Here is a 72,089-nt window from a genome sequence, read left to right as displayed (position 1 = left end):
CTGTACATTGCTTTCTTGACCATTAAGAAAATGTTAAGAAGCAATTTTTGCTTGAGTGTTTATATCGTTAAAACTGTTATAAAATATAACTGGGAACTAAACAAAAATGATTACAACAGTAACTAACTGTAGCTGTCTATAAAAAAACAAACTTATCCTAAATCATACTTGGTATTTTGGTGAAGACTGATAAGAATATTCCCATGTGCTGAATACATTCCCTAAGCTTCTTTTTTCAGCCAGCTTTTAGGCCAGGTGATGTTCTATTAATTCTTCCTGGACTCCATCATTGGCTCACCGCTTGCTTGTGGTTGCCTTCCCTGTATTGTGCAGTGCTGTTCATGTACATGGGTGGTAGATAAGTGCAAATATTTTAACTCTTTCTATGCACTTTTGCATTTTTTAACACAAATTGTATTTACTTGTACTGTATGAATTTACAGTTTCTGCGATGTATCACTGCAAAACACTGCAACCAAATATGGGTTCAGCAACATCTCCTGAGTACAGTGATACCATCCATGCATAGGTTTGTCGGGTTGTTTAAGAGCTAAAAGGACACACTTGGGACATGTGCATCTCACTTTTTCAACTTCGAATTTTGGTATCTGCTCTTCTAGCTTCCATGTCCTTTTTGGGACATCTTTGACATTGGACAATTCAATTTCCCCAGTCAAACCATGTATTTTGGAAAACTAAACATACCAAGGTATTTTAAATGGTAGTATTTTAACTCTTTCCATGCACCAATTCTAGCAGACTTTGTCAAAGTTTGTTGTAGTAATTTTCTGTCTGTGTTTTACTTGCTTTACGTGTAAGCTTACAGCTCCTTGTTTATGTCACTTCAAGACAACACCCCAATATGTTTTGAGTACTGACTTTTTTTTAAAAAAATTGACATCTAGTTAGTCTTCTCATGCCCTATTTGGGACATCTTTGAACCCAGCCAATTCAATTTAAAACATCAAACCATTTATTTTTGAAAACTAGACACCCCAAGATATTTCAAATGCTGGTGTTTTAACTCTTTCCATGGGCTATTGGGAAGTAACAGCGCCAATTTTTATGACTTGCTAAAAATTTTCTTTGGACTGGACAGTACCCCTTATGCTGTCATGGTGACATCACTGGGGTGTTTTTATTTTACATTTATATATATATATATATATATATTTAAAATTATATAAATTTTTAAAGTTATATAACTTTTTAAAATTTACATTTTTTTATTGTACTTTATTGATCACATAGTGATTAGTGACCTGGGCTCAATTGACCTGCATGGTTGGCTGCAGTACCTGCTCAGAGTATCCTGGAGGGTTTGGACAGGGTATTATTTTGAATGGGGCAATATGTCTCAATCAAGCGGCGTTTTGAAATGCTCCTAGGAGCAATAGTATGGGGCTCTTGACTTATTTGTGTTGCTGAATGTCTCTATACCGAGGTACTTCAGTAACACTGGCTGAGCTTAGAAAGCAAACATTGATCGCCTCCTGACCTTTTCTTTAGCTTTTCAATGTGGCGAATACAATCGCTCCTTGGAATCATCGATTGGAATACCATCTGAGTGAAGAAGGCAATCGTTGGTTTGGAAAAGCTGTCCAAATTGGGGTTGTTTTCTCTGGAGAAAAAATGTCTTCGTGGTTATATCATAAACCTTTAAAAGTATGTTCAAGTGGCCAATATGACCTCACAACCGCAGGATCGCAAGGACCCTGCTGCTTACCTATGCGTTGCTCGCACACTGTGTAAGCAACATCTCTTGTTCTGCACAGGGGAAGCAGGAACCCATTGGAGTCACATGAATTTACCTAACATCACATGACCCTGCTCCATTCCTGCTTCCCCTGCGTGGTACAAGAGACGTTGCTGGCATGCAGAGGGAAGCAGCGGCCCCTGCGGAAGTCTGCAAGCGGCACAGAGAGATCAGCACTGCAGTTAAGAGGATGGGGGAGGGTGTATGAATAACTATGTGTGATTCTGGGAATTAATGAATATCTGTGAATGAGTGAATGAATGAATTAAGGAATGAGTATCTGTGAATGAGTGGGTATCTGTAAATGAGTACATGAATGAGTGAATTAATGTTTGTGAATGAGTAAATTAATAAATATGTGTGGATGTGTAGGTGGGGGAAGGATGGCACAGAGAGGCTATTTGAGGCTAGGATGCCACAGGCATGCTATTTGGGGGGGGAGATGGCAAGTCCTATGCTTGGGCAGGTCCTGTGGAAGCAACCTGAGTGCCAGGGCTAACATGATACTAAACAGGGGGAAATATGCAAGGGTGTGGGGCAGTGTTCCCTCTAAGTTGTGCCCGCGCACATAACTTTTAGAGAGCGCACACGTCAGAAAATTGTGCGCACAACCAGTAGGGTACCTAGAGGGGGGCGGTCCGCTACTGGTTGTGCGCACGGCACCCCTCCAGAGATGGACAGTAATGTCCACCGCTAGAGGAGCAGGCTCGGCTGGGGAGATCAAGGATCTCCCTCTAACCGGCTTAAAGACAATCAAGGGAGCGGGAGGTCTGTTAATGCAGACCTCCGATCCTACTCCCTTGCGATGCGTGTGGCAACTGATGCTGTGCATCGGGATTTGATGTCATATCCTGGTGCACAACACTGAAGCCACGCCCACAGCCTTCTGCACTCACTGCGCTGCAAGAGTGCTTGCTGGGGGCATCACATAAATCAATACTAAAGGGTGGTGGGATAAATATACAATGTGGGGCTAACTGGGACCAATTACAAGGATGTGGGGACATTAGGGTGGCCACATCAGCCATGTTGTTATAGGCTTATGATATATATAAATTATAATTTCTTCATGCAATATATAATTATCTATTAAGATTTAGTGTACTCACACTTTCATTTATAATATTGTTAGTATACTACCGTGTTTCCCCGAAAGTAAGACAGTGTCTTACTTTCTTTTTATCCCTAAAAGCCCCACTATGTCTTACTTTCGGGGTATGTCTTATATTGGGAAAAAATGCTTTCCTACCTTTCCTTTCTTCTTTCAGCTTCTTTTCCTCCTCTTCGCTCCTCTTCTTCAGTTCTTGTCTCCTTCCGGGTCAGAGGGCACGGACAGCGGTGGGCGCGGCTTCAGTGTTGTGCGCCGGGATCTGACAAGAAACCCCGGCGCACAACAGCTGTTGCCGCGCAGATCACAAGGGAGCGGTATCGGAGGTCATTAACAGACCTCCGGCTCCCTTGAGTGATTTTAAGCCGGGTTGAACCCGGCTTAAAATCACTCAAGGGAGCCGGAGGTCTGTTAAAGACCTCCGATACCGCTCCCTTGCGAGCCTGCTCCTCCAGCGGCGGACATTACTGTCCGTCTCTGGAGGGGTGCCGGGTGCCGCAGGTTGGCACCCCCTGGAGTGTGGCGCCCTGTGCGGTCGCACACCCCAAAGGTCGGCCCTGCTCTAAGGGGCCGGCCTTAGGGGTCTGCGGCCGCACAGGGTTTAAATAAAAACATCGGGGGTTTTTTTCAACTTTATTTAACATCCTCCATGTTAAATAAAGTTAAAAAAACTTTATTTAACATCCCCCGTGTTTCCCCGAAAGTAAGACATATGTCTTACTTTCGGGGTACGGCTTACATTAGCTGACCCCTCTGAAACTCCCGATACGTCTTACAATCGGGGGTGTCTTACTATCGGGGAAACACGGTAGTAGATATCAGGCAGCCATGAAATACGATGGCTAACTGTCTACATTTGTGCTTTGTGCTTTGTTTTTGTATAAAGTACGTGTTACCTTTCACAATCTTACAGTTGGGTTTCGTGGTAAACAACTTTGAGTGACATAGTCAAGGTTATACCGTGTGGAGACAAAAGTATATAAGATAGCGAGATCGCGAGTTTGGGGACTGAGAGACTGTATACCACGGGTATGTTGCAACGTATTATCTTTATTGGCAAGCAATATACTTTTTTTATGAACTCTATAGATACATTTTTGGATTCTAATTAATTATTGTTTGCATTATATATACCCAATAAACACAGTTTGGTTTACAATTCTCAAGTCCCTTTTATTATACCCTCAATTATTCATTATGAATTGAGGGACCTTACCATTTCTTTGGTACCTGTATGATTAGGTATGATTTAGCTCTGCTAAATCCTGAGAAATAAGACTTTAAAAAATGGGAATAAAGGTATGGACCACATTATTATGCTTTCCAGGACACATATAACTTTTGCATATTGCTGATCGGTCTCGGTGCCGGCTTGTAATGCTGAGTGCCGGAAGATTACCTCATTTCCGGCGCTCAGCATTACAAGCCGGCACCGAGACCGAACAGGGAGACTCGCTGTAGGACTGCTGAAAGGTAAGTACAGGGGGGGGTAAGGGTAGATAATAGGGATGGAGAGGAAGGGTAGATAATGGGCGGGGGCGGCAGGGACGGAGGGAGAGGAAGGGTAGATAGGGGGAGGGGGCATTTTAAAATTCGCCCCAGGCGGCATTTTGTCTTGGGCCGGCCCTGCATGGAAGCAACCAACTAGTCAGATATACATTCCCCCATACTGCAGGGCAGAATTTTATCTGGGCCGGCGGCATAAATACCCAAGGGGGGCAGCTGGGACCATTACATAAATCAATATTAAAGGGAGGGGCGGGCTATGGGCATAGATACACATAGCACTAGCTGGGGGCGATACACAAGGTGAGCATGCATGTGTATTTGTGTGTGTGTGAGAGCATGCATGTGTGCTTCTTTGTGTGTGAGAGTGTGTGTGTGAAGTAGGGTGAGATGGAGTAATGGAGTATGTGTTAGTGAGTATAAGTAAGTGTATGTAATTTGTGTAAGTGTGTTTAAATATGTTGTATGTTGGAAGGGGGTGCAAAGAAGGCACAGACCAGTTGTGTGTGGGTAATGTTGGCACAGACTAGCTGTTGAAGTTGGGGAGCCCTGGGCAATTTTTCGCACCAGGGCCCGGTGGTTTCTAGTTACGTTCCTGGGTGTCGGTGTGGTAGAGCGTTTCCTGGTGTGTGTCTGGGTGTTGTTGTGGTAGAGCCTGTCCTGGTGTGTGTATTTGGATGTCATTGTGGCAGAGCCTGTCCTGGTGTGTGTGTCTGGGTGTCAGTGTGGCAGAGCCTGTCTTGGTGTGTGTATTTTGGTGTCGGTGTGGCAGAGCCTGTCCTGTTGTGTGTGTTTGGGTGTCGGTATGGCAGAACCTGTCCTGTGTGGGCGATGAAGTGGCAGAGCCTGTCCTGGTGTGTGTGTGTGTGTGTTTGGGTGTCGGTGGGGCAGAGGCTGTCCTAGTGTGTGTGTGTGGGTGTCGATGTGGTAGACCCTGTCCTGGTGTGTGTGTTTGGTTGTCGTGTGGCAGAGCCTGTCCTGGTGTGTGTTTGGGTGCCGGTGTGGCAGATCCTGTCCTGGTGTGTGTGTTTGGGTGTCAATGTGGCAGAGCCTGTCCTGTTGTGTGTGTTTGGGTGTCGGTGTGGCAGAACCTGTCCTGGTATGGGCGATGAAGTGGCAGAGCCTGTCCTGGTGTGTGTGTGTTTGGGTGTCGGTGTGGCAGAGGCTGTCCTGGCCTGTGTGTTTAGGTGTTGGTGTGGCAGACACTGTCCTGGTGTATGTGTCTGGGTGTCGGTGTGGCAAAGGCTGTCCTGGTGTGTGTGTGTCTGGGTGTCAGTGTGGCAGATCCTTTCTTGGTGTGTGTTTGGGTGTCAATGTGGCACAGCCTGTCCTGGGTTATGTGTGTTTGGCCGTCAGGGGGGCCTTTTTCCACAAAAAGGCCCACAAAAATCCTCAGCACCAGGCTGATGATGCTCTTAATATGGCCCTGCTTGAGCTTACTCAAAAGACCAAAAAGTGGTTCTCTAAATCTAATTTAATAAAATTATTCCCACTGACTTTTCAAATATTGAAGCCATGACCCAGCTTCACAGAACATTACACTATACATTAAATCTAACAGATTTTAATTGTCCATTACTTTTCTCATTTGTATTCTATTTCTTAGTCCTCTTTTCCTACTAAAGATTCCATCCAGATTTGGCTTCTTTAAGTTCTTGCTCCGTGACCTCTTTCTTCCTGTTCATTCTTTGAAAATGAAGATTATCAGACTCTTTAAGTTCTTCGCAAATCTGTCAGTTTTATCAAACTCAAAAGACATTTAATTTAACAAATAGTCCCTTACTAGTTATAACTCACCAAAGCTAAGACAGATCAATGCACTTAAGTGCAGCTTTTAATACAAAAAAAAAATCACCAGGTCAATACAATAGAAGAGTTTTAAGGAGATAAAGAATTCACAGAAACTATATAAATGTTCTCATTTATTTTATTGTTAAGGAACAATTTGCACATAATATTCAAGTTGGTCAGAATTATCATTTTAATAACAGTGGAAAGGTTTAACCCTTAGGACTATCCTTCTATTAAATCTTTTTGTCTCTTTCCTTCACTGATGTCTCACTTTTCTAGTGGATAACTACAGTGGGAAAAAATGGCATAACATTAAGTGATAAATATAACTTTGTTACTACAAAGACGTGATTTTTTTCTATTTTACATCCTTAGTAAATTGTTGCTCTTTTTGCCTTGACATGTATTTATGTACAGTCTAATCTTTTGTGAAAAATATTTCTGGTTTTTATTGTGCCAGCTGATAGCAAAGTCAAATAAAATTGGGCAGAAATGGCCATTTTCTTCAATTTGTATGCAAAACTACTAATTAAACCTTAATCATTTATTCCTTGTTAATGTAGCAAAAAGGATTTTGTTGTGATTCTGTTTGGGAAAATTTGATGGCAGTCACAGACTTGTGTTGGGACTACAAAGGCATTGGTTTGTGGCTCAGAGTTATGACACTTGACTGCAATCAGTTCCCGTATTTTCCATCAGCGGCTGAAAAGTACTCCTCTGATTCACTGACCAGGATGCAGAAGGACTATAGCTGGAAGTGGAATCAGGGTTTGTGCAGTTGGGGATCTTTGTGCCATTTCTAACACAAGTGCTCCGGCAACAAAATAAATCTGCTTTAAGCAATAAAATAAATCTGCTTTAAGCAACAAAATAAATCTAAGGTAGCAGCTGGGTCAAAAGGGGGGTACTCCGGCAAAACTAGAGAGGATGGTGACATGGCTGAATAGGTATCATGATCAAGGAGCTGCTTGTTTTTTTGCTTGGGTTTTAGGGATGTTTTAGGATCCCATTTAAAGAGGTCACAGTTCAGGTTTCTGTCCATAATTTATCTTCAGCATTGTCTTTTCCAGATGCAGTAATGGATCAAAATAGAGGTTGCATTAGAAGGGGAGAATAGGGGGTCCTTTTGAATAAACCAATGCCTGGTTTAAGAATCCCCCCCTCTTTGGTATGTCCCTAAAAAAGAGGCAGGGAAGTTCCGGCTTATATACCATTTGAAGGGGAGATCCATCAACGAGGGGACTGACCCGGAATTAAGTGCAGTATCATAAACTTCCTTTGACCAGGCAGTGCATTGACTGCTTCCATTTTTTTGGGTTGTATGTGGCAAGGTGTCATTCCTCATCTGTTGTTTGTTGTTGACAGCGCTACGGAATATAATGGCGCTATATAAAACAATAATATGCATAATAATAATATCAATAATAATGTGGTTAAATGCCTCCCCATGGGATGTTCCATATTCTGTTGGTACTTTGAGACATTCAGTACATTTATGGAGTAGGTAGTTTGGGAGGTCTCGGGGCTGCCATCTTTCATTCATTACTTGCATGGGTCCAGCCTCCTTGAGTCAATGCAGTACTCTCCTGGCTCCTGTCAAGCAGGTGACTAGGGACTATGGGATACCCTTAGCACCAGATAAGATCATGGGGCATGCACTTGTTTGAGTATCCTGGGTATTGGGTTGGATTGGCATTTGCCTATTTCATTGTGTCTAGTTTCTTCCAGGCATCCAAGGTTACACTGCGGCAACTCCAGTCCCTGACCAGCAAGCTTAACTGTGCTTGTCGTATCATACCTATGGGCTATTGACCAGTCTAATTCATCAGCTTGTATGTGTTTGTTTTACCTAGGTCCTTCCAGATGGAAGGTTTTGATTTTAGGACACTTGTATGTGTATTGGGCAGCAAGGCAAGCAGTGTTCATTCTTCACGGTAGAAGAATGTGAAGAATGTTCATTCTTCAAGGAAGCAACATGGTTTTGATCATGACAAAGTTGTAGTCAGATGGATCAGATTCTGAGATCTGCGTTTGTAAAGAGTTTCAGGCGAGCTTTCTTGCCATGTTAAGGTTCATGGTGTACCTCGTGTTATTCTCTTACAGATAACGGGTAATGAATGGTCTTTTGGCGGTTGGTCGTTGCCTTTATGGTTATTGGTGAAATGTGATTGGCTGGTATGGTTGCACTTATGATGCACAAGCCTAAAGCCAGAAGTGCAGAACCCTCCCTAGGCATATGCTTGGGTGATGCAGATGTTGTATGTTTGGCTGCTGGGCTTTGGAATCTGGCAGTCTCTACAGGTTACAACCATACTAGCCATTATAGTTTTATTTGGTTATAATTGGTTAATGTTGGCAGTTTATTCAAGTTAATGGTGGTATTATATATATATATATGTTGAAATAAAGATGCAACATCATGGGTGTGTGATATGGACATTGACAGTGGCCAATTATATCCAAAATTGAATAAACAATATTGTTAAACTATTCTTGTGTGTATATCTGTTCAATGGGTTATGGGGGCCATAGTTGACGGTACCAAGGTTAGGGGTCTTACTGCAGTTTGTGGATATGGGGTGGATAACATTTAGTGTTATGACATTGTATTTGTCAGGGTTCTACCCGCTAGCCTAGGCTATTTGATAATTATAACATTTCATGTCTACCTGCAGCCACTAGAGGCCACCCTTTACCCTCAGGAGCGCCACGTTCTAATTACTTGGAACAGCTGAGCCACGTTACCTGAGTTTAGTCCTGCTCTTATATACCTGCTCTGCCCTTCAGTCTGGGCCTTTGCATTGTTTGGCTTTGGTTCCTTTTAGTCTGTTTGCAGCTAAAGTTCTGTGTACTTCGTTCTCATCTCCTGTGTATGACCTTGGCTATGTTCACAATCCAGCTTTGTGTACTAGACCCCAGGATGTCCCAGACTCACCTACCTGTCCAGCCGTGTGCCCTGCCTGTGGGCTTCAAGTCCTGTGCCCTGCCAGAGGGCTTTGGTCTCTGTCTGGTCCTTTCTCAGCATCCGCCTTGCCAGTCCCAGTCCTGCTTTTCTATCTGTTTTGTGTCTATCTGTACCTACCTACTAGTCATGTTGCATCAAGGGGTACAGACAGAGCCCCTGGTATCACTTGCAACTGGGCTCCTATCTGACATGCTTGCCTGGGTCCTGACAGTATAAGATTGACACAAAAAAACAAACATACTTTGGAAAAAACTCAACACCACTAAAACACTAGTATGGATAAAGGGATTCTATCATAAGAGTACAATTCCCAGATCACCTTATTCATAACTCATCTCCTGCTGATGGTTCCATTTTCTATTACATAGGTCTCTAAAGCTAGCGTTTGGAAGGAAAAAAATGAAAACCATTTGCAACCTGGTGCTGGAAGAGCCTATGGATTTTATGATTGGACATGAACTCCTGTGTTTATCTCAGTGGGACACATCATAGTCTACTATAAAGCAGGAGCTTTCAAATACTTCACAATGGAAAACAAAAACTGTAGAAATATTACATGTCTGCTTAATGATTTCTGTAGGTTTTTTTTACATTTAGTATGTTTGAGTCACATATTCTTATTAATATTATTTATTGTTTTATATAGTGCCATCATATTCTGCAGTGCTGTACAATAGGTAAACATTACATAACAAGTAGTAAATAGCATAATAATTTGACTTAAACTGAGCTAATAATTTAGAAGGAGTTGGGGTATATCACACAAGAGGTAAAAGTGCTACTCTAGGGAAGGACCAGCCACACTAATATAAGTATTGTCCAAAAACAGGTAAGGGACAAGAAATGGTGAAGTAAATGTTGGAGGAAGGGCGTCAACAAGTAAGGTTGTGGGTGACTATACATAATGCACAGTTAAATAGACATCCTAGTGGTCATCAAGGAATAATGCACAACACAAGAGTGTATTCACTATCCTAGTTTGCAGAATTGATCGTTTTGACTTTTTGACTTAAGTCTGCATTATGAGGCTCCAGTCCTAGTGAGTTCATGTAAGATTAGGAGGCATAAAGCACAAAAAAACTGCCATTTTTTGCAACAGAAGCGGAGTAGGGTTGGCCCTACAATGTTTATAGTGCAATGCATCAGTTGAAAAGGTTTAACTCACCTGCAGGCTCCTGGTTTAGTGAATATACATTTCTCTGTTAAAAAAATATACTTAGATGTAGTATTTTTAAAGCCTACTGAGTTTTTTCAGTAGTCCTTTTATGGCGCATTTTACATGGTTAGTGCTATAATGTATATGCGTGTGTTAAATACATACATGACTAGTTCTTTTCGAAACAAATCACAGTATTTTAAATTAATATTTTATATGAAAAAAAAAGAACTAGAGTTAATATAAATGTGACAATCTGGAACATTGCCATGGGAACAAAGCATATTCCTGGAAATATTGATAAGATTTCTGGGTAAGGTTCATTAAAAATTACTGCCCAATTACCAAACATGGTCTCCACAGATGTTATAATGGAAAACATTGCACCTTTGTAAAAACAGAATAAAAACATGGACGGATGTTTTTATTGAAGAAAAAAAACACATGTATTGGCAATTTAAAAAGTATCCTTAAATAGAATATGTATGAAAATGCTTACAAATCTATATTATTGAAAATATGCAATAAATTGAAAGGTAAAAAGGATACCATATTTTCTGGAATTGCAATTGAATGTAAAAAGTTCTAAAATACTCTGTATATTATAATTGAAATGCAAAACAATTCCAGGTAAATTACCTTCTCCTAAGTTTTTGCTTGAAAATGTATGTTTTATCGTCGGATATATACTTTATTGTAAAATATGGAAATCTGTTTACAATATTTCAATTCATTTCTTGATATTATCTGCAGTTTGGCCAAATGCGCCTCATTGAACGTAATGTAATTTCATAGCAATCAGCATTTTAACACGTTGCTAAATAGTTCCCCCGTTGTTCATGTCAGTGAATTACACAATATTAACGAAAAATATGAGACCAAACTGAGCTGTAAGCCACATGGAATTCACATACTATATTCAATTTGCAATTAATCACTTGTACTGAAATATTAACCCCTTAAGGACAATGGGCGGTCCCTAAACCCATTGAAAACAATGCATTTTGAGCCCGTACATGTACGGGCTTTGTCATTAAGGGGTTAAAAATGCATGTGTGCTGGATATTGCAAATTGATTTTATGAATAAGAAGCATTTGATTGGAAGGCATATTACTGCAGGGCACACTTAATTTAGAAATGTGCTTAGGTGAACAATTCCATGCAATGTCAGCTTATCTAGCTCTGGTAAGATAATTGTTAAAGACTGATTACTGGTTTACATTAAGACAGATGGGGATAATTTATCACTCGTTTGTGCATTTTATGTCAAAAACTTGTATTATCTTTAGACAATGCATGTGTAACAGACCTGTACCTTTTACATATTCAGTTTTACTAATGAGTGCCATTTCCATAAATTATTATTACAATCATTAGCAAGGAACACCTAGTCAAGATTATTAATCAAGCCATAAATTACGCACCTCTCAGCATATTTTAGATATACATATAGATCAGCGTTAGAATGTCTCTTCTTTTTCAATGTGCCTACAGAGTTCTTATAATTATTATGTAGAAAATATTTTACATTATAAAACTAATTATGTTGTCTCAATCGTTATCTACATGTAACCAAAATTGGCTAATATAACCACTTAGGCAGCAAAGGAATGAAAGAATGTGTCTGGATTTGGAATCCAAGCACCTCATATGTTGCCACCATGTTCCAACATCTCTGTAGAAAATAGACATATTAGCTGAAACATCTAGGAATGTGATTCATAGTTAACATATACTACATGTTAGTTCGTCTGAACAGGTGTCACACCGAACATGCGGAATATTAGGTGGTATGATATAGCATTCAACTCTACAATAATACTTTTTCTTACAAGAACTAAATTTTCACAACAAATATACTACTAGAAAAATGTACAAATGCATACTATAAAAAAGAACTTAAACACAAAACCCATTGAAGCATTGTTGCTTCTTAGACCCTCCTGCCCCTCTTGGTTTAACTAAAAACGACCATTCTTATCCAAGGGATAGTTGTCTACAGGACAAATATCACCTAGATCTGCTTTGATGTTAATATTGATGGCTGCAACTAGAAACCTTTTTTGTGTGTGGTTTACTTTCAACTCAATGGAGCATACAGAGTCACAAAGAGTTTTTTTGGCAGCATTTAGTACCAATCTTGTTAATTTCCATACTTCTATTATTTGCTTTCTATGTGGTCCCTTCTGGTGTATGTATTTCCGATAAGACAATATAGGGCATATTATGTGACTTTTGTCTGGCTGATGTTTGGGCAGCTGGGTTTAAATGTAAAATATAGGTGTATAAATAATAGGTGTATAAATATAGATGTTATAAATAATACATCTTTAGAGCCAATTTACTACCACCACTATAAGATACTTTCTGTTTTCAACTCATATAACTGCATTTGGAAAATCGTTACTCTTATTCCAAAAATTCAAATGCTACCTTTAGAAGAAACAGATTTCTGTAACTTTTTGCCTATGGTTTTCTAAGCCTTGAAAGAGAAAAAAGGCATTAGATTGATGGCCACGACTTTAATAAATAATTACACATTATCAGTTACCAGTGCTACTGTTTAATAATGCAAAATCAAATCAAAAGTATACTGTATTTCAACCAACATCCCTAATTCGACAGTATGAGGGTACAACGTGAAAAACCTGTGGATAATACCGATTTTGATTTTGCTTGTTGTGCTTGGCAAAGCTGCCACATACTTGATAGCACATCATTAATCTTTTTCATACAGCCAATGGACTGGCCAAATTAATCTGTGTGATAGATATACTGCACTCTTTCATTTGATCGAAGCCAACATGTATAAGGAGAGAATACCGATTGAGCTGGGATGTAAATAGTTCTATACTGAAATCTAGTCCATGGAGAAAGTATTGAATTATGTATGTAGAATAAAAATAACAAATTGAATTCTTCTTAAAGGCAACGTATCATAAAAATCAATTCATTGTTTCTGCACCTGTTAAATAAAAGTTGAATTCTGTGTTATAGCTGTACTGGTTTAAGATATGTATATTCCAAATAAATACCATTTAATAATTGCATTGATGTATGATTTGTAATCACAGTCAGCAGAAAAAGACTGGGACAAATACATATCCAACAAATGGACAATATAAGCACAATGGTGGTCAGAATATACAAATAAAACGTAAAATACTTTAATAGACGTGAAAAAAGTAATTATCAGAGAAGATCTCTTATCTGTTGTGCATCCAAGGGTGTCAACTTTATTATGTTTTTGCGAGTACAAGATGTATTGACACCCTTCTAAAATATGTGTTCATTTTAATAATTTCAGTTTTGTATCAATGTGTTTATATTCACTTTTTAATGCATTTTATGTGGGTATCATTTGTTGAATCCAACAAGTCCTTATAACAGATACATTGAGAGGTCAGTCAAATTAAGGGTTAATTCGACAGACCTGACCAGACAGAGGTCTCATATCTTTCCATGTTAACACACAGCAATCAACTCAATAATGTGCCCATTGCGAGTGCAAGGTAATGCCTGAAACGCCATGGGTACTAGGTTCATGCAAATACCAGCTATGCAAATATATACGATAATAAGGAGTTGGACAATATTTGGGGCTGGAGGGCTGACCTGGTCCTCTGGGGAAGGTATATAGATGACATTTTGGTTAAACTAGATACCCTAGGGTATTTCAAATGCGTTCCATTGACTAATTCTACCACTAGCCTTTGTGGAAGTTTGTGGAGATAATTTTTTGTGTACCTTTCTACACACATTGCACTTTAGGTATGAATTAAAAGCTCCTGATATATATGCCACTGCAAGACAACAACACAATTCGCAACCACTACCCGCTGCTCTCATTGTAACAGTAAGGAGGCACGTGGGCGTGAAATGGTTAAAATTCACTCGCAGCTCTTCCCGCATGGCCCAGAGCAACCCCAAACACGTTCACCCCAACTACCACCAAACTGTATTTGCTGCCACCACCAAGTTATATTTAAGGTTTTAAAAATATCTAAGTAGGTTTCGGTAACCCAACATACTGCTCAAACTAAAGAAGAAACCAATTTAGTTAAAAAAAGAACACTTCCGGTTTTTTATAATTTGGTAAAGTGATAACGCCTGCTGCCCCGCAGAAGCTATGAGTTCAAATTAAGAGCATAATAGTAAGAGAGACATACAAAAATACATACAAAACAGGATTAGACTAAACAAGGATAAAACACAGAAAACTAACATAAAACAAAGCAAATCTATACATTTTTGGGAATTTTTTTTAAACTGGATAGTTTCCCTTATGGTGGCATAAAAATCAATGCAAAAGTTATTTACTGACTAGAAAGTCAAGGTACACCATATACCTTGACTTTCTAGTCAGTAAACAACTTTTGCATTGATTTTAATGTCATTTTGGATCATTATCCTGCTGGAAGATCCATCTATCATCCCAATAGCGGCCATAAAAAGAAAAACACTCTTGTGAGTGGCGGTAACGCCATCCACTGATGGCGCTTGTGGATGCTCTTTGGAGCAAGCACAAGGCGATCGGGGCAGGGGCTTGTGTTACTGACATGCATGATATTGAGGCATGCCAGCAACACCAATTATGCTTAGGATGCGATTGCTGATCGCTTCCTAAGCACTGTATTAGCCACCACGGCCAAACCGATCACCAAAGATGGCAGTGGTGGCCATTTTTTTCGGGGGAGGGCTTTCCTCCCCTGATTTATGGAGAGCCTCACTTGTGAGGCTTCCGTGGATTCTGCAAAGCTGCCGATCGCGGCGATGCAGGTATTAAACAGCTACCTGCACGTGTACAGGCTTTGTCACCAATGCAGTGCATTGCCGTGAAGGGGTTAAATAAATTACTGAAAACAAGTTATTTAAAACACAGAAATCACTTTCACAATAAATAATAAAAACGCAAATAAACGGTTTTCTCTCCGAAACAACTTAGAGCTAAAAATGTGGAGGATGATTTGCTTAACAGTCTGCAAATTATTCTTTGGAAGTAGACATTTGCAAAACATTTGTTAAACAGCAACTCATTTTTATAACAGTCCTAATTACAATGTGTTGGGATGAACTGGGAGAGCTCTGGTATAGTCTGAATAATGTTAAATAATATTTTAAGTATGACATTAACCATTTTCAAGTTTATTTTAATAAATTAATGAAAAAAGTTATTTAAAACACAGCAATCACTTTCACAGTAAATAATAATCACGGAAATAAATTTATAGCACCCCTAACAAACTTAGAATGTGCAAAATGACTTGCTAAACAGTCTGCGAAACAATGCAAACATCTGCAAAACATTTGTTAAACAATAATTAATTTATTACAGTCCTAATAACCCTATAGTTTTCAAAATATTTTTGTTGCAGCAGTCCATAAAACATTTATGGGTAAAAACGGGAAGTTTTTTTGTTTTTGTCATGTCTTTATTTAACTGTGATTTCCCAACTCATTTAGTCTACCCCCACAAATTATATATATCTTTTTTTCAGGACAAGTAAGGCTTCCTATTGAAATAATAATTATATACTGTATATAAACCACCATTTATTATGAAGAAAATATAAAGAAAAAAACTGAGAAATTGAGAAACAAAAGTAAATTTTCACAGTTTCACCAAGAAACTACTAAACTACACATAGCCAGAGCAAATAAACAACAGTTTTTAAACTTGGAATTACTAGGCCCATGTCACAGTAGACGTCCCATATTTTAACTTAACCCTATAACTATATATTCCCTAAAAGTGCACCCCTTGAAGATTTCAAAGACACCTTACTTACTTTTCTAGGTGGTCCACTACAACCACAAGTCTAATGGGAACAGAGAAGTTTTTGTTCTACTTTTATACCTCCCAATCACATTTTGGGATGGATACTGCATACTTGGCTGCCAGGAACAAGAAAGAAAACACAAACAAATTACCTTATTTGCCTGAATATAGGCCGCACTTTTTTCCACCACTTTAAGTCTTTAAAGTGGGGGTGCAGCCTATATTCGGGGTCTAGCGCCCGACGCCCGGGACATGCAGTTCCGGGCGCCGGGCAGGCAGCAGGGTTAGGATACAGATCCCCCGCAGCGGTGAAGGGGACCTGCATCCTACTCTCTGATAATTTCAGACAGCTTCCCCTGCCAGCACTTTCCATTGGGGGGGTGCAGGCACGGGAGGTTGTCTAAGCGCATCGTGCCGGCACGTCTGCACGATGTGCTTTAACAATCTCCCTTGCCGGGAATTCCCGCGGGGGCGTTGATTACACGTTATGCGTAGATGTCCCCCGCCGGGCCCGGAAGACCCTGTGGGGTCTGCACCGGTAAGTCTGGCGGGGGGGGACATCTTGGGGACAGAGTGGCAGCATATCTCGGGGAGGGGTTAGAGTGGCAGCATATCTCGGGGGGGTTAGAGTGGCAGCATATCTCGGGAGGGGATAGAGTGGCAGCATATCTCGGGGGGGGCACATCTTCGGGACAGAGTGGCAGCATATCTCGGGGGGCAGAAATTTTTTCTTTAAAAAAGCACCTAACTTTTAGGGTGCAGCCTATATTCGGGTACGGCCTATATTCGAGCCAATACAGTAATTTCACAATTCTCCTGAGCACATAGACACCATCTATGCATGGTACGTCAGCATTACAAGGTCACAAAGAGGTTTCAATACGTTTACAGTTTAACCAGGAAGGCACACATCATGAATTTGGGGATCAAACTACCACCAAAACATCAAAATAACCCCAACAATATTTATCCCCCAAAGAGGATAGCCAGAGGACCTCAAAGACACCCTACTTACATTTGTTTTCCCTGGGTTTTTAGAAGACTTGTGAATTTGGATTCGTACAAACTTTTTTTTAAAGAAAAATATATGAATCTCCCATAATTAGGAGGGACCCAATGAAAAAAAACAAATCGAATTGCAAACACCAGCACAATTTATAGATGAGTCATCTCTTCACACATTTTCTGGGACCATTGACAGCAATTACAACCATTCAGAATCCAATAAATGTAATGGATGCTGCTTATTAAGTATTAGCAAATGCAAACTGCCCATGAAACAATCAAGGATAGGGCGCAAAAGGTTATATACAGTTTGTGAAATAAATGGGAGATCTGTGCCTCAATCAGCAATCTCTTTTGCGGATCACGGCCATGCGGACACGGAATCGTCTTCCGGAATGGTCTTAAAGTGGCAGGGCTGCCCTATCATTGCCAGTCCAGTCCTGCTGTGGCCTACACATTAACAAACATGTAATGCTTGTCTTTTGAGGTGTGATTTCACCCATTTACAAGGCAAGGTTATCAGCAGGTATGCTAAATTCTCTCAAGTTGTGCTGTGATACAAATGTGGGGAAATCAGAAGGGTGAAGAGATTCATTTTTGTATTGTTAATGCTAAGATTATTCATAGTTTTCTGGCATAGAGGGGTTTGTGTGAAAAACACCAGACAAATGTAATTCTCGTGGTGCCTCAGAAAAAATATCGTATATGTGATACACCTTTTGTAAATACTATTTGTTCTTTTTCTATGTTTAACTTTTGGAAAGAAAAATGTTTCTAAGAAACCTCATTCCTTACTCTAAGGGACTGGATTCTGTTTTTTTTTGTGTATGGTTTAGAAAATCTTTAGATAATAATAAATTATTTACCTTCACAAGTAACAGAAACCAGCCTTAACTGAGATTATTTTTTGAGCAGAAGAATCAATACACACAGCTCTAACAGAGACAAAATGCAGGGATTATTCAACACCAATAAATTATTTTAAAAAATTGCAGATAGCTCTAACACTGGACATCACTTAATTAAATACAAAAAAACACAATACACCAAAAACATTTTAGTTTCTCCCAACACAACATACCTGTTAACATATAGTTATTTCTGATGACTTAAAGGTAAGGAGACAATGCAATGAAACGCCGGAAAAAGCTAGCAGGGTGCTGGGTTGTGTAGCAAAAGGCAGATCTCTTGTCAGACCTCACCTAAAGTATTGTGTACCGTTCTGGGGACCCCATCTACTGAAGGATATTGACATATTGGAGAGAGCTCAGAGGAGAGCTAAAAAATGGTAAGTGGTTTGCAGCATAACATTTTTAGACAAAGGAATCTTAATATGTATAACTTGGAGGATAGAAGAGAGAGGAGACATGTAATAGAAACATTTAAATAAAGGGATTATATATATATATCACTGGAAAAAATGTAGGGCAGTCTTAACATTCACAGAACTTCTTGGCCACTCCATGTCTAGTGTATTAACACTATAATAGTGTGATCAAGGGGGAGACTTTCACACATCCTTATACCAGTAGGAAATGTAAGATTAAAGATACTTTACCTGCGACTCTGACTTTGTCATCTACATACTTGAGAAAGACCTGTGTGTTGAAACGTTGCCTGTGTGAAATAAACCTTACCATTTGAGTGCTGAGCCTCTGCTTCTTTATTTTGGATTTATTGAAGGACTTGGTGGTACCCTGGCTCGTGCACCATCTCACAACCAGGGCCGGCCCAAGGCAAAATGCCGCCTGGGGCGAATTTTAAAATGCCGCCCCCCCCTTATCTACCCTTCCTCTCCCTCTGTCCCTGCTGCCCCCCCATTATCTACCCTTCCCCCCCCTTGTACTTACCTTTCAGCAGTCCTGCGGCGAGTCTCCCTGTTCGGTCTCGGTGCCGGCTTGTAATGCTGAGCGCCGGAAATCTTCCGGCCCTCAGCATTACAAGCCGGCACCGAGACCGAACAGGGAGACTCGCCACAGAGGAGAGAGAGAGGGGCGCCGAGCGGGTACTGACAGCTTGGTAAGCGAAAACCACTCGGCGCCCCTTTCTCTCTCTTTCGCTTAAAAAAAAAAAAAGAAAAAGGGCTCAAAAGTGCCGCCTGGAGCGGTTGCCCCACTTGGCTCCATTGTCGGGCCGGCCCTGCTTACAACTGAGTGCTGTATTCCAACCTTTGTTTCTGTAGTGGCTGGAAATGTGAAGCCATATATTAGTCTGCATCTATAATATAACTGAATTGATTAATTAAAGTGACTCAATGCTTATGCTTTTTGTTTATCATATATTATCATATTTTTCCAATATTTGTATGGCTCACTGCTTATTTTATATGGTTAATCCCTTCTTTATACAGAAGCTGTTTTAGAACATTTCCAGATTTTTTTTTAAAATGAATTCTAGCTTGATTCTTTTTATTACAACTGATACTAATATATTGTCCCAAAGACATCCAATAGCAAAATTTCCAATATCAGTCAGTAAAGGACAGGAAGTTAATTAAACTGGCAAAGTTTTTAATATCCACAGAACAATGATTCTAATACTAATCAGTACAGAGATTGCAGTTCTTAATGATATTATCCCTGTTTTAAATTATCTAAGCCATTGTATTAATTTACATTCCTGTCAAATTAAACCTGCTTAATAATATATGTTATTGATATATGTAATTTTATAACAGGTTTATTAACCACGCTCATTATTAATGAAGCAATGTTAATCATCAAGAAACAGTGGATATATTGTCACAAAGCCGATGTCAGCAAAAATAGTAAGAACTCAAACGAATTATTAAAGTTTTTAAAAGCACCTTGCTTCACATTTAATATCATAAATTCACCAAGCATTAAACAACCTTAATGTACTAAAGACAAAGTAATAAAATTTTAATATTTGACAGCACCCAACATCAAAAAGCTATTATCCCTTTTATTGCCAGTGTTGGGTAACTCCTCACATGATTTATGCAAGTGTGATTTTTTTTCTGCCACTGTTATAAAAGTGGTTAGAAAAATACAAAATTGTATTCTTACATTTTTCTTGCGTTTTTATGTTATATTGAACTGCTATGGGCTACTGTTTGGTTATGGAGTCCATGAGATTCCCAACTGGTGAATACTTAAGGTGTTAATTGTTAAAATTTAGTTTTGAAGATTTAAAACAGACGGCTCAGGACTGAACAAGAGCCTCAACATATATTTGCTAAAGGCTAAAATATGCAAAAGCTCATTGGTGAATCAAGTTGGAATGTTTGTCAGTGGCCTTGTTTTTTTCAGTTGCGTGTGCAGGTGAACTGCAGTTGGTGGAGTCAACCCCACAAAAATCCCCTCATTTTGCACAGTTCAAAGTTTTTATGGCTTTCCTGGTATTCTTTACGTAAAGAAAGTAAATAGCAAACTGTACTATCTTCATACATTTCAGTATCTGAAGCTGTACAAAAATGTAAATGTAGACAGAACATTGATATCTGTTGATGTCAGTAAAATAAAAAAAACAGATTACCCTTTTATAGACTATAATTATTTAACGCTAATTATTTAAAGCTCTTCTATATCCCCTATCCCCCTTTCTCCATCTTCCTCTTTCCCTGCCCCTCTCTAGCTCTTCTTTTTTCCCCTTTTTGACGCTCCCTCCCCTTCTCCTATTCTCCCTCCCCTCATTCATCTTCTACGACCCTTTCCCCTCTTCTCTCCCACATTATCCAACATTCCTCCCACCTTCAATTCCTCCATCCTTCCTACATCCACTCTTCTCTCCCATCCTTTCATCCCTCCTTTACATACTACGTCAACTAATGATTTCAGCCAACCTCACTCAGAAAATATCACTTTTTCCTGTCATACAAACCCAACCCTTATGTTCTATATGAAGATGGTTGAGGTATCTGCACTTCTATGACATCCCTACATATGGTTAGAAACTACCAACTATATAAACCTCAAGTGACACTACTGGTTATGCAGACCAAACTGATACACTGGGAACTGATACACTGTGTGGGACAATACCGTATTTGCTCAATTGTAAGATGACCCTGATTATAAGACGACCACCCAAATTTTGACTATTAATTTAGGGGAAAAAAAGTGTAAATATAAGTCTACTCTATAGGAAAAAAGTTTTACTAGCAAATATAAATTCACGTGTAAACATTTTTTTTTGTTTTTATTTCCTTTTATTTGCCTGATATGCCACTCTGCCCCAGATATGCCTTATACCCCTATATGCCACGCTGCCTCCCAGATAAGCCTTATATCCCCTATATGCCACTCTACTCCCCAGAATTGCATTATACCCCTATATGCCACTCTGCCCCCCCCCCCGACATACCAATGCTTCCCCAGACATGCCCTCATGCTCCAGAGGAGGATCCAGGTCTCCTGCAGTTTCTGCACGGCACTTCCGCTGTGGCTTCTATGATGGTCATGTCAAGCCCTGTCTATTTGTCTATGTCTATTTGAGGTCCGATTATAAGATGACCTCGAATATAAGAAGAGGGGTATTTTTCAGAGCATTTGCTTGTCTTATATTCAAGCAAATATTGTAGCAAATGCCCTATGATTCAACCTTACCTTTAAGCGTGACATGGCTGAAAATTTCCCACATCAATGTGTCTTTTATATACAGTATATAACGATATGTCACTTGTCTATGATAAAATCAATTTACAGATGAAGAAGAAACAAGGATGTTTTAAATGTCATATAAACAGCTATCAATGAAAGTCAAGTATCATAATGTAGTTAAAATATGTGTATTGAGAGTTAAAATATGTTAAAGTTTACAAAGGATAAAACTGAGTCGAATTCTATTTTTATCAGCTCGATAAGAAGTGCTGTCCACTAGTTTACTGGTAATACATATTGATTTATTTTTCATAAAATACAGCATGTAATTTTTTTAAAGAATCAAATTACTATTTTAAGCATAAATATTCAACAGAATACTAAATGCATTTTCTCTAATTAAGCTCGGGGCTTACAATGCAGATCGGGGAATACGATTTGTTTGGAAACAGATGTCACTATCCAACAATACCGCACATTGCTAGGAACGCCTGCCATGAAATCATATGTTTCATAAACCATGTATAAACCATCTTACAGAAAAAAGTGCCACAAGGCTGCAATCCCACACAAGGGTACAGCTGGTGTATAACACAAGTACAGGAGATACTGGAACCAAGCCTTCAGTCCAAAAGTAGTTTTATTATTCCCTTTGTTTTCCCAATTGCAGCTATATGTCGAAGAAATGAGTGAACTATGCAGTGCGTGGCCATCCAATGCTTTTCTGTATAGGTAAATTAATACACAGCTTTCGTTACAGACACTGAAATGGTTCATTGTCATTTGCATATTAAGTTTTATTTAATGTAAGTAAGATTTACTTTGATGAAAGGGCGGTAGGTATGTGGGATAGCCCCCCAGCCGAAGAACCTTGAGGTCCACAGAACCCTTAGTTTAATTTATGTATTGTAATAAAGTGTTACATAATTTATGAAAGCTTTACTTTACTGTAGAGGTGTATGAGTAACAGTAGAAGTAACTTGAGGTCCAAAGAACCCCTGAGATTTTTTTTTCTTTTCTTCCTCTTTACACCTGTCTAATATAAGTTGATGTTTTAGTTGAGATTTTTATATTAAAAGTTTACATATTTTTTAAAGTTAAATTTTAGAGTGACCTGAGTCAGGACTTTTTCATTATAAATTTCTCTGGCATTGCAAAGGTTAACTATAGCAATTTATTCTTTTGCTGTAGGTAACCTTTTGTACCATGTCCATACTTCACTTGCCGGGTGAAGCACCGCTTCTCCGGGAGGGGGGTCTTGACACGCCCTGCTCCCTGCCCATTTTCCCTTGAAAAGCAGACGTCAGTGGGCAGTCCTAGCGGTGTCCTGCAAGGGAAGGCTGCAGGCCAAAAGTTCCCAGCTATGACCATGTCCTTGATTGTTTCTTATAGGATGTGCATTTGACAATACTTTCTAAGCACAACCTACACATGTACATCTATCCACTTTGAACCTAACCACATTTTTTTGTAAATACTGCCCAAAATTATGCTCATAGCTTGTTAAACCTCTTCAGTCCCCTATAGATGTACCGGTTCGTCCATAAAACGCATCTCAAGAATCCCCCATGGACGTACCGGTATGTCCTGACCTTCTTGCAGGATAAAAAGGTTTTGGTAGCGGTATAAACTGCTTTGTGTGCCCACTATGTAGGAGGTGAGAGTAGGTTCTCACCCTATTGAGAGTGTGCCTTGACGTGGCGGGTGAGCTTATCTATGCTTTGGCCAATTCATATAACCAAAACCCATCCCTGCTGCTACATGGGAGACCAGGCTGTCGCCAGCATCGCTGGCTTTCTGTCTCCCGATCCGGTGTAACAGCTGCTACTGCACGCGATGCGTCACTACTGACCTCACCCAGAAGGTCATCGGAGGACAGGATATCCCCTGCAGGGTCTGTTTAGACCCTGCTTGAATATCCAATCACTCCGATGAGGCACTGATCACACTGTAATTTCTATGCAAGTCTGTGAAAAACGAAACAAGAAAAAAAAGTGTTAGTGATTTTTTAAAAATAAAATTTTAAAAAAATCACTAAAATAATACAATAAATAAAAATACAAAAAAACAATAACGTGAGCTAGGTGATGTCATTGTGACATCACTTGCATTAATACCATGTCCAAGAGGTCCCTAAGAGGACCTCTAACCATACTGCACTGATAACAGCGCATTTAAAAAATAAATAAATAAATAAAACTAAATATATAACAAAAAAGAAAAAACCCTTACATCCCATTGCCCTAACACAACATCTAAAAAGTCTAACCCTCCTGCCCCCGTTGACAACCCCCAAACCCGTTAAGCCATCAGTATAAAAAATACTACTCTATAGGGTACTGTATGCAAGGGATGGATTTGGCCCTCTAGAAAGAAAAAAAACTAAGGATGTGGGGTATTTCCATAATCAGGAGATGCAGCTAAACAATTTTTTCCAGGTTTTTCTGCCGTAACACACACCCTGTGCAAAAAAATCTAAGCAACACAGAAGTGTTGGTGAAAAAAAGGTAAGTGTGGGTAGTTTTGGTTTATTTGTTTAAAATTAGAGTTGCAATCCCATCAGGCCCGGACTGGCCATCGGGCACACCAGGCATTTGCCCGGTGGGCCGGGCCGGGGCAGGGCCGGATTGACTTAGGGGCTAATGGATCTGAATGAGGGAATTAATGAGTATCAATGTATGAATGAATATCTGAATGAGTGAATGATCATCTGTGAATTAGTGAATAAATATTTGTGAACGAGTGAATGAATATGTATGTGCAAAGATGCCACAGGCAGGCTGTTTTGGTGGCAAAGATGCCACAGGCAGGCTGTTTTGGTGGCAAAGATGCCACAGGCAGGCTGTTTTGGTGGCAAAGTTGCCACAGGCAAGCTGTTTTGGGGGCAAAGATACCACAGGCAGGCTGAGTGAAATCGTCCGTGGAAACCCTCCGGATGCGGGTGTCAGTGTGGCAAGGCCTGTCCTGGTGTTTGTGATTGGGTGTCAGTGTGGCAGAGCCTGTCCTGTTGTGTGTGTGTGTTTGTTTGGGTGTCGGTGTGGCAGAGCCTGTCCTGGTGTGTGTTTGTGTGTGTGTATGTTTGGGTGTCGGTGTGGCAGAGCCTGTCCTGGTGTGTGTGGGCGGTGTGGCAGAGCCTGTCCTGGTGTGTGTTTGTGTATGGGTGTTGGTGTGACAGAGCCTGTCCTGGTGTCAGGAACCACTTTTTCGCTTTTTTATATGGCTTTTTAATACCTGTGGTGTTTAAATCTGCTACCACTAGTGGCCACCCTCCACCCTCTGGAGCACTCAGAACTCAGGTGTGCCTTGTTAGCTGGGTTGAGCCCTAGTCAATACATGCAGCTGGGCCTTCTTACCTGGAGTACCTTGCCTTTATGAACCTGCCCTGCCCTTCAGTCAGGGCCTTTGTATTGAAGTCTATGGACCTTCCTGCTGTGGCTCTGCACCTGTACTGTTCCTGGTTCCCTGCTTTGTGTCCTGATCAAGTGGACTCCCTGCTTTGTGTCCTGATCAAGTGGACTCCCTGCTTTGTGCCCTTCCAAGTGGACTCCCTGCTTTGTGCCCTTCCAAGTGGATTCCCTGCTTTGTGCCCTTCCAAGTGGATTCCCTGCTTTGTGTCCTGATCAAGTGGATTCCCTGCTTTGTGTCCTTCCAAGTGGACTCCCTGCTTTGTGTCCTTCCAAGTGGGCTGTGTGCCTTTTGTACCCTTCCAAGTGGGCTGTGTGCATTTTGTACCCTTCCAAGCGGGCTGTGTGCCTCTTGTACCCTTCCAAGCGGGCTGTGTGCCTTTTGTACCCTTCCAAGCGGGCTGTGTGCCTTTTGTGCCCTTCCAAGCGGGCTCTCTGCCTTTCATGCCCTTCCAAGCGGGCTCCCTGCCAAAAGACTTATTACCAGTATTTTATTTTGCCATATGTCTGGTTTCTTGCTTAGACTGTATTACCCTTATTTGCTGGTCCTGTTATATACATAAAATACACTGCATTACCTGGATTTCTGCTTGTGGTGTCTTTGTTTGCATAATCATGCACTGTGGGTTACAGACTGAACCCCAAGTATCCCCTGCGCATGGGCTCCTACCCGACCTGATCACCCGAGTCCTGACACCTGGTGTGTGTGTGTGTGTTTGGGTGTCGGTGTGCCTGTCCAGAGCCTGTCCTGGTGTGTGTCTGGGTGTCAGTGTGGCAGAGCATGTTCTGATGTGTGTGTCTGGGTGTCAATGTGGCAGAGCCTGTCCTAGTGTGTGTTTGTTCGGGTGTCAATGTGGGAAAGCCTGTCCTGGGGTGTGTGTTTGGGTGTTGGTGTGGCAGAGTCTGTCCTGGTGTGTGTACGGACACAAAAAAGAACCCCAGCACTCCAATCAGCTTCCAATCCTTAGGTTACTTTATTCAAAGAAAGCAAAACAAAAAGCAACGTTTCGGCCAAACAGGGCCTTTGTCAAGCTCAAAAGGCCCTGTTTGGTTGAAACGTTGCTATTTTTGATATGCTTTCTGTTTTTGTTTTGCCCTTTTTTCCTGCTAGCTTCCAGCTTCCTGGGAGTTGAGTGCTGAACCATTTCTTCTTTTTTTAACTGTCCTGGTGTATGTGTGTTTCAGGCTTCCCGTGTTAAATGACCAAGTATTATGTCTGAAATGCCCGGGCCTATTTTTTGTTCCAGTCCGGGCCTGAATCCCATCATACCTAATGTAAAAATTCTATGAATAATGTACACCTTACAGTATGTTCCCTATAAGTGCTGGAAAAGTATGGAAATTCTATATAAATTAGGTATTTCTAAAATCCGGACACGTGAATTGATAAACTTGGAGGGGATTTTCCATCACTTTACCTATTTTTGTAAGGATTCAGAGGGGAAAATATATAATTTATTTTTTATTTTTAATTTTCGCTAGTTTTTACTAAATTTCTCATCCTAAATTTTCAGCTAATTATCTAACTATGGTATCAAAAGAAAGCCCTCTCTCTCCTTGAAAAAACATTATACATAATCGCTGAACTGACATACTGCAAAAATGGCAAAATTGCTCCGGGCCTTGAGGTACCAAAAACCCCTGGGACTGAAGGGGTTAAGCCTGTATGACCTCAGATAAAGCAGCATCTTGTAATTACTGGCACCCGTCTCAGAAAATTTGTGAAAGGGAGTGATAACTCATCTATAGCAGGCAAATGAATGAATTAATTTAACAACGTTTCGGCAGTTTTGCAAATTGTTTTCGTTGATTTTGTCGGAAATCACTCTTGTTTTTGGAGATTCATACGAATGTACGAAATATGTAATTTTTGTTCAACAACTAAAGAACATACATGCTATTGATTCAATTAAAATGAACTATGTCCACAGGAAAGACAGGCAAACACTTTTTAACTACAATTACAGGCATCTAAAGCCTACATGTAAGATTATTACAACCAAGTTCAATAAAATATGTACCAATTATGATACCAGGAAACACATGCATATAGCAAGTGTATAGTCTTGTAAAAAAGAAACTACCTCCTCTTTGTATTCTAAGGTTTTACATATCAGGACAATTAACTTTTCCTTAGTAGGTCTACAAATTAGGAAAATACAACCTCAGACAAACAGCAACGCTTGACATATTACACAATGTCATGATATATTCAACAAAAATAAAGCCAAAATGGAGAAGCCATATGTGAATAACAAGTACGCCTTATTATACAGTAGCTTGTAGAACCACTTTTAGCAGCAATAACTTGAAGTAATCATTTTCTGTATGACTTTATCGGTCTCTCACATCATCGTGGAGGAATTTTCTCTCACTCTTCTTTACAAAATAGCTTCAGTTCATTAAGGCTTATGGGCATTTGTTTATGCGCAGCCCTCTTAAGGTCTCACCACAGCACTTAAATGGGGTTGAGGTCTGAACTTTGACTGGGCCATTACAACACCTTAATTATTTTCTTTTTCAGCCATTGTGTTGTAGATTTCCTAGTGTGGTTGGGATCATTGTCCTGTTGCATGACCCATTTTTGACCAAGCTTTAGGGTGGCAAGTGCGAGAGAGAGCGTTAGTGGTAGTGTGAGAGCAATAAAAACAACGGAATGCAAATAAAAATTTGGCAAATTCTGTTTCTTTTCCGTTTTTTTCATTGTTTTCTCCTTGTTTATGGCCATTCGTATGAATTAACGAAATTAGAAGTTTTGTAAAAATGAAAACATGTATGAATTCGAATGCACAAGTCTAATATATATATATATGTATGCAGATAGATGTATGAATAAATATCAATAAGCTTTATATAGTACGCAAAAAACCCACAAAGGGCACAATACATGAAGATAAATCAATTGCTTAATGGAATGATGAAAATGATTATGTTGTTTTTACACTGTAATTCACCAGTTGAAAGTAAATTACCGGTGTAAGAACACATGCAAGCTAATTTTGCCTTGGAAAATTATTAAAATAGGTTCAGGTGTTGAGTTATTGATTTTGGTGGGGTGCATTATCTTCTTTACAAATTGAAACTGAATTCAAAAAAGAAAAAACATATCTGTTTCTCCTAAGAATATAATATTGTACTTAATAGAAACTGTTTTCTGTAATATTGAAAATATAAGTAGTATATAGTTTTATCAAAGGCACACTGCAATGATATAGCCATACACTAAATGGTTTAAGCCAACCTGAATTTTGCCAATATAACACATTTCATGTGTAAAAATGGAGAAGAAGATCATAGGAATTGATTGTAGAACTCTTATGCATACATTTGAAATTATTTTTGTTTAAATGTTTTATAAATGTGGTACAGCACATGTAAGTTGCTTATGTCATTATGTTATCTAATTTAATTATATTAAACATCTATTTTAATAAGTACACATACTGTTGGTAAATTTACATAACAAGGGTGTATAATATTTGAAGAACACAGGAGCAAGAAATGGGAAGGGTGTGTACTACTAAAGTAACCTATTTTAACTGGTAAATATCTATATAATTTTAATGCTGTAAAGTTCAATTTGTTTTATGTGAATTAAGAATTGTTATCTACTGTTCACTTTTAGAATACAATAGTATATTAATATATATGTAGTATTACTACTCAAAACCCATCTCAGTTTTAGTAACCCTTTTGTTTCCAATAATAGGAGGATTTAAACTATTTGACCAAAAGTATGTAAACATCTTACAATTACTTCTAATTGAGTTTGTTGAACATCCCATTCCAAAACTATAACAAAATAATTAAATTAATTAAATTAAAATGGATTTGCCTCCTCTTTCCTTCTATAACAATTTTCTTTGAAGCCGTTCCATGAGATTTTTAAGTGTACGGAGTGTGAGCATTTGTGAGGTTAGGCACTGAAGTTGGATGAGAATGCCTGGCTCACAATCAGCAATCCAATTCATAAGAATTCATGGAATTAGGGTCAGGGCTGTCTGCTGGCCACAAGTTCATCCACACCAAATTCATCAATCCGACTCTTTTATAGACCTTGCTTTGTTCACAGGGACACAGTGATGCTGGAACAGGAAAGGATCTTGTTGGAAGCATACCATTATCCCACATGTTTTTAAATGCTTTAGCATTAACACTACTCTTCACTAGACTTGTGCATTCGGATTAGTACAAATTGCAAATTTGGATGTCACCAATAGCGCCTACTGGGGGTAATATGGTGGCGCTTGCAGTGACGTCCTCTCCTGTGATCGGAGTATCGGGGAGATGATGTTACCCCAGCCCCGCCATATTGTCCTCAGTTCACCTGAGGGCAGTATGGTGGTGCCTGCAGTGACGTCCTCTCCTTAAATTGGAGGATCAGGGAGGATGTCTCCGCAGTGCTGCCATTTTGGCGAAAGTGGCCAGGTTACATCCGCGGAGATGCGGATGAAGAAAGAAGATTAAGGATTGACGATTGAAGAGAAGATAGAAGATGAAGAAGATGCAGAAGAAGATGTGGAAGCAGAAGTTGTTTCCAGAAGGGAAAGTGGTCGGCAGAGAAGGTAGGGAAACATTTAGAGAGCGTGAGAGAGTGACCATGAATGTGGGCATCGGGCAACAAATTTGGTTCCTCAACTAAAATGAAAATCTTTGCCTTAAAACAAATGGACCAAAAACGAAAAGGAAAAATTTGCCTGAATCGTTGGCCTATTTGCACATAGTCCAAACCCTGAAAAACAGCTTTAGACCATTATCCCTCCACCGCCAAACTTTACTATAGGCTCTGTTTGGTAGGTAGCCTTCTCCTCATCCAGAGATGCAGCATGATCACGTTACCTTGCTTCCCTTGGGCAGTAAAAGAAAAGTTGTTTGCACAGTCTGTGAGCAATGGAGAGGTAAGATGGCACAGGAAGGCTGTTTTGGGTCAAACATGGCACAGGATAGCTAAGTGGGGCAAAGATAGCACAGGATGGCTGATTGTCGCAAAGATGGCACAGGCAGGTTGATTGGGGCAAAGATGGGATAAGGAAGCTGATTGGGGCAAACATGGCACAGGCAGGCTGTTTTGGGCAGAAAATGGCCCAGGCAAGCTGTTTTGAGCAAAGACAAAGACAAGGAAGCTGTTTGGGGCAAAATCGAACAGGCAGGCTGTTTTTGGAAAAGTGTCCAATTTTTCATGGAAAAAAGGTAAAGAGGCTCCATTCCTTATGTGAGAGAATAAGCATGTTTTACTGTAGACTGGAAAGTACCTTTCCTTAGTCTTAAATGCATTTTGTTTTCATTTTATATCATCATAGGGATCATGACCTCATGCATAAAAAAGTACTGCTGCATAAAATAATAATTTAATAAATATATCTAACATTAAACACAGCAGAAAATGTCATTTGAAGACAATTTTTTACCTAATTATTAATACAGCGATGTTGTGGTAGTGTGATGAAAAAAAAATGAAGCTGTTCTCCACAAAAAGGCTTTTAATAAACTGAAAATGTATGCTTTCTTTTATTCAAATGGTTTACAGATTCTAAATCCCTCAAATCATTATTTGAATTTAAATGCATCCTCAATAAGCTGTCTTCTGGCATGAGATTATATTGTAGATAAATGCACTTCCATAACAGAAAACTGACAATAACCTTTCATATTTGTAAACTATAATAGAATATATTAAATTTTTTGCATCATTATAAACACAAATTCTAAACAAATTTTAAAGTAACAATGTCAGCTTTATACCATTCCGCACACAGATTAATTTTAGTTGAGTAGTTGGTACTAGAAGATCACAGACAGAAAGCCATCAGCAGCCAAACTGCAGGGTCAAAACAAGTCAGGTCCAAACAGGTAGGATCTACACAGAGTACTGCTAGCATTAGAGGCCAAACAGGATTCAGGACCCCGGTGCGAGAATCTGTTAAGGCCCCCCCACCCCCAACCCAATCTACCCCCTTCTCACATCATCTACCCCCTTTTCAGGCTATCTACCCCCTCTCCCTCCCTTCTCACTATCTACCCTCTCCCTACCCCCCTTCTCACTATCTACCCTCTCCCTACCCCCTTTGTAGGTCACTTACCATGCAGTCCTGTGGTGGGGGCGCGAGGCCTCCGTCTCGCTGCTCTGCCGCGGTGCGCACGGCTTCACTGCTGAGCGCCGGCTCAGCGTGAAGCGGCACCACCCGAGACAGACGCCTCACGCTCCCACCACTCCAGTCGGGGCAGCACTGAGGCAGGTGGCGGCGGCAGAGGAGACAGAAGGGCGCGGAGCGGTTGCTGAAAACGACCACTCGGCACCCCTTGGGCCCCCCTGACAGGCACAACTCCAGGGCCCGGACGCAGTCACGACCCCTGCGACCACGGTAGTTCCGCCACTGGGGCCAAATACAGTAACACTGAACGCTTAGAACTCCAATGCAAAGTCCCTGAATGGTGGACTCAATGTGTATTTAAGAGGTGGTTGGTTGCACCCAGGTAACAAGTCTCAGCTGATACTGTTTATAGGTTGTTATAATAAGAAAACAACATGGATTTATTTCCACTAAAAGATAAATGCCTATTATAAGATGTGTGATTAAGATTAGCCATTCTAAGGAATATATATCGGAAAAATTAATATCCACTAATGTCTTGTCTGTCTTGGACTGTTCTTTTCAAAATGTTAAATGTTTTCCACAGGCTGTTCTCTGATCCGTATATGTAACATAGCAAATTAGAAGTTATTTTTTTCCAGCTACTAGCAATGTAGCAGTGAGCTTGTCAGTAACATAAGATGAAATCCAGGTTCATAATTAGATGTAACGCAAATAACATTGCGTTAGCAAAGGCAAGTGATTAAATGCACATCGGCTACAAGGCACACAATATACTCACATCCATGTCGTCTATATTTAATCTACCTATTTATTTCAGTTTTTCAATCCATTCATTCACTGCTTAAATGAAAATAAATGGAAATGTCTGGGAGGAAAACTAGAATGAAATTTTAATAATGTGTTCCGTTTGAAGTTGATGTCAACATTATGGATGAGTAAGAAATGTAAGAAATGTTCTGGTTTTAAAACCATATTGTGTGTTTGAAGCACATAAGTATACATATTAATTGCTGTGAAAACTAAAATATAGCCAACTGATTTATACTTGATTTATATAGTTCTATCTACAATGCTGTACTTAACCAGAGGCAGGTGTTTAGCAGAAATGTTGAGGGTTTGTTCTGTTTTCTATATGCCCTTGTCTCTATTCTGTAAGTGACTGATTGGTCTATTGAGACTATTAAAAAACAATTTGTTGACTTATCTGATCATATTGGTTTTGGTATGTATATTTTTGGAATAATAAAGTATTTTTGTATATTTTATATGGTTGTGCAGCTTATCTATTATTATTATTTGATAATGATTTTGTAGTTGTTGGGTAACTGCTAGGGAGCTAACACCATTCTCTCTCTGTCTCTCTTTTTTTTGTTACTTTGTGATTGCTTTATCATTATTGAAAATTGGTATAAATACATTTTAGCATTGTTTACATATTTTGCTGGGACAATTAATTGTCATTTAACACCAACTTAGACATAGATTTGGTAAGGTTTTTCCCGCAACTAACGCACATACTAACACACAAACTCACTCTAATACCATGCCATACATAAATATAGACACACATTTTTCCTCCTCTTCTCCTTTCCACAGGTGCCACTAATCCTAGGCTCACCCCTGAAACTCCAAACCCATTAGCTGGCACACACTCACTCTAACTTCATACGTTGACACCCACCCGGACATGCTAACACTAAACAGCAAACACATACCCTCACATGTACTCAGGTGTCATACACTGACACTCTAACACCATATAATAACACCATATAATAACAGATAAACATGCTACCACCACATGCAAATACCTTACAGTAACAGACACAGGCTAGCATCACATATTCACACACATGCATGCCAACACACTCTATGCTGACATAATGTTTTAAAGAACATGTCTATTATACTGCAAATGTATTCACTTTACTGGTCAGCAACAGATAACTGAATAATGTATACAAAAGTAAAAATATCTTTATTTTGTGCTCTCCTTGAAAAAAGTATTTAAGCACAAGTGTGTGGCTGTAGACAATGTGCTGATTGCTCATCTAATTTATGTGATAACAAGCAATTGTATTACAGAAAACAGCAAAAGAGCAAATAAACAATGATCTAACTGTCCCATAATTTGCATTTAATTAACAAAGAATATTTCTGTTTTATTGTGCTTTCTAGTAGCAGAGAGCGATAATGTAAATAAAGATAGAATCAGGTCCAGATTCTCAATAAAACACACCTAAGCTCTATCTCCAGGGAGTTAGTGACAGCCAGTGGTCATGGATGGTGGCCCAGTCTCCTCGCTTTGCCATGTTCCCCTTTTTGTTTTTGATGAAATTATTTTATTTTTGGCTTTTAAAACATCATTAATATTAGATTTTAGGGGACCCTAGAACATAAGTAGTTTCCACTTACTAAAGAGTTGGAAATCGGTAATAAATTACAAAATTAACTAAAATGCTGCTCAAAATGGTACAATTACAAATGTCCATAAACCACTGATCATAGTACAGTTGTCACATTTAGAAATCAGCAGATAGCATTCCTAGTAACCAGTGGCGACTCTAGGGACAATATATAGGTGGGGCACATAAGATACCACAGTCAAAACTAGGGGGGTTGGTAAGTTCCACCACTAAATCATGTCAATCAAAAAATGTAATAAATATACATAAATAAGATGCCAAAATACCAGAGTATTGCAGTATGCAATGATACATTTTTTATTGGATTAACATAATACTTAAGACAAGCTTTTTAGAACGTTTTCCTCTCTTCTTCAGGTATTGCTTCAGACCTGAGAAAGAGAGGAAAACTCTCAAAAGCTTTTCTTTATAGTTTAAAAAGTGCAGAAACAGAGCAGCTGTGAGCAGTGCTGTAGTTGGCTACTTGTGGCTCCCCAGGTTTTTTATTGACACTGCCCTTACATATGCCTGCCCACAAACACACATATACACATACACAGCCCTTACACATTAACTGCCCATACATGCAGCCTTTACACATACCTGCCCATGAACACACATATACACATACACTGCCCTTTCATAAACTGCCCATACACGCTGCCTTTACACACACCTGCCTATAAGCACACATATACACATACACACACCAGCTTACAAACACACCAATACCTACACTTGTCTTACACACAATTGCCCATACACATACACTGCCCTTACACACACCAGCTTAGAAAAACATACATATGCACATTCACTGCCCTTACACCCCTTTCTACACATCTCTTACCTTTCTCGTCCTCTATCCTTTCGAGGGAGCACAAGGTCTGTCATTTCAGAACTCTGCTTTAGGGCTCCCTAATCACTATGCGCTGACTTTTGATGCACAGCGCCGGGATAAGACGTCATATCCAGCACTCTCCATCAATTGCCGGCGCGTAGTGATTAGGGATCACAAAAGCCGAGGTCTGAAGTGTCCAGACCTTCGCTCCCTAATGTTGGGCAGGTTAGAGGGGGACTGTAATCTCCCTAACCAGCCCTGCTAATCAGGCGCATGCTGAGCAGGGTTTATTGGGGAGATCACAACCTTACACCTGCCTCAGCGCACGCATAGGGGAGGCCGCCTCTCCGTTCGCCACCTCCCCCATACATACACTACTGTTTTGGGGCTTCATGGTGAATCACATCTTCGCCGACGCCATTAACTACCCTAACCCCCCCCCCCCAGGGGACCTTTAAACAGTCCTGCGGCGAGTCTCCCTGCTCTGCCACGGTGCCGGCTTGTAATGCTGAGCGCCGTAAATTGACGTCACTTCCGGCGCTCAGCATTACAAGCCGACCCCGCCGCAGAGGAGAGAGAGAGGGGCGCCGAGCGGGTAAGCGAAAACCTCTCGGCGCCCCTCTCTCTCCTCCGCTTAAAAAAAAAAAGCGCTTGGGGAGGCAAAGTGCCGCCCCTTCAAAAGTGCCGCCTGGGGCAATTGCCCCAGTCGGCTCCATTGTAGGGCCGGCCCTGCGTGTGTCATTGTAATGCAAAAACCTCAGATTTTTTGTTTAAAAGGCTTAAAGCACTTTCTTTGTTATGAAACAACCATATTCTATTGAATCCACCATTTAATGGGCATTTATGGGGATTTTTAGTAAGAAACTAAAATTATATTTCTGAAGGTTTTTGGTAATGATTGTACTTAAGAGATAATTGATGTAGTGTTGCTAGTCCATATTTATTAACATAAAATCTGGACCAAAAAAACAGTAATAAAACAGCTTAGGTTCAATTAATATGCCCTAAACTGGTCTATCGCAAGGTCTGTTGTGATTGTTGTTTTTGCCACAACCTAGGAATGATTGCTTCACTGTGGAACTTGCTACTCTGTTCTCTATTTCTCATTTACTGTTATTATGGTAAGGGCAGTAATAGTAATTATATATGAAAAACACATTATAATAATAACAGGTATATCTAAATAATACACATTGTTACATTTCGAATTATTTTCATATTACGTATAACATATGTATTATTTACAAGTGATATTCAATTAAATTGTGCCTGGTCAAGATTTATATTACTACAAAGACAATGATGGATACATTTAATGAAATTAAGCTTTGGTAAAATACTTTTTAATATACTTTTTAATAGGACAGTTAAGACAATATATCTAAGGAGAAAACTCATGAGAGGCAGAAATCTCACTCATAGGACTGTACCCTGAAAAGAGGGGCATCTGGCCAACATTCTGTGCTTGGGACATTTATCATACCAACAATATCTGGTCCAGAGCCTCTATGCTAGATAAAGCAAACAATATGCTGATAAAGGTCTCTGTAGAACTATCACATCTGATAAACACTTGGTAACCAGATGCCTATAAATAACGTTTTTTTCATTTCTACAATATATTAAGAATTTTTTTAGTATTTCTTTAGTCTAGTTCACTATTGTCAGAAACAACATGTTCATTCAGGCAAGCGGGCTGAATATAATTGCACTGATAATATAATTATATTACTCCTAATTCTACTCCTAATAAAATAATACAATAATAATATACTCCTAATAAAAACTTGGCTTTTTCACCAGAAAGTAAGTTACTAGTTCCAGAAATGTAGAAATATTCAAGCATACATTTTATATAATAAGTTCAGTTCAAAATCAATTTTGTCATAGTTGAGCACTTTGCCATTACTAAAGGTTTTCTCCAAATACAGATGCCATCTGAGCCCAGCAGTAAAATTCAGTTGTGCAGTGACATGGAAAAAAAATGTTAAGTTTGCCTCTGTTTTGCACAAAACAAATTTACATAATTTGTACTGAGACTATTATACACACCTTTTTTTTTACTAACCCATTTAAAACCAATCCTAAGTATTGATTATTAATATGAATTATTAATATATATAGATCCACGGGGTAAATTTCAGAAGGGAAAAGGAACATTTTGTAAAGTTCCAGAGGTTTGGACTATTGAAGAAGCCTGGGGGTTAGGGAAGAAATGATATAAGAGTCATATATTGGTGTTCTTATATTAAATGAGTAAAGTTTTTATTTTAACAGCATTCTCGTGATAATATTAAAGCATACAACATGGTTGACTAAAGAATATGTCTTTAACCCGTCATGTTATATGTCAACATACTTTGATTTCTCCATATGTCATCCAAATGGTAATTTACCATTGCCATTTTTTCTGTTGATGGATTTCCACAGATCTACTGCAAATAGCCTAAAATTGTAGATCTACAAATGTATATGTTGACAAATTATATAAAAAAAAATTAGAAGCCCCACAAATATGACATTATAAAACATACCAAAAAGGTGCAGTTGCTGTGAATCAAGCAATCAGAGACATCTCTAGATTTTACGGGGCAGTCAATGTAGGTAATGTTTGAAACGATATTCTGGTGCAAAGTTTTGAGAGTGATCTATCAACAACGCAACTAAAGAAATGTTACTGTTAGTTGGACCAATCCATACCCTCAACATTTCAGGTTTCCTAATCGGGACACTTGAGTGGGCATGTGATGAGGTTAACCCTGCAACCAGGCAGAGCCTGTCCACATGTTGATGTGCCAGTCAACAAACAGTGGGGCGCATGTGCATGTGGGTGAAAAAAAATAACAATAGTGCAATATTGTTAAATGATACTCAGTGGTTTGTAATGTGAATATAACTCACCAACCAATGAAGTTAATCAGGCCTGTCATTATTCATTATGGTTTGTGCACTGGTTCTATCTGTGCTCAGAATTACATCTGTTAAAAACTTAGCCTAAAAGCAATCCCCAACAGCCAACAAGAGACACATTTGTTGTGTAAGATTGTGGTTAGATTTGGATTCCAGAGAGGGATTGTCCCCCCCAAAAGGGAATACATGAGAAGCATGTAGTTTGTATTAATTAGAGTCTGTAAATTTGGTTCTTAAAGCTATCTGCCCTGTTACTGTTAGTTGTAAAGTCAAGAAGAAGATAAATAAATAACTAATTTATGGGGTCATTATTATACTTTTCAGCAATGAAAGAACTGAGACCCCTAGAATTATTCACCCAGAGGGCTGTTTTTTTATGGTAAAATATTTAAATTTACAGGTAAGCGTCATATAGATATGTATTATACATAGTTTACCTTTTTTTACCAATATTTTGATGTTGTAAGCAAAATAAAATAATTAACTAGATGAATTATTTCCTCCCCTTGCAGACTGCAGAGGTATAATATTAATATCCCAAGTTACGTTAATCTTTTTATTATGATCATCCATTATAAAATTGTATTTAACAGGAAATGTGAGTGGGTTCTATTAATAATCTATAGGGTAATAATTGTTGGTAACATTTATCATGTGTGAGCAAAAATATCACAATTGCTAAAAAAAAAAAAAAGTTGCAAAGGTTATTATGCTTCAAATGTGTTTAAAAAGGGAGCTGCCCTTCTATGTCTATCATCAGCTGTCCATGTCATTCAACTGTCCTACAATCACTACAGTCATTGCTACCAGAGGTGCAATTGTGGAGATTTTGTGTTTGTCAGATGATTGTATGTTGAACGTTCCTAGAGCATTTCCTGTTTGTAGTGCCAGGATGTGACATCATATACTATTGTCCACAAGAGGCATAGATCTGTACTGGAATATCATAGATGTCTACTCTGTTATAGCTAGAGTAGACATCCATGACTTTCCAGCTGCATGTTGCCTATGTCTTCCCCTGAGAGTACTGACATAGGCTCAGTCCTAAAATAATAAAATAAAATAAATGAAACACAAGGTTGCAGCCTTGTGGTAAATTTATTTTATTTTATTATTTTTTTCCAATAAAGAAAATTGCTGGTTAGGTTGTGAGCTGGATCAAATCATTCCTTGTTGTCCCAAAACATGATATCGGAGTGTAGCTTTAGCCATTCAGGAATAAACAGGCAAACAGTGGAAAAAAACACTAAAAACAAAACAAAACATTTTTAATACTAAAATATCCATCATCAATATTAATTCAAATGCTAATACTGAAACATTAGCGCTTTTGGAATTTTAAATAAATGATTTTGATCACACAAAAAGAAGACATTCAGAAAATGGTCCTTTGTGCATAAGCAGGTGCAATGCTTCTATAGCTAATTTTATGTTTCAGCCTCTTTTACATTCAATTTCATACACTTCACCATGCTTTGGAAAATCAATTTAAGACCATTTTATCTGTTGGCTGGAAGAGAAGATTTCCTTTGAATTTATATTTTTCCTTGCATTTCAGGAGTAAAAAAAGGATAAAAATAAACTGTTCCAAAATGGATCTATGTGCATCCTTCTGATAAAAAAAATCTGCCAATTTCTTAACTGGTCATTTATACAGTGAAATCTTGAGTTGATATACTGCATGTACTTCACAATCTATATTTTCTAATTAGGTTATATATTACTAAACAGCTTTACATTACTAAAACATCAAGATGGACACTTAATTTTAGGGTTTATGGTTAAAGGACTTTCCAGAATGAAGGGATTGCTACACTCATAACCACCAAATATAAGAGAGGAATTTTAGAGGAGTAAATCGAGACAGGAATTTTTGGTCTCAAGCATGGCATGTCTTTCCTAAACTGAGACACATGGGAGGCATGTAAAACCATGGCAATACAGTTTTATACATTGAAATGTGTTTAAGTTCTGTTGAAGTTCTGTTGAAAAGGCCTTCAGGTTACCTGCTCCATCATTTACCTGAATTACTGGAAAATATTCATCAAAATAGTTAAACTGAACCAATGCAAACTACAACTTTTGAAGCTGCACAAGTACACTATGACCATATACCTGAATGCCTATTTGCACACAAGAATTAACAAAGATCAGGATGCATCCTTGAGTTAACAAGAGCACAACTGGAACATTCAGGTGTTCCTCTAAGGGATGGGTTAGGCCAAGTTGCAGGAGATGTGCATACAAGGGGATTTCCCAGTCTAGGCTACCAATAAGTCTTCATCTTCTGGACAAGTGGATTCGCAAGGGGGGGGGTTGTCTTAAGTAGTCAGGGAATGTGCAAGAAAGTGGGCAAGGTCATATGCCTTTCCCCTGGAAAAAGGCCCAGAGACCCAGGGAAGCAGCACTTCACCCAAAGAGTGGCCAGGTATGGCAATGTGGCCAGCTGGAAGTTGGCAGAACCAGAGCAAACACCACCTTCTCCAGTCAGAATTTAAAAGGAATGTCTTGTAAACATATTTTGTATTTAAAATACAATTTAAAGATACACTATTTTAAGGCTAATACGAACCAAACATTGTAACTTATTGACATTGCAGATGGAAAATACAAATCAAAATAGATTTCGTTCTTAATGTTTCCAGCAGATTCTTTGAAAAGCTTTTTAACATAAATGTTAATGGATTTTCTTGATTCGGGTCAGACTGGCCCTTTGTGAACAAGTTTGGACCGGCACAGGGAGTCACGAACACAGCTGGGTCACATAATGCAAGGTTTGTGACCCCATAGTGAAAGCGATGCTGCTTGCACAGTGTGCAAGTAGCCAGAGAGAAAGCTGCCAGTGAGATAAGGAGGGTGCCAGAGGGAGAGAGAGAGTGAGTGAGTGGGTAAGGGAGGAAGCATGTATGAATATGTGCATGTAAGCCTTATTACATATGCTAATTTAGTATAAAGTCATGTAAAATATAAAATTTTGGAACACTGACAGATGATTTTTATATTGTGATGAGTTGAGGCGATACCTAAAAACTTCTTAGGTTTCTCCTATAATATCTCTGGAAGGCATGATGTACTGATGATGGGAGGCTGTGGAGAGATGAGTTACATATTTCGAATATCATACCATTTTAAATTATCCTGTAAATAATAGAAAACAAATGAAAATGCAATCTTAATGTATTTTTTAACTAAATTTGGTTTGTCTTCTGCTTTAAAAACAGGATAAACAAGTGATTTTAACATAATAAGAAACACAATAACACAATATAAAGTTGGACATGGTATATGAATGACAAAAGAAATGTCATACCAAAATAATATGTTACAAAAACACCTTATTTGTTTTCATAATTTAAGTGCCATTTTTATTAAAGAACTGATGGGTTTGGACATTTATTTTATTAAAAAAAAATGCTAAATGCTAGTGTTATGATTGGCATGTTTCAGATAGTGAAAGGCAGCTTTGCTTAATCATCCAAAACATTTTAAAAGTGGCGAACTAAAATGAAAGTTTCTTTGACAGCTGTATACAATTTATGCATGCTGGCACCGCTTTCTCCATAATGAGATTGTGGCTTTTCAGTAGTATATGAACAGGCACAAACTCATTAAGCCACTTGTCAGCCGTTATCAATGTGTGTTGCTGATATTAAAAGGCCCATAAGTACTCCATATTCTCATGCATGTTTTCAGATGGTGTATCGGACATAATGTGTGTGGAGCTGAATAAACAAGATGGATTTATGCAGCTACCAATATTTATGTGTTGTGCTAATGATATTGATTATAAAATAAAAAAACTAAATTACAAAATAAGTGAATAAAATCAATAAAGGCAAAGAATAGACAGGGCAGAATGACAGAACAGTGGAATGTTTCAGATTGAAAGAATATTTTCTTGTTCTTTGTTCTAAGATCTAACGGACTGATTTTAAGCAGGTCTATTGCATACCTGTAAATATGTTTTCAGTTGTGTAATATAAGTCCCTGCAGGGCTTGCATTGCAATAAGGGGACGCAAGGTTTTTTTTTAATGCAAAAGTGACCAGTTTTATAGGATTCAGTACAGGCAGCTACAGTCCATAATGCAGTAGTTTTACATCATCTCTAACACATTTACTGGTGAGAGCCAGCCAAACCCAGCCAAATTGCATAGTAATTTGTCATCCCTAAAATACATTTAAACCACATAATTATTATACATTATCCAGACCAGTCTGGTACACAGGATTGGTTTGTAGGGGAATCAACAAAGAAGCATTCTGCTTAACACCCTTATAGCCACTCCAGTGACTATATTTTCCATAAAGCGCAGGCAAAGGACTACATTTATCAATTCACAAAAAAAATTACGAAATCTTAGTTAGTTTTACTACAGGAGGAAAGTAGGTATCTAGACAGTGAGTAAGCAGAATCAAACACCAGACCCGCAGCCAGGTAAGCAGTTCTGATTAACAGAGGCAAAACCCAGGATCCTTTTTAATTATGCCATGTTAATGTTTATAGAAATGATGCAAGAAGATGTAGATTACCATTAAATTATGAAAACTTTACTATCACCAAATATGTTCTCACCAATAAACCTGGTTAGCATGTCTATTTCACACATATCTTAAAAATCTATTTTTGATCAATAATAGGGCTATCTGAAAAAAGGGGGTGAAGGAAAGTTAAATAAATGTGCACTATTCAATTTTATATGTCCTCAAGAAACAAAGGCATCTAAAAGTTAAAATTAAAGAAGATCTTCCAACAGTCTGGATTTTGGAAGAAATAAAACACATACATTGTGCATTTATCATGCTCAAAATAGCTAAATGTCCTTAAAATTCATGAAAGAAGAAGTAAATTTCTTACATTTGCATCTGATTCTAAGGCGTCGTAGTATAAAGGCAATCTAGTATAATGTGATTTATTTCTCAAGATTCTCATAAATAACAATCATTGACTTCCATGAATACATAAAGCAAACCTAACTTTTCAGAGAAATTGAAGATTTTTGTTCAAAGATTTCTAAAGATAGCATTGAGCTGAACATCTGGAGTCAGGGTCATCTCATAAATATTTGAAGCAGAAAACAGAAAAGGAGAAGTAAATGGTAAAACTAACAGTTTTATAATAAGGTTTTTTTGCTATTTAGAACCAAATGTGCCTATATATATATATATATATATATATATATATATATATATATATATATATATATATATATATATATATATGTGTGTAAATGTACACACACATATATCTTTATGTCAAGGACAGATGCTGCTCTGCTCTAATTGACCATCAACCTTAATACTAAGCCTTTTTCCCATTCCTTCAAGCAAATGGCTTTTTGAATGAGTTACTTTTGTTGTTGAACAATTGAAGAGTGTAGAAGCAGAAGCTTTATTTTGTCAGCATGTTTTATAATTGTTCTTATGGGGGTGGGTGCCAAATTTAATGATGCACCCATATCAACCTCACACTCCCGAAAGTCAAACTGCCTTAGCACTTGTAGTCTTACATCCAAGCCTTTCCTTAGATGCACTCTTGTTCCTTCTGGGCTCTAGAAAGGCACTAGAAAATACTAGAAAAAAACTTAGTGTGTTTGCCAACTAACTGGGCTACGCTCACTAGGTCATGAAGGGGTTACACTTGGATTAGCGTTTGTGATATGTCAGTATAATAAGGGTTAATACCATATATAAGTGGACATTAGATGGGGACACAGGTTAGGCATTAAGATTTCAACCAGGAATAATGGGTAAGATGGCACGTGGCACTTGAAATTGAATCATATAGATCAGCCTGAATGATGTATACATTTCCCTATGGATGTGTCTGTTTAATGGAGATGTCTGATACCCTGGTTTGGTGTACAAAAAACAAAAACTGTCTGCGCTTCTTACCCTAATAAAGTTGGCAACAAATATATAAACATAATATAAATGAGGTTTGGTAGGCCTCGTATTATACATTTATATTATTTGAGCCTGTGACTAGCTTAGCGCACCGACATTTTTTCTTTACCCTGGTTTGGTGTTACAGAAAATAAATTAATATGCCATTTTTTTTAATTAGAAAATACTGTGGGAAAGGGAACACTAATCAACTTGCCAGTGGAAATAGGGTTACCCTAAACACTTCATAAGTGGATTGCAAAATGCCTAAAGACAATAGCATTGGTTGTATGAGTAGATAAATTAAGTCACTTAAACTCATTTTAGTGCACTGGTGCACAGCTGAAATGAAATGTCAAACATTTACAGACCTTGTCAAATCTCATGTGCATAAGCTTTCATTTTATAAAACAATTAAACCACTGCCGCTATGCGGAATCCTATAAAGAGTATGTGACACAATTTGGGTGTGATGTACACATGTAATAATGTTGAATAAGATTGTCATAATGTTTAATAAAAATAGAAATATTTGGTATACCAAATGTCAAATAATCATGAAATTCCACATTTCTGTCACTGTAATATATTTCTTTTGTACTGGAAGATATGGATTGCGTCACATGATTTCTTCAGTAGAAATCATCCAAACCTTAGAATAACCGCATTTATAGCAAGAAATACCAGCAGATGACCACATGTACATCGCTTTACTGGCAGCTGCCCTAAAATGTTAGGGCCAATCTAGGGATTATATCTAAAAAATGATTCTGTTGCAAAGTTTCAAAATGGTCACCTAATGGAATAATCCAATCATCAGGTACCTTTAAATAGCTGCTGTACTGACAAGTTTTCAAACTCACTCAAGTGATCACCTTTTTACGTAACCTTTTTCTCTCAGTAAAATTAGCAGCATATGATTTACAAATGGTGCTTCAATGAACAGCATGCCACTATAGTGGTCATTTACTTTCCCTAGAATTATTTTAGTTAGGCAGAGCAGACGAGTCTCTGTCAGTGATCAAGCGCACACATGGACCGGACCAGGCAAGTCAAAGGAAATACCTGTTAGAACCGGCAATCGTGGAGTTTATAATTATAGTACAGGCCTAACTCATCCACCATATTAGGTTACCAATACAGTGACCACATGTCTTCTTAACTCTCCTGATTGACTGAGAGTTCAGAAGCCTCTCCTGAGAAACTGAGTCCCTTCTTCACACTAAGCTCAGTGTAAGCTGCAGCCAGCACCAGATATGTTTGTGCGACTCTGTTTCTGTTTGTTGGTTTGTATGAAGAGGAAGTTCACCCTTCAGCACGACGATGACCCAAAGCACACATCCAAATCCATGGCTTCACCAGAAGAAGATGAATGTTTTGGAATGGCCCAGCCAGAGCCCAGACCTGAATTCAATTGAACATCTGTGGGTTGATCTGAAGAGGGCTTTGCACATGAGATGTCCTCACAATCTGACAGATTTGGAGCGCTTTTGCAAAAAAGATAGGGCATATATTGCCACATCAACATGTGCCATGCTCATAGACTCCTACCCAAAAAGACTGATTGCTGTAATAAAATCAAAAGGTGCTTCAACAAAGTATTAGTTTAAGGGTGTGCACACTTATGCAACCAGGTTATTGTGAGTTTTTTTTTAATTTTTTTACAGAATGGTTAAGTTTAGTTGAAATGGCATTTCAGTAAAAGAAAGGAAGGGTTAAAACACATTTTTTCTGAAATTAGTGAGGTAACCAGGCATACTTCTTGTTAAGTGTACCAGTGGCTGTGCTCTGCCTTTGTACAGTATACTCTCACAAATATGTTACACTGATACAAAGATTTAGATGGGCAGGTGAATGAAAGCAATTACAGGAAAGCTTGAATTTTATACTGAGATATAAAGGAAATCTACCATCAAGGGGTCTATTCACCAAAGTGTGACTGCTTGCAAGTTGGAAAAAAAGGCGAGTTTGTAGCAATTAGCAGCCTTTTAGTTAATATGTAGTCTCTGTACTTACCCGATGACACTGCACACTGCATTGCAGTGCAACGTCATCACTGCAGTGTTCCAAATTCCAGGAGGCTTTCTGGTCACAAGCGAAGATGCCAAAAAGTGCCAGACCATCACGTGTGGGGGTTAACCTGTTAGCCTAGAGTCTGTTAGCCTAGAGTGATTCTGGCTCCTAACGACAAGGGAAAGTCCTGTTTTTTTATTAGTCAGCTTGATCTTCTTTGTGTTGGCAGGGATGTACTATTACATCCTAAGGTCATCTTATCCAGTGCATCTGATGCCCAAACAGTTTCAAACCATTTATCAACCCTAACTGGTGAGAATCATAGAGGTTTTGCAAGGTGCAAAGTTTGAAAATTGGTCTAATTACCAATGCAACGACCCTGCTGATAAGACCATTTTGTTACATTGTGCACTAGAATTACCTTCATACACCAGCTCATTTAGGAAGATCTCAAGCATGAAAATCTACATGAAGGCACAGAATTTTTCTCTAAGGGTAAATATCACCCTAATATTGATTTTATGGTACATTTCCTTTTAAGTCTCATGTATGAAATCCAAAGTTTGATATCATTACTTCAGGCATTTAAAACTGACTACACCATTCTCACTGCAAGTATTTCATGCTTTACTGAAACAGAATAAAACAAGGAGGAAAAGAAAACCTTCATCATTTCAAAGATCTTATGAAAGAAGCTGACAAAGTAATTGAAGCGCATGATGACATTACCATAAAGCATGTAGTTTTGTCATCATGAACAGGATTTCAAAAGGTTTTTTTGTGCGGTAAAAATGTAATTTGTTTCAAGATGCAATACAGTAGCATATCCATTTGTCTTGAAGGGCTGTCAATGAATCATTTCAATAAATAAAATATTTCAGTGCCAGGAAGAGATAGATCCCAATAGATTTACACTAAATTAAATACATTCTTTTCATAAATATATTTCTAGAGAATTATGAATATTTCTATAAAATAGCTTGTAATTTCCCCATTTGAGGGAGAAACCATTTAACCTTTATACAAAACAATTTCAATTTTATTGAACAATTCATTTGAAGAAAAACAAAAAAAAGCATATAAAATACAGAAGCAGAAGCCGCCTAATAATGAAGTTTCAATGTTGCCTAAAAAAAGCAGTCCTAACATTTTATGTTACAGAAATATATTATTGATGCTCCTGTTCCGGGTATCTGCTCCATCAGAACATTACTGACCGTTGTTCAAATATCTTAAAGAGACAGCAAGTGACCCATATTGGTGACTCCAACCAAGAATGAACAGAGCACAGCTTCTTAGATTCATATATGTTCACCCATATGCAATTAAGATAATCAATAACTGTTAATCACTATAATAAATAGAGCATAGGTATTCCACCCGCTGTGCCTAAGGATTATCAAACATAACTATTAATCAGTTGAGGATGATTGCCAAAACTCAATCTAGGCTCCTGCACTAAATACAATACCCAACTGGTATCCATGTCATGGAGAGAAACTCAATCTTAGGGTCATGTTATTCTATAATTATATTTGCACACATATGTAGTATTTGGGAAATTTGTTTAAAATTGTATCTATTTGGGTACAGTTACAGCATTCTTTGTAGTGTGTTGGTCTCAGTGAACTCGCCTAGGAAGATAATTAAAAAGAATTCAGCAAAGAAAAGTAAGAAAACACTAAAGTCAGATGAGATCATCTGAGGGCCTGAGCCATGACATCCATCCATGAACTGACATGCAATGGGCAACGTATTAAAAAGTTATTTCTTAGGCGAATACCATAATTATTTAGATTTTAAACAAAACAAACATACCGTATTTACTCGATTATAAGACGACCCTGAATATAAGACTACCCTATAGGAAAAGTTTTACTAGTAAATATTAATTCATGTAAACTAGTTTTTCATATTTAATAAAAGCTATGATTGAGAAAAATATATATTTTTATTATTTCCTTTTATTTGCCACTCTGCCCCCAGAAATGCCTTATATCCCCCTATTTGCCACTCTGTCCCATGATGTGCCTTTTAACCCTCTATATGCCACTCTGCCTCCAGAAATGTCTTATACCCTCCTATATGCCACTGTGCCCCATGATATGCCTTTTAACCCCCTATATGCCCCTCTGCCCCATGATATGCCTTATACCCCTATATGCCACTCTGGCATATAGGGGGTTAAAAGGCATACCATGGGGCTGAGTGGCATATAGGGGGTTAAAATGCATTTCTGGAGATAGGTATATATATATATATATATATATATATATATATATATATATATATATATATATATATATATATATAACTGCTAACAGCAATCACACTCCTATCAAGCCAAGGCAGCCAGTACATGCTGGAACCTGGGGATGATAGTAGTGGGATTACATCCTCCCTATGCCATGCTACCACCACCACCCCCTTACACATCCATTCACAAACATTTAAATACTCATTAATTCCATTAATCACACATACTTCACACATTAATCACAAAAACCCTCCCCCACCCCCTTACCTGAACTGAAGATCTCTCACTCGAAGACTTCTGCAGGGGCCTGGCTGTGCGAGCAACTTCTCTGGCCCCGCCCCCAGAGAAAGGAGGTGGGAGGTAGAGTTATGTGAGGACGCTGCTAGCTTCCTGTTCTCCTGCTGCTAGAAGCAGAGACGCTGCTTGCGACCAAAGCCCAGTAAGCAGCATGGCCCCAGCAGAATTTTTTTTGAGGTCTGATTAGAAGACGACCTCGATTATAAGACGAGTAGTATTTTTCAGAGCATTTGCTCTGGAAAAAACCTTGTCTTATAATCGAGCAAATACGGTAATTAGATGAGCCAGTAATATTAAAGGAATATTATACCGTATTTTTCGATTATAAGACGACCCTGATTATAAGACGATCCCCCAAAATTTGAATATTAATTTAGGAAAAAAGAAAAAGCCTGAATATAAGACTACCCTATAAGAAAAAAGTTTTACTAGTAAATATGAATTCACATATAAACAATTTTTATTTGCCCCCCCCCCCCGCTAGGTACGCTACTGATTAGAAGTTGACAGTTGACCTCGAATATAAGAGGATGGTTATTTTTCAGAGCATTTGCTCGTCTTATATTCGAGCAAATACGGTATTTGTGAAAATGCTTATGATGGAGGACTGCCTTCTAATATTAATCCAATAAAATATGTTGCATCATTCTATTTTAATGTTACATATGTCTCAATGCTCTCACCTATCTAATAATGCTACAATTATTATTTGAAACTATTAGATGCATGCATTATTTTTCGAGTATAACACTTTGCCGCAAACATATAACCGTTTGTTGTTAATATGATCATAAAAAAGAAATGCTACTGGATTCATCTGGAACAACTGTATCTGTTTGGCTGATACAGAACAAACAATTCAAAGAGGAAATTATTGGGTTTAATGACTGCACAGATATTTAATGATCTCATATGCGTTGAAGGAAATGCACTGAGATATTGTGGAATTGGCCTGTTGGTTGAGCGTTAACGAATACAAATTTTCCTAATTATCACTATTTTTAAAAATAACCTGACAGCACCATCGTAATAACTAAGCTCCTATGCCAGTATTATGTCTCTCATGCATGCATTTATTGGCAGAATCGTGTCATTTAGTACCATCGCCATGATACATTATGACTTGGTAAACATTCTGCCCAGTGCCAAAGGATTTACAGGTAGTTCATCATCAGGTTATAATTCACATCAGTTACAGAACATAGGATTTATGGGAATATTGGAGAATCGCTTTGCTCAAGAGGTTGCGTTACGTTTCTTAACACAATGGACTGTTAAATGTACAATATGTAAGCGTTTTATGTGTCAGGGTATATAACGCTACACTTACGGATTGGGATAAGTGTAAGGTAATGGTTTTAATGAACAACTTCACACATAAACTGAACATGTAATTTCAAGCTAATGTCTTTTTTAAGTACCGCATAAAAAATCCAGATTGTTCAGAGGGAAATCATAATTGCAGAATAGTATATAATATGCCATAATGTCCAAAGGCAGTGCAAATGAACTTAAACAGCAAAATTTGTGTTTTTATCTGTCATATTTTCTATCAAATTGACATTATTACAATTAAGGTTCCATCTGCTTTGGAAGCTTCCGTGTGCGTGATTACTAGATAATAGCCTACAGTTTGATCCATGACAGTTATAGATACTATGTTAATGGTTGATGCACTTAGATCATTGATCTTGACAAAAGGAAATGCTCACATGCTGCTTTTCTTGCATACACATTCCTTGATTTTTTTTTACTTCCAGAGCATTAACTAATTTCTCATTCTGCCCGTATTATTGACAGGTTTATTGACTTCTACCACTTTACGAAACTGTATCTTGTACTCAAGGGGAAAAAAATACAGATTTTAAGCTTTTTTTTTTTTTAACTCACTCACATTCTGAGTTGTGTAGAAATCACATGACCTAGATCATTAGTTCAAGTAGTATTGTAAACTTTGCAATAATCTAAAGCCTTTTTAAACTTTTATGGAACATTAAAAACATTTTCCATGTTAATATGAGCTATGTGACTATGATAATTAATTTATAAGGTTGACCAAGGAAAATTAATGGTACAAGCAACCCATTCCCAATACAATCATAAAGCTAGATTTACGCTATTTTAAAGCATAGCATAATTGGTATGCCAGATGGGGCTTGATATTAGAGCAACTGGACCAGCCAGACCTTAAATCAGACTCATCTACCTTGCACAAAAAGGATATAAACTATAATTACATAGAGACATAGAATTTGACAGTGGATAAGAACCATTTGGCCCATTTGGTATGCCCATTTTTCCAAATGTACAAATTCAGACCTTAATCAGTCCTTGGTCTCTTCTTAAATGCAGGGCAGATAAATGCCTATCCCATGCAGCTTTAAATGTCCTTACTGTGACAACATTTATCACTTATGCTAGTTATCTACTACTCTATCAGTAAGTATTTTACTACTGTAATTGCAATTGTACTTGTAACTTGAACTCAGGGCAAAATGATGATGCTTTCGGGGGAGGGGACACCACTGCAAGCACCGCCATATTGCCCCGAGTTCAAGAGAAGGTAGGGAAACATTTAGAAAGCACAAGAGAAAGAGTTAAGAAGAATGAGAGAGTGAGTGAATGTAGGTATAGGCAACTGATATAGTTCCCGAATTACCCCCCCCCCCAAAATTGTGGGCCAAAAAGAAAAAAGAAAGAAGATGAGGAGATACTAGAGAAGAAACAGAAGTAGAAGGCAGCGAAGTGGAAGGCAGCTAAAAGACAAATCAGCTAATAACAATAAAAAGAAATCACTCTAGCCATACTGCACTGATAACAGTACATTTAAATATATATATATATATATATATATATATAAAAAAAATAAAATAAATAAAAAAATATAAAAAAGATACTAATAATAATAATAAAAAAAGAAAAAAACCCTTACATCCCATTGCCCTAACACATCTAAAAAGTATAACCCCCCTTCCCCCGTTCACAACCCCCAAACCGGTTAAGCCATAAGTATAAAATATATATATATACCCTATAGGGTACTATATGTAAGGGATGGATATGGCCCTCTAGAAAGAAAAAAAACTAAGGATGTGGGGTATTTCCATAATCAGGATATGCAGCAAAACTATTTTGGCCAGGTTTCTGTGCTGTAACACATACCCTGTGCAAAAAAGTCTAAGCAACACAAACAGTGACTGGTGGCCAAATAGCTGCATTAAGAGTGCCCAAATACCCCTGATACGTTAGTCTGGGTTTGTCTGCTTTGCAGAAATATATACTTTTGTGAGTATTTTTGGTTTATTTGTTTAAAATTAGAGTTCCAATCCCATCATACCCTTATGTGAAAATTCTACGAATAATGCACATCTTATAGTATGTTCCGTAAAAGTGCTGGGAAAGTATGGGAATTCTATACAAAATTAGGTATTTCTGAAATCAGGACACCTGAATTAATAAACTTGGAGGGGATTTTCGGTCACTACCTAATTTTGTGAGGATTCAGAGGAAAAATTTTCGTTAGTTTTTACTAAATTTCTCATCCTATATTTTCAGCTAATTATCTAACTATGGTATCAAAAGAAATCTCTATCTCTCCTTGAAAAAACAATATATAATTTACATGGGTTCACCATTCGCAGGAAAGGAGAATAATCGCTGAATCGACAAACTGCAAAAATGGCAAAATTGCTCCAGACTTTGAGGTACCAAAAACCCCTGGGACTGTAGGGGTTAACACATAAAAATGCTAAATTGTATACAGTACAATATTTTACCCAGATCAAAGCTTTTTTCTTTTGTTGTACATTGCTCCACTCAGAATACAAATGGTTAAAAGTACCTTACAACAAAATTGTCAGCCTGAACAAAAAATGTTTTAGAGGTTGTTTTCTTGGTTGACTCCTTTTTGCAACCTTAGAGGACATTTAAGTTACAAAGTCGCACCAGCACTTAGTTTGAAATATGCAAGAAATGTCTAAAAAAAAAGTTTCTCAAACCCCGCTCTCTATTTTACAATATATTTCTGTATACAACTTATATTACAGTATATTGAATATAAATTCTGGCAATCCTTTGTTACTTTTCTTACTTCCCAATATATGACCCTCCCATCAATCTCTTTAAACTTGTTTTTGACATAATGAACATTCACTGGTGAATATGTTATCATTAAAAAAATCATATCTATCAATCTTCAACATACTTCTACTAAATCAACACATTTTGAAGCAACATTTTATGCAAATAAAGATTCAAAATCATTTCCCTATTAAAACCAAATTGATTTAGATGGATAGACTTATCTCCCAAAATATTTTAAATGTACTTTAATGCATGTTAATGTGTGCACAGACTTGCAAGCAATGTTTAACGATTGGAGTCTGAAAACAAGACTTCTGTCTTTCTGGATTTTTCTGGATCCATCTCAAAGCCGGTGTTGGTAAGGACATATCCCTGAAATGTAATTTTATTAGTTTCAGATTCACATTTCTCCAGCTTGGAATACAAATCAGAATGTTTTCTAGAGAGATGAGAACAAATTATTGTAAATAGTCCCCGAAACACTCATTGACAAATTCCTAGAAAACAGCCAGAACATTACAGGGTATCCCACTATACTCATCATGTCAAATGAGTGTATTGAGTGTTGTTTTCCATTTGTCACCTTGGCTAATTCTAATCAGATTATATGCTCCAAGGAGGTTAGTAAAGTCGATAGGACAGTCAAAATATCTGTGAGGTGGTAACTGGCCAGCCTCCTTTTTATTAAAAATGTATAAATGAATGGTTTGGGGAAAGCAATTTAGTTGTGTCCATAGCAATAATGGCAATAGTCACTTTAGGTAGAATAGGAGATGGAGGAATCAAGCAGAGACATGGCCAAGATGTTATGATGCTGAAGCCAAGTTTATCCCAAAACCTCAGGGGAAATTGGAGAAGAAATCACATTCAATGCTAGGAGTTTAGAATGAAGAACTCCCATGTGGGTGTATAAGAGTATAGTCTCTTGGATAATAGTATATGAGTCTTGGTGGACAACGGAAAACCACAGACCCTGGACTTCAATGATCCACCAGTAACACCAGACCTCCAAACCCAAAGCAAAGGAGTATGCGTCCACACAACAGTAAGGAATCCTTTATGATGAAGGAGGCAGCAACCAGGGTAGTCAAGGTAATAAACAGAATAGGGAACCACAAACTGGAACACATAGATATTTGAGTCCAAAACCTAGCCAAAGTCAAAGTAGGGGAAAGACTGGGTAGCCAGGGCAGTGTGGAGTCAAGCAGCACATCCATTCACAGCAGTTTGCAGGAATTGCACAAGGGCACTACAGTCTGAGAGAGCCAGGCATTTGTGTGTCTGATTTTTAGTCTAAACGAGAAATGTCCAACAGGTGTGTAAACAGGTGGGAAAATACTAGGTAGTACAACAAGCTCCCTGGTGGGTGATGTGCATTATATAGATCTTCATGGACACTGAGTTCAAACCTCGTTTAAGACAGATGACATGCAATGAGCTGCGATGCTGAGTATATTATAGTGAGTGGGAGTGGAGAAAAAAGACATAGGTGTGGGGTTAAGAAGGCTGATTTGACTCTGGGTGATGTGTGAGAGATATCGAAAGGAAGAGAGAGAGGCATAGGGGGTAATTGAGGAAAAAACCCAATAATAGTAGTACATATATAGTGCAATAGCAGATTATTAAAATAGTACAGATACGGCTTGAAAGCTACAGGCCTTTATTTGACAAACTGTCTTACATTTCTGTATTTTGGAGCATTCTTTTTTAACGTAACATCTTTTTTCTATTTCCCAAAAAACTATTTATACTTTTCTGTTGGATGCATGCATCTTAAATGTATAATAGGTATACTTTTCCACGACAGTATTTGACTGCTTTTATAGACATATTCCCAATGTCATGTAGTCTTAAACAGAGTATCAATAATAGAATGCACTGTCACTAAAATAAATGAAGGGTCTATGGCTACTCAGTGTTTATCTTTAATGGACTGTTTTGTACATGCAGGCTTTGACAGACCCTAGTAGACAGGGAACATAAGCGATCTTACACCTAACAACAATAAAAATCAGGAAATAAATCTATAGCATTCCAAGCAAAATACCAGATTGACCATGACCGGGGCACTGAGCAGTAGGCTACTGATAACCACAACCCAAGAAAGACACACAGACATAAATAAACAAAGAGGAAAACCAGGACTGGCACACAATATACTCTGGCAGAGTGCCAGTTAAGTGTTTGAAATTTAACCCCTGCCAGTCCAAGACATAAGCAAACAATATAACAAAAGGACAGAGTCCATAATTAGCTGAACTTACTCCTTAAACATAAACCACTTAGTACACTTGCCAACAATTCCCCCAAGCCATAAAGTCTACAACAGCAAGGGGACTGGCTAACTTCAATTCCCCAGGGACCCAGCCCATTAGGGAACGTTTAAACAGAGCACGCATCCGAAATCGATGCCTTTTGTCCTGCGGCCCCTCCAGTTTTCTGTTAACTTCTTTGTTCTTCATACTGACCACCTCCGCCCAGCTGGAAACACTACAGGAAGACCTAAATAAAACCTGAGAAAACACAAAACACAGAGAAACACCGAAAACACAGAACAAACACAAAACACAGGGAGGGAAACCTTTCCTTTTAAACTCCAATTATATTGTGATGCTAAGATATTAGGCGAGCAGTTTATATAACATGCACAAAACACCTAGATGCCAGCACGCCATAGTGTCCCCTAGTTGACCCCTTGCCCTTTCATTCACCTTTCTCAGGCCCGGTCATGCCGCCCTTTTTGCCTAGCTGTCTCCAGGGCTCCCAAGATCTAAAATTCATACACACACCTCCACTAAAGCTATGTCCTCCATAATGGATAATAATTTAAAAAATGTATATGTTTATCCTGATAACCAGAGATGGAACACTTATTGAGTTGTGGAAGATATTTGTTTTAGCAGATGCTGGATTATGGAACCATTTTATTAAGCATGCATTTGACATTTGTAATGGCTTAACAACACTGCTAGCAGAAAGGTAAATACATTAGTAATACTATTGATTAAGGGAAGGGTTGAGAGACTGGTCTGACATTTTAGATTGCTAGTGTGGGAAAAGATTTGTCCTAATACAAGACAAATTGTAAAGTGATTGTAAAGTTGGGTATATGTAGTAAATCTTTTATATCCAAGACATTTTAGTATGTAGGACACATATTTCTATACATTATAACATTATGCAAATTCTCTATTAAAAGTATAGCTGGACTAACCAACTGGAAACATAGGCATCTACTGTTATGTAATGGACTACAATCAGAGAAAAGCATGGCCCAAATCAGGAGGCTTTTTACTAAAACAAAAGCTAGCTTGTGATCTTATTTAGAGCTGTTGCTCAGTGTTCTCTAGGCATAAGTACCCTTATCGCTCATGGATGACCTGTGCACACTAAGGTCTGGGAGTCTCTAGCTTGGGTTACAGTGGAAAACAATGGTGTCCTTCAACTACAACAGTTGCAAGGATGTCATGGTTGTAAGTCTTGCGTGACCCTGTTGAAAATCAGAATTGTAGTATTCTGGTATTGTGATGTATGAACCTGAGGGACGGAACTGTCATGATGGTGTACAAATACATGGTAATGTAATTTCCCCTGGCTGCATGCCACCATATGTTACATATACTACAGCTGGATAAGACACCTATCCAAGCCTGTTTACTGCCATCAGTAGGCTTAAAGCTTGATTCAGATGCACCCGATGAAACAAGACATCTCTGCTGAAATTCATGGCAGTCATTAATCTATTCAAATGTGGGAAGCCAACATTGTACAATAAAGTTGATTTGTAATGACTGTTAACTGTTGCTTTACTTAAAAAAAAGAATAATTCTTTTAGTTTATTATTTATACACATAGTCTGAACTTTCCTTCACCCTTCATGTTCTAAAAGTATGTTTGAGATAGAACTGCATCTGTAAGCAATTTTGCATGACTGGATGAATTCTTCATGGTATGTGATCACTTTTAATTTTTCAAAAGAAGTGAATATTCAAATGAAGAAACGCATACATACATTAACCTAATGGCAGGCTGTGCCTATATTTATGATGTACTTTTGATTCAGTGATTAGAACATCTGAACCGGAGCTTAAATCTTTTGAGTCACTGTAGGCTGTAACTTGATAAGCTGACCTCTAAAGATCAAGGGGAATCATTACGCTAACACATCAATTCCGTTCCTTTTAAACGTAATCTATTTTTAAAAATGTGTGTCATCATTGCTTTTTATATTTCATTTGTCACTTTTTTCTCATCCATTTTGTAATTAAAATGCTCAGCAAGTAATACCTGCATTTATTACATACTGTATGTATAAGTCACTCTATAAAGGCCAAGGATAACTATTTTCAACTCCTTATGTTTTTACAGAACTATACAAGAGTGATTTCCTACACTTTTAAGTACATTTCAGCAAAATATAAAATTGATATCAAATTTGCATAGTCAATAATCAAATATAACAGTTTCAGGACATTCCAGCATCCAGATCAGGCCTGTACTGGCCATCTGGCACAACAGGCATATGTCCAGCAAGCCAGTGGCAGATAGGAACATATACATACAGATACCACAGCTTTATGGGCAGATCCAGTCTTGCAGGGTGCGGCTGTTGGCTGCACTTACATCATTTGGCAGATACTGGCCTTAAAGTGTCAGGGCCACCTTGTCATACCCAGTCTGGCCCTGATCAATGTACCCTCAAGACAAATGAGCTTTAATGTACAATGTTACCTAGACGTATACCTAGAAATCAGTGCATGGATATAGCATGGCAATATTGACTATGCAGTCTTCTCTTAGACCAGATTACTCCATTCAGTTTAAAGAAAATGTTTATTTTATTCAGGAAACAGACACAGCAGGATGAAATATGATTTATATGTATATTGTGGCACCGTACAGCCCTAGGGAGATGTTTTGTGCATATTTCATACCTGTTGATGGGTCCCTGGGTTGGAGCATTTGGAGACCAGGGTGGGCCAATGTTACAAATTCCTATTTTGCAACAGACTTGATCCCAAAGCCTGAATCCGGCTGAGGAATCTGTTGAAGCCTGTATCAGGCACAGGTGCTGAACATTTAAACCCTATGTATGTATGCTGTCTGTGGAAAGTTTTACAGAGCCTGGGTTAGCTGGTCTGGTAAATAGATTAAGATAGTAGAAACTGGGCCATCAAAATATAAGCCAGACAGGGCTCCAATTGGGAGCTAGGCTTTTAGGTGCTTCAGATAGCTAAATGATATGTATGGCCCAATGAAAAATGGTTTTGTTACATATATATATATATATATAGATATATCTTATAATAATTACAGTCTCACACTGCTAGTATAAATGTTCAATATCCCTGATTGACACCCTCTATTCAGACATGGTTGAAAACTCAACCAGTCCTCAGGCCAAACAAATGATGCTTTTGATGGGGTCATTTAGGTTTGGGTAGTGCTAGCCTGAGGATGTTTGTATCTTTATTCCAACAGTATGGGTTGCTGCTTGGGGGTGCTGTCCTCAGTGCTTTCCTGTCCTGTAGACCTTGTGCTATTAGTAAGAGAATTTAGGTGGCCTTCATTGTTGTAAGGCACAAACGAAGTGGCAGGTTTTCCAGAATCATGACCACATGACAGTAACAAGAACCAATGGGATGTGATCATGCTCAAGTCACGTCCATTTGATATAGAGGTCATTTCAAATATCAATAAAAATATTGTCATGAATTGCAATGCTTATAAATTCTTATTTAATTTCATTTGTTACACAGAAAAGTAATTATACACAATAAAGGGTCCAGAATTATTTATTTCACCAAAAAGCTGGTGTTTTACAGTAGGCACTATGCATTTCAGCAGGTAGCTTTTTGGATTTCAAATAAAACATGGTTTCATACTATGCTGTTTATAACTACAACTATGCCTTAGAATTCATTATTACGGAGAATGAGCAATTTCCCTTATTCTTGTGAATACACTTATTTTTTATTTGACTTTCTTTGTATACTTACGTTATATGTTGTTCTAGAAAGATATTAGAATTTGTGCTTTGTCTAAAATAGAAAACGGTATTTATTTATTTTATGTCTGCCTTTTCACACTTGAATCTATTGTAAAAAAAAACTATTCCTTTTCACACAAACCTGCAAATTTGAAACTTCAAATGATGTCAAGTGTAAAACATTTTTCATTTATGTCACACCCTGCCAGAGAGCTTTATGTCGGGTTTTTCAATTATACAAAATGTTCAAGACAGTGTCATATGAACATTTTGCTATTTCTGTGCTAAGATATCAGGTGCCATACACAGATTATGGTATGGTATCAAGATATAGGAAAGATAGATGCTGTCAGTACAAAGTATAAGACGTTTTTGCCCGCCAGCAACATTTTAAGTCAAATATATTATGTTTTTAATTGTATTTTACTTTTCTTAACACCAAAAATTATTTCAGGGAAAGGTGAATTATTTTTTCATAGTTCCTTAGAATTGACAGAATCATTTATTTCCTGCCGAGCGGAAACAGACTAATTAAATTGGCTATTGCAGAAAGATTTACCACAGTGATACGGCTGCCAACATAAATAAAATGAGTGTCAAATTCAGCTAACTCCTTCTTTTTATACAATTTTGTACATAAGAAGAAGGTTAAAAGGCATTATCCCCATTCTGCAAACTTTTCTTTTTTTCTGTATGTGCCATTAATTGGTTAATTCAGCAGAGTGGAGATTTTTCCAAAGTAACAGCAGTCAACATTACTTGAACAAAGAAACAAAGGAAATATAATTTGTCATAAAAATAACAATCAGTGTATTGTAGAATAAGCCAATTGGGCCGAATTAATGTAAAAATATTTAGGCATACATGCAGAAGAAACAATATTAGGGTTGAAGGATCAAAGGAGTGACTAGATGTCAGAAGCACTAGACGCAAGTAATTGAGCATTAATTCCACACGTATGTTCTAATCCATGGGTCTTTATCTGTACAGATATACTGCATGTTCTCTTATTCCAGCGCATGCATTAACTAGGCACTCGACACTGGGTTATGACATCATAACCATTTGCCTGAAGTTCCTAGCAATGGGCTTATCAGCAATGAGCACAAGACATTATTTGTACCAAGACTCATATCTACATGCACACCTGATAATGAGGCTACACTTTCTGAGACCCTCGTTTACCTAAAATCAACACCTGTTCAGTACCACTATATGTTGGTATATGTAATTATTTTGTTGTTGTACATTGATGTTACTATTCAGACAGCACATTTTACCGTATTTGCTTGATTATAAGACGATCCTGATTATAAGACGAACCCCCAAAATCTGAATATTAATTTAGGAAAAAAAGAAAAAGCCTGAATATAAGATGACCCTATAGGAAAAAACTTTTACCAGTAAATGTTAATTCATGTAAACTATGTAAACTATTTTTTTTAAATAAAAGCTATGATTGAGAAAAATATTTTGTTTTTATTTCCTTTTATTTTCCAACCTGCCCCGCAGTTATGCACATCTGCCCCCAGGCTTGCCACTCTGCCCCAGAAATGCCTTATACCCCCTATATGCCACTGTGCCCCATGATATGCCTGTTAACCCTCTAAATACCACTGTGCCCCATGATATGCCTTTTAACCCTCTATATGCCACTGTGCCCAATAAAATGCCTTTTGACCGCCTATGTGCCACTCTGCCTCCAGAAATGCCTTATACCCCTATATGCCACTCTGGCATTTAGGGGGTTAAAATGCATATTATGGGGCAGAGTGGCATATATGGAGGTATAAGGCATTTCAGGAGGCAGAATGGCGTATAGAGGGTTAAAAGGCATTTCTGGAGGCAGAGTGGCATTAAGGGGGTTAAAAGGCATTGCATAGAGCACTCTGCCTACAGAAATGACTTATGCCCCCCATTATGCCCCACCCCAAACTTACCGGTGCTTCTGATTCCCCAGTGTGTAGTCGGGGCAGCGTGTAGACGTCTATGCGATTCGTAGGATGTGCGGTTGGCGCAGACCTTCCCCGGCTGTCAGTGAGAAGAGTTCCCCGCACCGGCTGTCAGTGAGGAGAGTTCCTCGCACCGCGATGGACACAGACAACCCCCGCTGCTAACCGCACCTCCTTCCAGCTGCAGCGGAAGTTGTTTACGCGAATTGCGTAGATGTCTACACCCTGCCCCGGCTACACACCGGGGAGTCAGAAGCACCGGTAAATTGGGGGGGGGATCTGGATCTTAGTCTCATAGTCAGACCTATTTGAGGTCTGAGTATAAGACGACCCCGATTATAAGACGAGTGGTCTTTTTCATTTGCTCGGAAAAAAACCCTGTCTTATAATCGAACAAATACGGTAAAATGTTGTTTTCCTTTTAAAATACATATTTTTGTCCTTCAATTCTAGATGCAGAAAACATAAGGTGTTTTATGCAATACATTGTCTTGTTATACACAATTTACAGTATATGAGTGATCCAATTTAAATTCACAGGGTTTTTTGTTGTTAAATGTGTTTTCAATACATTTAATTTGAAACAGGATCATGCTAGCTTTAGTTGGGCCTAAATTAAAGCAATGTTCATAAGCATATATTAACATATCATCATGTATCATATTTAAGTCTTCTAAGAACAATGTATTTTTTAAAGATTGAAAACAAAATTGTTTTGGGATATATGGTTGTAGTGTAGTCCTTAAGAAAGTACCAAAAACAAACTGACTAATACTTGTTGAGTTATTTCTGTGAATTATTTCCTAAATGCTAGAAATCAATATACGGAATAGATGGAATGTATTTTCCATCACAGCCCGTCAGATGTTTTGTTACTAATGTCATTTTAAATAATGTAAAGTCATCGGAGCAGTCAGGTAACAAAGTGGCTTAGTCAAACTCCTCAACAGCTGAAGCTCAAGTAGCAAAGCTAAGTAAAATAACTTATTGTAAAGGTATGGGAAGAAAATAAGAATCACAGGATCTAATATCAAATAAGGATCATATAGCCCATTTAGGATACCCATTTTTTCTATAACCTTGCAATTTGGTCCTTAAACCTTAGATTCAGCCAAGCTTTAAGCCTATTACATAAACACCGAAACAAGGTTTTGTGAACCTCGATCTTCTACGTGACTGCTCTTATTCTTATTTTGAGAATGGAGAGAATTTGAGAGAGTTAATGGACCACCTTGAAACGAAGACAGTTTTCTTATGCTCCTTGCTCGGTCTCCCTGTTCCTTGCTCTGTCCTCCTTGCTTGCTACATTTCTGTTGATACTCTGCTTAGCTTCCTTACTTCTAGTCTGCAGCATCTTGCACATGATTCTAGTGCCTGCTCCAGGGTGCCTGCAGGATACCTCCAAGTTCTGCTTTGTTCTGCACTACATCAGCTGCTATGTCAGGCTGCTGGTATGTGGCTGCACACCAGGCCCTGTCCAACTCCGCTACTGCTCAACAACTCCTGAACACAATCTTTGAGCGCTCTGGGTCATTACAGTTGTCTGTATGGAGCCAGTTCATGACACCGTCAAACTTCTGATCATCAGGAATGAGGTCGAGACAATCCTAAACTCCCCAAATGACAGTATTGCCCTTGATGCCGCTTAAGATGGGTAGAAAATGGATGCCACTTACGGAAAAGGTTAAGTAAATGAACAGTGTAGACAAAGATAAGTCTACTTGGTCTGAGTGACTAGACCATTGGACTTGGCTCCCATTCGACACAAAGAGGAACACCATACCAGCTCTGAATATGTTATCAATAGACTATAAGGGCCAGTACAGCATATTTTTATGTTTTCTTTATATTTGTTATATTGTTTTATATTATGTATGTACAAGATCAATAGATACAATGCAAAGGAGGAAGAGGTCAACCCTTATTGTTAGGTATACTTAATTGTCGGAATTTTAGTTTTTGTATAAAAGCATTTACACTTAAATATCAGATGGCTCAGTTATCAACACAGATCTGACAAATCAGATAGTTTGAGCATCACGGTTGTCTTGCATGGTGTGAGTCCTTGCAGACAAAGGTATCTCCACACCAAAAAGGGAATGAGCGGTTTCAAGAAATATGCTGGAAGACACCTACAGTACATGGTTAGCCAGGTTGCAAGTGGACATAATATTTGCTTCACAAATTGTGCTTTATCAAAGGACCACTTTATGATTGGCAGCCATTCATTGCATAGTCTAGATATTGTTACGTATAAGGTGCTCAGTTACCTGAGATATTATATTATAAGATAATTACCAAGCAGTGGACATTGCTTGTTAAAAAAAAAGATTATCATTAGGTATGTTTAATTAAATATGTTAGGTTTTATAGTTAAATGCACATGGTGCCATTTCACCCAAATTCTCTGCAGACACTTCTCTACTGAGCTAATTGAGTGTAAAGACCAGCTGTGACAGGAAATAAGTGAATATTCTCACCATTCCTATGATGTTCTATATGCTGTTTATCAGTCTGTTATTTATCTAATAAAGAACAACCATAACATTCCTTGATTATTTTTTTTATTTATCTTTACACTATTAAGACCCATTCCAACCAGTCTTGCTATTTACACAAGCAATTTACCATTAACAAATAATGGAAATCAGAGAGACCCCCATTGGGGAACATTTGCACACCAACCCACATATACCATGGGCTTAAAATTCATGTCCTTGAACGATAAGGACCTGAGCTCAACACACAAAATGAGGTTGGCTTGGGAAGAAGCTAAAACAGCCAAAGCTGACATTATCTACTAACAAGAAACACGCTTTCGTAATACTCAAAACAAAAACTATCCTGTGTCATTTTGTGCCATGGCATTATCCAGCACCGCAGGAGTCTCAATATATATAAACAAATCTATTGCTTTCCCTCTGTATAACAAAACACTGGACTCCGAAAGGAGATTGCTAATACTAAACTGCTCAATCAATAACATGCATTATACTCTAGCAAATGTATATACCCCTAGTTTGGATCAAGTCCTATTTTTGGAGACAAATATTTACAAGGATAGCATCTAAATACAAAAGTACTCTAGCAGTGGGAAGTGACTTCAATTTAGCTATAAGCCCTGACTTAGATACAACAGTCAAACACAACATACGCAGAGCAAATATAATAGCAAAAAAAATGTGCAATGCCTATTCGGCTTTAAATGGTATGATTTGTGGTGGTTGCTCCACACTAAGAGATGTTTCCTATTATTCACCTCCATATGACAGATACTCCCATATTGACTATTTCATAACTACTGGGTCAGTTTGGGATAGATTTCTACAATGCACCATGGGAACCATAATGTGGTCAAATCATGTGCCATTATTCTACTATTCCTGCAACATTTCAGATGAAAGGCTGTAACCCATGGCACCCTAATGAGAGTCTAATGAATGAATAAACAAAAAAGGTCAGACCAAATCACACTTTATTTTAAAAAAAAACTTACCATCTGTAGACTCAATCACCTCTGTGTATGAAAAGTTAGCACTTTTAACACAAGTATCAACAGCACAATCCCAACACATACTATCTGTCTCTCAACAAATCGGAGACTTGAACTACAACACAATATGCAAATTCAAGACAGAGCAGTAAGGGGGTTCACTATTAGGCAAACAATGAAGGCAACATGTAGTGAATACAAAAATAGCATATATAAAATCAAAGGCTGTAAGATAATAAATCCCCAGGAAATTGCAGAGGAATTTGCTAACTATCACAGGGCCTTATACAGACTGCACCAAGATCCTGAAACCAAGCAATCTATACAAGAGGATATTGCACAATTCCAGTTGTTCTTGGATTATTACACACATTATTAGTTAACAATTATTTCACTTATACAAATTTGCATTTAGTAAGTACAAGTTGAAGCGTAATAACTTCTGAGTACATATTCTTTTGAATTATATTAGGCAATTGAAAACAGCTAGTGTGTGTAAGACAAAATCAAAGCAAAATAAAAATATCCAACTTGTATCTAAATGGCAATATTTAAAAGAAAATTGGACCATCACAGCAGACATTTTCTTGGATCTTGTATCTATTCATTTTTATATCCAAACATTTTCAAACTTTGTAGCAGAAGAAGTTAGATCTGACATAATAGTTTCGACCCCTTACCTCTGTATCAAATGTGATTATTGGCCTCTGTGCAAGGTTTGAGATGAACAACTTAGTAAATTCCCCATAGGCACCATTAACTCGCAGCATCTTTATCTGGTTTCTGGGTATGGGAAACTTTCCCATACCTGCCAATGGATATTAACATTTTTAACAGAGTTTATTGATCATTGACCATGCTTTATCATTAATAGGTATTACCGAGGATACAGATGACCCTGAGAGTATACAGGCAAGTAGTTAAAGACAAAAATATATCAACTGTAATTTGATTAAATTATGACAGCTGTCGGATTTCTGCTATTTGGAAACTGAAAAAGACAGTAAGCGAATATTTCTGTTAAGCTTTTTAGAGTACATGATGTGAGTTGTGGGTTTGGGATTCCCAAATTGACTCGTAATATTTAAAAATAAAAGACAAGGGCCATGTTTGGTGCTTATTGTGCAGTTGGCTATAGATTTGGATCTGAAGAACCATGCTTACAGTGTCATAATATAACCAACTAGTGGACTTCTCGCAATGTACAGTAGTAGCTTTAAAAGCACAACCCGTATTGTTAAAAGTGTATAAATGGAATAACATATAATTTGGTTCCGTTTGTACACAAAGCATTCATTCAGCTCAACTTCAATTAGAATATCCTGTACAGTTTTGGGCACCAATTTATAAGGAAGCTGTTATTGTTTTAGAATAGCTCCAGGAAGAGCTAGGGACATGAATAAAAGCCAAAAAATAACTCATATTTGAATACAATGTTGCCAAATCTGATACCCCAGAGTATTGGCTCGGATATAGGCCGCCCCCGTATATAGGCCGCACCCTAAAAGTTTGGTGCTTTTTTAAAGAAAAAGTTTTTTTCTTTAAAAAAGCACCAAAAAAAACATGCTGCCACTCTGTCCCCCTCCGAGATATGCTGCCACTGTCCTCCCTCCCCGAGATACGCTGCCACTGTCCTCCCTCCCCGATATATGCTACCACTGTCCTCCTCCCCCCCCCGAGATATGCTGCTACTGTCCTCCCTCCCCGAGATATGCTACCACTGTCCCCCCCCGAGATATGCTGCCACTGTCCCCCCCCCGAGATATGCTGCCACTGTCCCCCCGAGATATGCTGCCACTGTCCTCCTCTGCCCCCCCCCCCGACTTACCGGAGCAGACTCCCGGGTGTCTTGCGGGGCCGGCGGGGGACATCTACGCAATGCAACTTTGTGTACGCGTATTGCGTAGATGCCGGCCCCGCAAGACACCCGGATGGTCCGCACGATGCGCTTAGACAACCTCCCGTGCCGGCACCCCCCCTCCCGTGGGAAGTGCTGGCAGGGGAGGCTGTCTGAGCGTATCGGGGAGTAGGAGTATCCTAACCCCGCTGCCTGCCTGGCGCCCGGGACTGTATGTCCCGGGCGTCGGGCGCTAGACCCCGAATATAGGCCGCACCCCCACTTTAAAGACTTAAAGTGGGGGAAAAAAGTGCGGCCTATATTCGAGCCAATACGGTATATTGCCCTGTTCCATACCTTTACCCTTTCTGCTGGCCATAGTAAAGTACTGTTCTCCAACAAGATATGATCCCAAATAGTTGATGTGAGTGGAATTATGAAAAGGTCACAGTGTAGCCCAAGCTCGGGGGATTATATATTTCTGCATTATTATTGTCCAATGGAAGAGAAAATATGTGCCAGTGTCCTATATGTTTTACATATTACTTAATCAGATTATTTCACATTAATTGTAAAGTAAGCTTTTTGCCAAGACCATAATAAAATTCTCTCTTATCTCCCTGAAGTACATAATGTCTCTTAATATGTAGAACGGAAAGGTAATTAATTGTTGCGGATATTTTTTTCACGCTCCTGACATTAGAATTAATAGTAGAGATAGACTAATGCCATGTTAGGTTCAATCTACAAAGTTTAGATTTGAATACCTATGGGATATTTTAAAAGCTGTTGTAAATAATTATGATATTCGCAACCTGGAATCTTGGGCTTTCATAAGTTGTTACTACCACATATCTCTTTTTCACATTTCTATTTCAGTATTATTATTATTATTATTATTATTATTATTGTTTCTATCATTGTTCGACATGAACATTGTAATTAATAGGTGCAATTTTTTTTTTAAACTTTCTTTTCATTTGTAAGATCAGCATAAAAAATCAACAGAAAACAAAACTAGTACATTATGCTTATTGAACAAGATAATTTCCTATTAGTGCAGAGTACTAATGGTAGTCTCTTTCTGCTGAACTATTTTATTTGTTCTAATGATTATCATAGATAATCATCTCCTTGCATATAATAGTATTCAGCTGGGTGTTGGCAAAAATCCCAGGAGTATAATTACACCTCAGAGATATTAGAACATCAAGATATTAACCAAAGAAACATTATTCTTTATTGATAATTTCCTAAATTATAAAACCACAAAAAAAGATGTCCTGGTTATGCTTGAACTGTCTAATAAAGGTATAAACAGTGAACATGAGACAGCATAGGCTGTATGCAAGACTTTTTTAAATAAATAAATAAATAAATAACTTAATAAAAAATATATCACAAATCTATTATCAAATTATACATGAATAATAATGAATCTCCCCAAATACTTAGGTCAACCTAAGGCAACTACATCACCCTACTGGGAAGTTACCAGGTATGGTGATATCTATATCAGCAAGTAGTGCACGTTTGGTCGAAGTTACCTTACTTTATTTTATAAAGAGTTCGCTTAATTTTTGTACATGCTTTTGAAAACTGGAACTGACGTTTAGATGTTTAAAGGTGCCATTCCACTTAAACCAAACTTTTACACATCTCTTGTTTTATTCTTTCATTTAAAGAGGTTTAATCACGTGAAGACATAAACATTCTTAGTTTCTATGGCAACAGTCCACAAGTGTCTGTTTTGATGTCACATGACTATTAGATATTCTTGGTAGTTTTTAACGAGAAAAAAAATGATAATTGAATTGTTTCTGTTTTGGGCATTAAATAGTACCAGGAATAACGCTAATAATGCAACATTTAGTTATAGAAGTGCTACATTCAGAAGGATAGGTGGAACAGCATCTTTAACAAGGATTGATGCATTGTATTAATCTACTTTATAGGGATGAACAATGTGAGTTTGACAGAAAAATGACAAACCATCATTCTTGAAAGTATTTGAAATATCTAACAAAGATTCCCTTCCATAGACCTTTACGTTTACATTAAAAAAAAACCACAATAAAGTATACACAATTGCTATGACAGAAATATAATTTTGCAATATATAGCATTTCAGCATATAAATTAATAAATTTCATTTTGTACGAATAACGTGTGAATATAATCAATAAGTAACACAATTTACTCAACCTTTTCATTTGTCTTTGTTTTTTCATCCAAAAACAATAGGTCTTCTAGAACTAAAATCTAAGGACTGGCATTGCTCCTCATAGAAAAGTGTTCTAGTTTCTAATGAAAATTGTTTTGTCATCTGTCTTGTCTGTTATACATTGCACCTTAAGTAAAGGCTATTAAAAAGGGTAAATTCTCAAATATTAAACAGCATGTTTACTTTAATGTATTATTACTTTTATTACACTACAAAAGTCAATTGCACAGCAAAGTGAGCTTATCTGAATCAAGGTTGAGTCTCCAAGTGAAATGCTGTTTCCCTTTGTTCAGGCAGGAGAGCACATGGACTATGAGACCATATAGGTGTCCTCTATTTCTTTGAGCCACAAGTGGGATTTTGAAATCTGCCAGCACCTCCTTAAAATGGGGTGGTTTTTTAGTGCAATCCTTTCTAACCCACTCACTCTATGAAAAGAAAATCTAAATTACCAATCTATTGGTAATTACCAGGAAGGTGCCATCAGTTATCCAGCACTATTGGCAATTGGCTTATGTGAGAAGTTCTCTGAGTTTGGCTCAATGATGTCCACTTGCATAGGTTTTCATGGTTTTAAATACGACCACTGCTCTCATCAAAAGATGGTATCTAGCTGAGGGTAGTGTTTTTATATGCAGTATGGCAGCATATGGTTACTCCATAGAGCACTGGTTAGAGCTAGGAAGGGTTTTTGTTGGCTCTACTATGAGAGCAATTGCAGATGGTTCTCAATTAGGTTTAAATATGAGTGCTTGCATAATGGGGTAGTGTACTTCATAAAGGGGGCATTGGCAGGAGGTAAGCACAATGGTAAGGGAGGTAAGGACAACAATGTTTAAAGAGAATAATAGATATTCTAGATGCGGGTACATACTTACATACTGTCTATTAAGCCACCTGCTATTAACTTCAGGGATAACCAAAATATTAAGGGCTTTAACACCAGTAATAAGGAATGAATAATTAGTGTGTATGCGGATGATATCCTAATTACTGTGGTGGACCCCAAAAAATGATCTGGTTTGATGAATGAATTTGAAGAATATAGTTTTATTTCCAACTATAACATGAGTACTAAGACCATCTTAATGGGGGTAAATCTACATACAGAAACAGTGAAATTGATAAGGGCTAATTATGACTTTGCGTGGGTTGATAGTGGCTTTAAATATTTGTGCGTCACCATAACTAAAAATATCAATAATCTTATAGAAAGTAATTTTTTTTAATTTGCTTAAATTTACTAACCAATTACAGCAAACTTCAGGAGGGGGCCTTAGTTTTCCAAATATGAAGGTTCAATGTGGTAAAAAGGGACCTATCTACATGTATGTTGGGAATGCGATGAAATTAAAAAAAAAATACTTTGAGAAAGATTTTTTATTTTATAGAGAAAACCACTGGATAAGTCCCCGGTAGTTAGACGGTAGACTAATGTATTTAATGGTAACCTGTGCAAGATATAATTGCAATTAATTAGAAACCTCTATATGATGGTCTTTTCCCCCAAACTTTTGTGTGATAATATCTTGCTATGTTTGTTTTTCTTTTTTTGTTTTATATGTGATGTATGCAACAGTCATTTCAAACAATGACTTTTGGACATTAATGTATTTCGTAAGTTTGATTACTTGCGGTCTATTTTTATTCAAATATTAAATAATATTAAAAAAGTTGCCAGGACAGTACCCCCTGATCAACCCCACTGATGTATTTATAATGCACTATAACCCATATTAAAGTACTTAAATGCTGCTATAGTAATCTCTATATCCTCATGAGAAAGAGTGTTTCGGCGGAATAATTAACAAATATTATAAATAATTCAGTTTAATGTTTCTTCTTATCTTAATTTGTTTGCACTGTTTGCACAGTTGTTTTATAATTATTGATTCCTATAGCGGTTACAAAGAAAACAAAATAGCTATTACTGCAGTCAGAAAATGAATCCATGAAAGATCATCCATTTTATAGACAAACAGATATCAGGAAGCTAGAGTATGCTGGCTTAATAAAATTGATACATTTTAGCGTCAAGTCAAAATGTTGTACTGCATAGTATATCGAGAAGGAAAAAAGTTAACCCCTTAAGGACAATGGGCGGTCCCTAAACCCATTGAAAACCATGCATTTTGAGCCCGTACTTGTACGGGCTTTGTCATTAAGGGGTTAAAATGCAGTAAGACATTTTTGTCAGCAACCATAAAAGTTTCAAGTTCAAAGATCCAGAAGCAAGATGCATTTTGTAATGATATCTAGCCTCTACAGTGCGTGGGTAAAGCTCAGAATCACAATTACTACAGACAGGACATTGAGATACCACAATCTGTTAAAATGCATCATTTGAACGTCGACTAATTTTGTAGTGCAATAAAAAAATGGCAATACAAAATATCATTCATATTTGCAAACCAGAAGGTGCCTTTTATGTGAACCTTTTAGTTATTATCAATGTAAACAGAGAGCAGTGTAAAATTCGGGAATGATTATTAAAGGCAATAATTCATGTTGCATACCATCTGTTTCCTCTTGCCGATGGTTCTGTATGTCTGTAACTTATTTGTTTTTTTTTGTGGTTGTGAATATTGGATCAAAAAATCTTTGTAAAAAAGAATAGTCATACACTACAACTTAATTGAAAATAAATTGAGAGAAGACCTAAAACGGCTGTATATGCCTCCAGCAATATTTTTATTATTGCCCATTCCATCTATAGCACAGGAATGAAGAGAGGCAAAAAGACACAGGATGGAATCCATATCTCCCCAAGGAGTGTTTTGAAGCAATTTGCATCACCTGAAAAAGCAGGGGGCCAGGGGCATAAATGACCCCATTTTTGTACTTTATTCATTTTTAACCACACATTCCACTAGGAATGGGATGGGGCGTGAAGGCAGGATGGACAAGATGGGATCCCTGCTTCCCATGGGGTATTTTATTATCATGTATCACCCCATCCCCAATAGTAGGAGATGGTGGTGAGGGGAGTTATATATTTGGGGTCTATACTTCCCCAGGGGTTATTTCATCACTCCTGCATCACCACACAAGGAGTGAGGGAAGAGGGCTCCTGGAGTTTTACCTCTTCCTGACTTTCATAGATTTTTTTTTGTAATTTTCATGTATTTGTTAAACCATGACTCCCCTTTTCCATATTTGATGTATCTACTCAAAGTTTTGTTCAGGACAATTACAATCATAGGAATACATATTATATTATTAGTGCTAATATGGGACAAAATCTATACTAAAATAGAATAAAACACATTGTGGCTGATTTTTGTTAATAATTTCTTCTACATAGTAGCTGCCCCTGCTGAACAATGACCCAATTTATTTTTGACAACATTTCCTGTTACAGTTATACTCCACATACATAGTACATATAATTTTTTTAATTTTTAAATTATTTTTCTTTTTTCACTGTTCCAACTCCAGAATAACTTTCCTCCTTCTGCTCTCAGTAAGCTGGACTCATAGCTTTACATTGCTGATTGCAGTGTGTGTGATTAGCCAGCAGTTCTGGACAGACCATCCAGAAAAGGACGTCCAATCTCACGTGAATCGGACGTTTATAATGTAATGATGTACCGGTGCTTGCACCCACTGCTGTTACACTCAGTCTGTTGGCAGTTTTCCAGCAATGTTGGCAGTTGCTAACAGGGGAGAGTCCATGTTGTCGTTATACAGCCTATTCTCTTGTGCAGTGGCAGGGATTATTATTATTATTACTATTTGTTTATATAGCACCAACAAATTGTATTTGTCTTCTCCCACTGTACCCCAAATTTATTTTTGTGCCCAAACTGTACCTTGATAACAGTTTTTCCTACTGCTTTGTGCCTCGCTTTTATACTTCCTGCCATTGTTTCCAGTATCGCATAGTTTCTCTTCACAGGTCTGTGACTGTCAACTGATAACTATACTATGACTCCAGTCTGACCTCCAATCAACATTTAGGGCTGCCCCAAGGCATGGGCATGAGGGCTTCAGCTTGGTACCACATACTGTCCCTCAAGCTTTTTGTCTCTCTAGTGAAGTGAAATAGTGGGATATGATGTCATATTTCATAGCTCTACATCACCTGGAAAGACCATAAGTGTGAGGGAGAGCGGGAACCTCACTTGTTCCTTCCTAAGGGCAAAGGCGCCTTGCAAATAATTTTTGTCCTGGGCCATGCAAATCCTGAGGGCATCCCTGTCCGCAATACTGACAACTTGTGATAGAGAGCACTACTGCCTGCCGATAAAAAGCCTACTTATCTGGAAGGCATATGAGCAAAACATTTAGCTTAAAGCTATGTTCACTGCATAGAATATCAACTTGTAGGCTCTTTTTCAATAGAATGTGTTGCATATTTATGGAGGTGTTTCCAAAAAAACAGCGATAAGACCACATATTCCTACGTAATATATTTCATAAACGTTTGTACGTGACAGATTACAAACCTGTAGAAATAAATAGTTGGATATGTTTCCCAACAATTGCCTTACATGTTTCGGCTAGATATTTTTGGTATTTTTACTGGATAACCTGCTCTACTTCATGCTCTTTTGTTTCTTAACTGTAAAAAAAAAAAGTCCAAATAATGGCAGTTTATTTTTTTTTCGGGAGGAAAAGGCTAGTTTTCTAACATCCATAATTGATACAAAAGATATTCAGCAGCTGAAAGTTCTTCTAAATAATGTAGTATATTCCACAGATAGATGTGTTAGAGGTGACTGTGACCTTTAACAGTGATAGATGAAAACTATCCACACATTAGATATCTTTTTG

This window comes from Spea bombifrons, chromosome 3 (genome assembly GCF_027358695.1).
Source record: "Spea bombifrons isolate aSpeBom1 chromosome 3, aSpeBom1.2.pri, whole genome shotgun sequence".
In the NCBI taxonomy this organism is placed as follows: domain Eukaryota; kingdom Metazoa; phylum Chordata; class Amphibia; order Anura; family Pelobatidae; genus Spea; species Spea bombifrons.
Note: the sequence above shows the minus strand (reverse complement) of the source record.